The sequence below is a fragment of the Sphaeramia orbicularis genome, chromosome 14, assembly GCF_902148855.1.
Source record: "Sphaeramia orbicularis chromosome 14, fSphaOr1.1, whole genome shotgun sequence".
NCBI classification, from domain to species: Eukaryota; Metazoa; Chordata; class Actinopteri; order Kurtiformes; family Apogonidae; genus Sphaeramia; species Sphaeramia orbicularis.
This window is the reverse complement of record NC_043970.1, coordinates 2,260,591-2,332,679: the sequence shown is the minus strand read 5'-3', so window position 1 is coordinate 2,332,679 and position 72,089 is coordinate 2,260,591. Positions and strand designations below refer to the sequence as shown.

Below are 72,089 nucleotides of genomic sequence, written 5' to 3'. Positions count from 1 at the left end.
TCAGATGAAAACCACCTGAACCAGGATGTTCAGCTTCAGCCCATTTCACATCCCTCCTTTATGCATTTCTTACCTGTTGAAGTGCTGTTGTTTTCAGACAGGAGCCCTGCAGGAAAAACACAAAGGACAGCCATGAAAATAGGACAGTATTGGGAGAGAAATCAAACATGTCCACATTAGGAACCAAACAGGAAACTGAGGCTGATCAGGTTGGATCCAAATCTGTCTGAACTGTGTTTATGCTTTGACTTTGACAAACGGCGTCTAAATACCAAAGCAGCACATGAGACACAGATGAAGGTTCAAATACAAATATATGACATGATTGAACAGCAGGATATGAACGACGACAAGATGAAACTGACACATTGAGTGGGATCAGTATCAGTCAAACTGGAGGAATCATTAATTAATCACCTGAAATGGACCCAGACTTGATTAAACTGATTATTACCTCTGCCAGGAGGTATTGTGATCACTTTGCTTTGTGTACATGCGTGTTTGTTTGTTTGTTAGCAAGGTAACTCAAAAAGTTATGGATGGATTTTCAGGAAATTTTCAGGAAATTTTGATACTGGCACAAGGAAGAAATGATTAAATTTTGGTGGTGATCAGGGGTGGGGGGGTGAGGGGGCACCCCCCCAAGGCACGGGAGGCAGATCTGTCCTGGCGGAGGTCTGCGCTCTCCGAGTGCTTTTCTTGTTGTTCAGTTTCTGTTTGATGGTTGAATTAAAATTCAATAATTTTAATCATTTGAACCCAGATGTTGAGTTAAACAGGTTCTGTCAGTGGATTGTGTAACAGCAGCTGATGGACAGACTGTGGAACCAATCACAGAGCTGGAATCAGCAGCTGCTGTGAAAAAAAAAAAGTGGATCAGTCAAGGTGGTTCAGACTCTTCATGTACTGGTGTGTGTTGAGAGGAAACACAACATGTATGTGTTTGATCCTGATCTATAAACCCAACAATTCCATTCCATTCCATTCAAACAAGTTGTGCCAGGCACAACAAACGTCGCACATATTGCAGCTTATGTGACATCTAAAATTAATATTTATATCTCTGCAGTGTTTTAAGTATACTGAGTCAAAATTGATGCTTTTATAGCAATTTGAAATTTTGCCTATTATAAGGCAATGAAAACATTTTTTTTTTAAATTCATAAAAAAAAAAAAAAAAAAAATTTTGACCTACTTTTCCCAAAATGTAACCACATCTATTCTGGGTCACTGGTAATCTATAAACCCAATTAGGACTGAATTCAACCAATAGTTTTACTGCTAAAGTGTAAACGAACAAACAAACAAACTGAACCAAAAACAATAGCCCTTGCCTCTCCTTTGTGGGGGGGAGGCGGTAATAACTGTATTCATCTCCTTGGGGGCAGTTCAAAGCAGACTGAGTAGTTCAATACACAAAACATCCAAACACAGTAAGACACAACATACATATGATCATAAATACCTGTTTAGATCAACTCATATAAGTGCAGTGCATTTGTGGACACAACACACACACATTCACACACACACACACACATATACAGACACACACACACACACTCTCTCTCTCAAACACACACACACACTCTGCTCCACATTTGCCACATATTCAAAACCTGAATGTTTCTGTTTCTAATTTGTTCATGTTTTATTTGTTCTGTTGTGTCTCTTTTGCTGTTGAAGCTTTCAAACATGTTACAGTTCATCATAAATGTGGACATTTTTGCCAGTAAAGTAATCGTGGGAGTATAAAACACATGTGAGTCAAATAGACCCCACGTGGGGTCGCCTGGAATTTCTAGTAATGGATCAAAATAAAAACTTACTAATAAAAAATATATGGTGAGTTAAGAGAGACAATCACAATAAATAAAAGACCTGACCAAGGAAAATCCAATTGTCCCTTTGTGCAGTAATCTACACCTGGATTTACTGCCTCTGTCCACAATAATAGACATTATATAGACTAAATGTCCTCTAACATTAACCTTTATCTGAAACATACTATAGAAAACTATTACATGATCAAAAAATAAATTTTTAGAAATAAAAATGTCTCCGTTGTGAATGTCTGGGGTCACCAGAAATTTGTGATGTTAAAATGGGGTCAGGAGTAAAAAAAAGGTTGGAACCACTGACCTAAGGGTTAATAAACACCTGGGGTTTACCATCGTATGAACTCACGATGATCCAGGACAACAAACACACATTTATTTCCATGGAAACCGTGTAGATTCTAACCTTCATGTGACATCAGTGTCAAATAAACTATGGATTCACAGCGGTATTGAAGGATGGATTCTGATTGGTCAATGTCGGCGTTGTACTGTGTTATTTCTGCCCAACAGGCTTTTTCAGTTGGACTCAGTTTTAGTGGAGAATCCAACTGTTGAATTCAGCTGAAGCTTTAATATCATGTTCAACTCACTATCTGAACCATATCTAGACACACAAACAGGACTTCCTGTTTCTGTCCACACAGGCACCACAAGGCACGACAGCATCAGCCAATCAGCTGTCTACATGTCTACATCTAGTACTGTGGTCGCCATAGCAACCAGGAACCACAGGAACCCAGTGTGGTTGGGTTCAAGTCTTTCCATCCAATGATACGGATCAGAAAAGTGATGAGTGAGATTGTGGGTAAAACAGCAGATCCATTTGGACGCCTAACCCTCTGTTATTGATCAGCAGACAAATAGAAATATAGATTCTACTCACAAAAAGTAGACTTTCACATGAACTTTAAGAAAGCACCTAAAATGCACTAGAACAGGGCTGTCAAACTCATTTTAGTTCAGGTTCCACATTCAGCCCAAGATGAAGTCAAGTGGGCCGGACCAGTGGAATAATACCAGTGAAAAAAGTAAAATTACATTATGATAATGTTTATATCTACATCGTTTCCTTAAAAATCTGAATAAAGTGAACAACTTGAAATGTCTTAAGAAAAACAAGTGCAGTTTTAACAATATTCTGCCTCAGTTTACCAGTTTATTATTTACACATATGCATTACAACTTACATTACAATTACAAATACACAAAACATGTACTAACAGGTATAATATTGATAAAATTGCATTTACTTTTCTCAAGACATTTCACGTTGTTCATATTTGTTCAGGTTATTCACATTTTTTGTTAAAGGACAGTTTGTTAATGTAAACATTTTCATGTAATTTTACATTTTTACACTAAAACAAAGATAAAATCTACAGTTGTCATTATTTATAGGTTATTATGACAGTATTTTTCTGGTCTGACCCAATTGAGATCTAACTGGTTTATATATGTATGTAAAATGATTTTTACATTACTGATTGCTAATATCTTCAGTGTAGTTTTTGCATTTCTCAAATTCATCCTACGGGCCAGATTTGGCCCCCAGGCCGCATGTTTGACACCTGTGCTGTAGAAGATGACAGTGTTTCCATGGTAACTACAGAGCCTCTGAACGTCCAAATATGGTCATATCTGATGACCATGAAAAGATGAAGAACTGTATTTTACATCAATTATTGACATGGATTGATAGGATTAGAGGATCAACAGGAATTAAACAGTTCAGATCAGTAGATGGTTTTGGGTCAGTGGTTTTTTTGGGTCTTTATGGGTTAAAATGAAATAAAAACAGAACGCCTGAATGAACATCTACCTTCTTCTAAACTGAATAAACAGTGTCTTTTTCAGTCCAGTCTGTCATTAAGTGAACATAAACCCAGTGTGTCCATCCACTGGAATTGATCCAACTCCATGGGTTTGACTGGTGAATCAGTGTTGTATGTTCTTCAGTTTTGTTCATTTTATTGATTAATTTGTTAATTTGAGTTCATCACATTGATTAATTCTTAACTCTTGTATTGTTTGTCTTTTTTATTTCCTTGTTTCCTGCTACAGGGATGACAGATGGACATGAACATGAGCGTTTTAATCTGCTCAGGTCCATCTCTACTCTGGGTTTAATGTTCTGTACATGGTCCCTGAAATACAAAATAATAAACTAAATAAACTCAGTTTTACACTCATTTACCATCAAGGCAGTAGGTTTGATTCTGACACTGGTGTGGACACTAAAGTGCTCCAAGGCAGCACTCCTGACAGTTGATATTTTTTTGCATTTGCGATCATAATTTCACATCATGTAGAGCTGATCAAACAAGCAAACAATCAGTCAGAAAAAAAAAAATCAGTAATTGACAAATTTATAAAGTATATATGAATATTTAAAAACAAAACAAGAATTTAATGCATTCTGCAAAATTATTCTAATGATGAACATATTTAACTCTTTCGGTGCCAGACAGTTAAGGGGCTAATAAGCCTTAAAAGTGCCACAGAATTTGGCCGTTTTTCAGTATTTCGCGTCGTTTTTATAATCGAAGTCTGAATCGTCATCAGAACTCATTTTCTAGCAGATGGGACTGTTTTGACAGATCGCTGTGTTTACGATATTACTACAAAATGGCCATCTAATTTGCATATGATTTCATTCATAAATTCATTCATAAAATTTCCCAAGCAGAAAACGAAACGCGAGCTCTTCCTTGGTCAAAAACCGCTCAGTAACATCTGACCGATTGCTACTTAGACTCAAAACGCACCGGACGCAGCCGATTCATTATTGATCGTAATTTGCAAGAAGATTTGAAAGAACGTCATCGAAATGTGAGAAAGAAATGGAGGTGGATGGTTTGTTTGTACACAAATATGGCGTGTTCTCCAAAGCCGATCTGATCGGCCCGTGGCACTTTAAAGGTTGTATTCGTAAAGCCGATTTAATTGGCCCATGGCACTGAAAGAGTTAACATTACTGAACTACACCTGAGAATTTACAGCCTCTACTCCTCTCCTCCTCCACCTCCTCTACCTCTTCTACCTCCTCTCCTCCTCTACTTCCTCCCTCCTCTATCTCCTCCCTCTTCCTCCCTCCTCTATCTCCTCCCTCTTCCTCCCTCCTTTCCTCCTCTCCCTTCTCTCCTCCTCCACCTCCTCCCTCCTTTCCTCCTCCCTCCTCTACCTCCTCTCCTCCTATGCCTGCTCTCCTCCTCCCTCCTCTACCTCCTCCATCCTCTCCCTCCTCACCTCCTCTACTGCCTCTCTTTTCTTCCTCCTCCTCTCTACTCTCCTCTCTACCCTCTGTCTCCTGACATAAATATGTTGATTCATGACATATGAACAGATTCTGGATACACTGATCATACAGTTTGATGGTACAGTTACTGTCTGAGCAAAAAAGGCTTTTACTTTCAATTATTACATGGAATTTATCCCCCAAAAATATGGATAAACTCACATCTAGAATCTGAGGTTTTATTGTATTTTCTTCACAAATTTCCTTTATGTGTTTTTTAAGCAGTTGCTCTCTTACATAGAAATGCATTAAAATAATAAGTAAAGTAACTTTTAAAAGTGTATCTGTTTGTCATTAAATAGTGTCTTTTATTCAGTATCTGTGTTGAGCCTCTACAGTTCTAGACCCTTGAACTAACTTACACTTTGACTCCAACAGAAGTGTCTTACGACCAGTTTTCTTTTCTTTGACATCCTTTACATCCTAATTACCGAGCACACACACACACACACACACACACACACACACAATGTCCAAATGTACATGTAAATCACATCACTGATATTCAAATCCGTCTAGCTGATGTGACCCAGACAGAACAAATACAAACATGTTGAAAACTTACGTTAGCGGTCCAACTAGTAGGTTCCTTTGACAAGTAGATGGAGTGACAGCGGGGATGGCCAATCACATGTACGTTAGCAAAACCACAGAGCCAATCGGAAAGCGACGTTTATGTTAGAGGTGGGACTTCTAGTGGAGACCGACTGTTAACCCTTTGTGTGCCATAATCATTGACTAAACACTACGGACAGCGGTTGGACTGATAGTGAGTACACAGTAGTGGATGGATATTGGTAGGGATGTGTTCCTAGTGTCCATATGCAATTCTACGCCCCTGTTTATCATTATGACAGTCACATGACCACCAGCACACGCTATGACTGATATCAAACACACACGACAGGTGTGTAACCACGGTGAACCCTTTCAGCTGTGTGTGTGTGTGTGTGTGTGTCCACCCTCCCTCATACCTTGCATCCAGAAGGACATACAGATGATCATCAGTCTGTGGTCCATGTCCAGTCATGTTCTGCTCGTCTCTTCTCTGAGTCGTCCTCCTCTGTCTGTCTTTGACCAGGACATCACTCATTCTTATCTCCTCATCTCCTCTGCTGTGGTTGGGCTTCTACATCACACGCCTTCACATATTTGAGCAGAAATATTCCACTATGAGTCCCAACCGCTGTTTTCTGGACGCAATGATTCAATCATTTCCGAAAAGGTTGAATATAGAAAATCGAACAGTCTAATGTGGAGTTCTAGTCACATATGAGTGTGGATGGAAACGTAATGGTTGAAGGAACTCATCTACTGCTACTAAGTCCAACTGTGGTCAGTCCAGCTGCAGACTCAACACCCACAATGCACCACTGCACCAGGACACACCACCTGAATCACACTATTATTGTTTGTTTCTTTTGGAGGATCTGTCCATCACAGTTGATTTACTTTGTTATTTTATATTGGTTTATACACCATGTGCACAATCATTAGGCACATGAGTATTTTGACCATATCATCATATTTATGCCAGTTTTATCCTCCAAACTATATAAATGACATTTGTGGTTGGAATTAGTCATTCCCAGGTGATATATATTTGTATAAGAGGAGAGAGTATGGCCTCAAATGTTACCAGCCTATATGAAGGTGTGCAGAATTAGAAGGAAGCTTCTGTACTTCATCTGAAATAGATCAAAAACAGGGATAAAGTAACAGTGAACAGATAAAAATGGTTATTAAAAAAAAAATGTTCAGAGAGATGAAATGATGTGGAAACAGCTCAACTATTGAAGCACAACCACAAGATGATCATGTTTTATAGGAAACAGTCGACAGGGTCATAAAATATGCAAAGAGAAGAAAACACACAAATGAACAACAAAAGATTTAAACAGAATCCAGAGGGAAAGGACCAGGAACACATGGATCTGCAGAACCACTATGTTCCAGAACCAGAACTGACCTGGAGGGTCCAGAAGGAGAAGATGTTCAGGCCTCAGAGACAAGGTCCAGGTGAGAAAGGCTGGAATAGAGCACCACAGAACCAGAGCCAGAAGAGGAAACATCAGGACTGAACCAAGAACCATCTGAAGACACATTTATTCTAGATTTAATGAACAAATGAGGTCAGAAGAACTGTAGATGGAGCAGACAGATGGAGCCACGGCTGCAGCAGGAACAGCACACAAGTCCACTTCCACTCAGACCCAAGGTGGAGGTGGACTTCTGCTATGGACTAGTGTTATTACACAGGACACACATGGACCTGTATGGACTGAACAGGAACAAGAACTCAACTCCCAAAGACACTTCCAGTTTGTACAAGACACGTCCATCAGCCAGTGGGAAAGGACAAAGTCTGGATCTGTAAAGAAAGGGTTAATGTTCCTGATTGTTCACATGTATCCAAGCATTCTACTGTGTATGCAGTATCCAAGTATTCTACTGTGTGTGCAGTATCCAAGTATTCTACTGTGTGTGCAGTATCCAAGTATTTAAAGAAGGAAGAATAATGACATGGACGCCTTCCTCACCTGAACTAAACCCTATTGACAACTGGTCCTCCTAACCCTGACCCTGTTCCTAAACCTGATCCTGTTCCTAACCCTGACCCTGTTCCTAAGGCCTAGGAAAAAAAATATTGTGTTTCCGGTTTCCCGACCGACCCTAGATAAACCTGCCAACCCTAGCCTTTTTTTTGGGGTGGGCCGCTGGCAGGGGACATAAATTTTGCGATCTGACACCAGAGTGATGAAACGTTGTAGAATAGGTTTTCTAACATGCTCTGCTTACTCCTAGTGCAGTGGTTCTTAACCTGGGTTCGATCGAACCCTAGGGGTTCGGTGAGTCAGTCTCAGGGGTTCGGCGGAGGTCAAGACACACACTCGACTGGTGTGTGTGTCGGGCTAGGTCCGTGTATGTAAACAAACGGCTTCGGAGACTCTTTCTCTGATTGACATCCAATATACGCGGTGTATTGTTGTTGCTTACAGCACTACAACACATCCGGAAGTGTTTATAATCTCTTCCACTCGTCTGACGATTAATTATTTGAGTATTTTCCACATCGTTGTTATGACTTTTGCTACTTCCTGTTAACCACAGAGGCAGCCATGTGTAGCGCTTGTTTACATTTTTCGGTCACCGCATTGGTCAGTTACAATCATATGACAACCGACGCACCGTCGCAGATGGAGAAATCGTATTACGCTAAAGCCGAGCTAGTGCCGTAATAAAACAACGATCACAAAAATACTTAAGGAGTATAACGAGAACTTTTTTTTTTGATACACTACATGCAATTATCTTTTTTTTTATGTCAAAATTGCGTGGTTCAGAAAGTTTGGAGCGAGATGAAATGAAAACCGTGTTGACGTGACGGCCTACACATACATATACACAACAGCAGAAGTCCCACTGATTTGCAGTAAATAGTCATTATTATTGTAGCCTGATGGAAATTAGGTGATGGGTGTGTGTTAAAATGTTAAAAATGATAAATAGCATAAATACAATAAGTTCATTATTGGAATACATAAGGTTAAAAATTAAAACCACTTCACTGTGGTAGTATTAAAAAAGATCATGTCTTTGTGAAAAGGTATGTAATTTGTTGTAAGTTCATGCACTGTATTGGTTTTGTTCTTTGAGCACAGTGATGTTAATGCACGGTTCATTTTGTGCACCAGTAAAACATATGCCGGTGTCTTGAATTTGAAAAAAATCATATTGCATTTTTTAATAAAGAAGGGTTGAATGCGCATATGAAACTGGTGGGGTTCAGTACCGCCAACAAGGTTAAGAACCACTGTCCTAGTGTAATAGAAAAGGTTAAATAAAGACATCCACCAAGCCTAAGGTTCAACGATGACATCTGGGTTTAATTAATAGGATTGGAACAGATCCAAGTCGCGCCAGGCTTTGGGGGTTTCACACTAGGGGTTTCAAAGTGTTGTTTGCTGGCATGCGAAATGCGCAGTAATTTGATTAACATTCTTTGAAGGACGGGACATCGTAGGTTCACAAAGTAACATGTGTGACCCAACACCTGTGCATAACGTAAAATCTGTTCCATTGACAAATTATAGCTCAACTGGGCGGGCAAAATAGCTCAAAGAGTATCACCTCTTTATTTTCTTCCGCCGCCCCCGCCCCGGCACACAAAGGTCATGTGACTGTGGCGCATTCCATTGTTAGAGGAGGTACGTGTGGGGAATCGTGGCCAAGTGTGGCTTACGATATGGTCTTAATCTATGTCATTAGGTACTGTAAACTAATTAAAAATTGTCAAAATAATCGAAAATGAAGATAAAAACTACGTCATTGTTCTAAATGCTGCAATGATTGTTATGTAAAGCAGACAATCACTTTGTGACAACATGGACTAGTCCAAGGAGAAAATGACTTTTGATCCGTAAATAATAGCTCCTTTCACTGTAACTTGTGTAAATTTGGCTTACGTACCGTTCTACAAAGAAATTTCATTACCTGCAGGCCGTGTTTTAGATATTTTCTGTCACCCATTTGGTTCGTGCCAAGCCGTTTTGGGAGAGCATGTGGTAATTATGCAACTTTTGACGCATTGAGGTCGCTGCAGTGGGAATAACAATGGCGGAAGGAACTATGTTCTACTGCATTGTATTAGTTGGATCACTAGTGTTTGGGCCAAAGTGTGAAAAAAAAAAAAAAAAAAAAAAAAGAGAGAGAATCCCTCCCTACCTACCCTAATTTTTTCAGGACTGAAACCGGAAACACAACATTTTTTTTCCTAGGCCTAACCCAGAGTCCCAGTCCCTCAGAGTCCTCCCCCAGAAGGGTTGTGTCTGCTTCTCCACCTAACGCTAAACCCCCAACCTAAACCTAACCTCTGCCTCCTCCTCTGACCTGAACCTTATACAATAAAACACAATCAACAAAATTAAGTAAAATCATATAATAAAATGAATAAATAAATAAAATAAAAACAACATGAAATGATATCAAGCAAAAAAAAAAAAACCTGACATAAAAAAAAAATACAGAAAATTAAAATGGGATTAAATAAAACCAAATTAAATAAATTCCAAATGTACAATAAAATAAAAATAAATATCTCAATAAAAGTAAAATCAGTGTAAAACAGAAAATATAATAATGTAAAATTAAATACATTTAAAAAATAAGTTTTCTACTAAAAGTCATTAATTATAAATATACAATAAAACAACTTCAATAAAAATTCAATCAAATACAGAAAATTAAAATAAAATGAAATATGAAATAAAAAAGTACTGAAGCATTGAACAGTTAATTTAAAAAATTTCAAAATGGTCAACTTCAGTTCACCCTTGAAGGTTCTATTGCATTTGAGGTGTGTGTGTGTGTGTGTGTGTTATTATTCTTACAGTCAAAATGATTCAAATTTACAGACATTGTAGATGATCAAACAGCTCAAATAATGTACAAAGATAAAAAAAATAATAATCTATTCCCAACAAATATACAGAAATTATTCAGTATTCATGGGGGGGGGGGTTATAATTTGAGGGGGAAAATTAACTTTAAATGCTAATTTATTTTATGTGTATTTGTATGAGTGTATGTGTTTTAATGTGAGGGACAGAGTAGGCCGGAGCCTAGCCAGGGGAATCACCTGTGTAGAGCAGCGAAGGCAGGGCCCCTACCCCTTGTGGGACTCACATGGTTTGCCGTGCTGAACAGGGTGTGAAATAAGGCCAGTGTGTTAATTGCAGTGCCTCCAGTAGAAGGTGCTAGTGTGTTGTGTTTGCGGTGAACCTTAAGCTTGCTGTGATATGTGAAAGTGGGTAATGGTGGGGGCTTTTCCTGGACTGAGATAGTGCAGAACCCCCCCGGCTGCACTTCACATCTCTTTCCTCCTTTTATGAATTGTTTCTTTTTGAATAAAGATTATTGTATTGTACCGCTTTTCTCTGTGTGATTATTGTATGGCTCTGACTAGGTGACTTTAAGTTCACCACCCTGGTTGGAAATCATTTCACATGACAATATCATCCAAACCTTCAGTTCCACTGATCCAGATCCTCCCTCCATCCATGGAAAAGATGAACATCCTGGTATGTCCTGAGGATGGCGTCCCAGGGGAAGGCAGCAGTTCTGTCCACAGAAGAAAATCCACCAAAAACCAGCCTGAACACAAATGGACAGACGATTACTAAGACAGTCCACAGAACAAACACTGACCTTTAACACTGGACAACATTCAGAAGAACAAAGAAAAGAGGACATTTAACAAGGTCTTTGTTTTCCAGTATAAAAATACCTGCACCCATTTAATAGTGTTTAATTTCAGTCCAACTGGTTAAATCCATGTCAGTCACATGTCAACACATCCACAGCAGTAGAACACACGGCGCCAACCTATTACTCTCCTTACTATTGATTACAAGATCCTGGCATCAGTTTATGCCACTAGATTAAAAAGAGGTCTACCTCATATTATTGCTGAAACACAGTCAGGTTTCATTAAGGATAGACACATAAGCAATAACATCAGACTTATTTTGGATTTATTAGACTATGCAGACTCAGTTGACTCTGAAGCATTCATTCTCTTTTTAGACTTTTACAAAGCTTTTGACACCATAGAACACAAGTTTCTTGTAGAATGTCTTAGATTGTTTGGTTTTGGAAGTCAATTCATAGATACTATTGAAATGTTTTATAAAGGGATTAATAGCTCTGTGATAGTCAACTATAACACTTCCAACAGATTTGATATAAATCGTGGTGTACAGCAAGGTTGCCCCATCTCACCTTTTCTATTTATTTTAGTTGTTGAACTATTGTCATTAAATATAATACATGATACAGATTTCAAGGGCATCTCGATATTTAATAGAGAAATAAGAATTTCTCAACTGGCGGACGATACAACCCTTTTCCTGAAAGATAAAGAACAGTTGATTAAAGCTATTGATTTGGTTAAACAGTTTTCATTAGCATCAGGCCTAAAACTCAATGTATCTAAATGTGAATTATTGCCCATACACCATTGTGATGATACTATCATAAATAACATCCCTGTAAAAACCACAGTCAAGTATCTGGGCATTTATATTACAAAAAATTGAATAGCGAGGCAACAACTTAACTTTTCTAGAAGAATTCAAAAAACTACAGATATCTTTAATCTTTGGCTTCAGAGAGACTTAACATTATATGGCAGGGTCCTTTTGTCAAAAGCTGAAGGAGTATCTCATTTTGTTTATCCATCTCTTTCTCTCTTTGTGAATGTTGCCACTGCTAATGAAATTAACAAACTATTTTTGGATTTTGTCTGGAGAAAGAAAACGCACAAATTTAAAGATGCAGTTCTATCTAATAGCAGAGCGGAAGGTGGTCTTGAAGTACTTAATTTTGTCGACATCATTAATACTTTTAAAATCAGTTGGTTAAAAAGATGTTTGACACATCTAAATTCATTGTGGTTTTTCATCCCCAATCATATTTTCAAAAAAATTGGTGGACTAGCTTTCGTTTTAAACTCTAACTACTCACCCGACAAACTTCCAATTTCACCCTCCAAATTTCATCAGCAGTCACTTCTTTCCTGGAAACTGTGCTTCACTCAATTTTTCTCCTCACAAAACTTTGTTATGGAATAACGAGTGTATAACTATTAGAAATAAGTCTCTTTTTTATCCCAAATGGTTTGAGAGAAGTATTGATAATATCTTGTCTGTTTTGGATGAACATGGTCTTGTCCTGTCCTATAAAAGTTTCATAACTCGTCATAATTTTCCTATACCTTTCAAAGAATATAACTCAGTGATAAAAGCAATCCCATCTGGCTTACTTAATTTAATGAAAAGTCATTTATCCTTCTGTCAAGAAATTAGGCCAGTGGGCACGTCTGTGTTGCTTTTAAATGGTATCAATATACAAGATAAGAAATGTAACAATAAACATATAAGAGAAATTTTTCAAAATAAAAACAGGTTTTCTCCACGAGGAAAATTTTATTGGTGCGCTTATTTCGAGGACATAGACTGGGGAAAAACATGGCTTTTACCTCACAAATACTGTATCCATAACAAAGTAAAAGAAATTCATTTCAAAATTCTTCACAAGATATATCCTGTCAACTCTTTCATTTCAAAATTCAAGGATGTGGATAACTCCTGTTTTTTGTGGACATGCTGATGAAACTTTAAACCATTTGTTTTTTGAATGTAATATCACAAAGCAATTTTGGTCTAACCTTTGTTCTCATATCTTCACCCAAGTTAACATGTCATACTGTTTTTCTCTGAAAGACGTTATATGTTATTATGAAAATAAGGACAAATGTCTCCAATATTTAGTTAATTTTTTTTATTTTATTGGGTAAATATTTTATTCATAAACAAAAATTTTCAGCCTCCAAACCAACCTTTCCTCATTTTTTAATTGAATTTAATTCACTTCACAAATCATTAACCCTTGTTAATAATAAAAATAAAAAAAAAGACATTCCTTGATAGTTATAAGTTATTTAATATTTCCTCTGACAGCTGATGAAAATTTTAGGTGAGAAATTATTTATGTATGTAGGTAGGTATGTATTTATTTATTTATTATTTATTTTTTGTATATGAATTCTTGAAAATGTATTCCATGCATATATTGATTTTATGATTGTTTTTTTGCTTTTATATATATATTCTCTTGTATGTATTGTTTTATATACTAAATGTTTGACAAAGTTTGTATATTGATATTTAAATAAAGTTACAAAAAAAAAAAAAAAAGAACACACGGCGCCATGTTAGCTTGGAAAGCCTCCATGTTAGCTTAGCTTAGCTCCACCACAACTCAACTCAACTCAAATGAAACGGTTTTACAGCTTAATATCAGAACAACTTTCATATCCTGACTGGGTTTAGACATATCGACATCATATGACATCTGACATTCTACATTCAGCTGATAAATGTATTAACTGAAATAAATAATCTAAACTATGCTAAACTAAGCTAAGCTAAACGGTGCTGCTAACTTACCAGGATAAAGAGAGCGGATTCACGAACTTACTGAACAATTGTCAAACTTTTGTCCAGTATAAATCTGTAGTTTGCTGCTACAACTCGTCAACAAGTTTTCTGATTTCTCTGTTAGTGGGTTTCTTCTTTGTCAGTGTCTGAATTAGAAAAGAAATGCGGCAGAAATCAGAGGATTCTGATCCTGGGCCTGTGAGGCATTCAGGGTGCGTAGGAAAACACTGGGCTAGGCGGACTAAGGGGCATTTAGGGAAACTACTGTCTGGAATTTAAGGTTACACAATGAGCTGGGTTCCATCAACTCAGTAAAACACTGTTCTATCATGTTCAGTGAAAATACCTTTTTGTTTTTATATAATGGGACAGCAGCCTTTACAGCACTATGAAGGAACATGAAGTGGTCATGGACATGTGTTCAGTTTTGTAGTGGACAGAGCATTACAGGCCAACTTTTCTGAAACCAAGCTGAAACGTGGACTTCTGTGACCACAGCACATGTTTGGTCTATTTTGGGTTGATGTGAGATGAACCCTGTCCAGTTGGAGTGCATTTTTCTCTGTAAATCCACTTTGAGGCTTGGTTTCAGTGCTCTGGATTCAGTGACAGTGGCTCTATCTCCATCCCACTAACAGGAGGATTTTCCATGTGATACTGCCTCAGGTCACTGTCAACGGCCATGAAGGACACACTGTGCTCTCCACTCCTGACCTTTAACCCTTTCATGCAAGAATTATTAGAACCTTTGCTGAGATTTTTATCCTAAATGTTTTTTTTCCTCTTTAGGTGTGAAAAAAACAAAACAAACAAAAAACAAACAAACAAACAAACAAAAAAAAACAAGAAACAATCTGATAGAATTTTTTTAATGAACCTATTTTTCATGTGGTTACAAAAATGTCCACTCAGCTGGACACCATGCATTTAATTTTTAAAGCAAAGAAACATGTATATAAAACCCCATCATCAGAAAGTGATTTACTATGTAAACACTATGAAATAAAACCATTTGTAGTGCTGTTAATCTGATGTTTTCTCATATTTTAACAGACTCTAATACTAGTTAATCCTCACCTAATGGAGATAATATGCAAAAATAAATAAATAAAATTAAAAAAAAAATTAAAAACAAAATGTTAATTACAGTCTTGTAACAATTAGCAACTGATTTACTCAAACATGTTATTGCAGATCAGGTTTCTTAAAAACAGTAAAGTTACAGTCATGGTCTGAATGTCAGTGTATAGGATGGGGTAGAAGTTTCCACTGTGTTGGCTGATCCGGAACTAAAACAACAAAACCCACCAATATACAAGAGAACAGCTGTAGAAGAACTGTCCACTGGACTGACACTATGCATGAAAGGGTTAAATATTTCTATTTCCCCCTGACTTTCTGAATCTTTTCTCAAACTGAGGTGGTAATTAGAGTTAATTAGTGCTGCCCCTGTAGGTCACCTAGTAAACTGCATCTGGCATGACCCTAGGCCCTATCGTAGCACCCTGGGTACAATTCACAGCCAAGGACGAGGCTTCATGTCATTCTTCTGTCTTTCTCATATCTAATAAAAGCAAAAAGCCCCAAAATCTATTTGAAAATCTGAACTAATGTGTTCACCACATCTGGACTGTGCAGTGCTGGAGGATCATAGACAGTTCTAGACTAAATCAGTGGTGAAAGCACATGTCAACATGCACATTAAAACTCAGGGCTCTCAAACTCATGTTCTTTCAGGTTCCACATTCAGTCTGATTTGATCTGCAGTGGGCCAGACCAGTAAAATAATAACAGAATAACCTATAAATAATGACAACTGCAAATATTTGTTTGTGTGTTAGTGCAAAAAAAACCCATTCAATTATGAAAATACTTACTTTTATAAACTATTCAAACAAAAAAGATGTGAATAGCTTGAAAAAAGTGAAATTTCTTAAGAAAAATAAGTGCAATTTTAACAATATTCTGCCTCCACTTATCATTTGTCCGTGTGCATTCTGGATCAGATCTACAAAGACACTAAACACTGAGGAACAGGAAGAAAATAGTTCCAACTGTGCTGAATTTTCTTGAGACATTTCAGGTTGTTCATATTTGTTCAGGTTATTTACATTTTAATGGTACAGGATAGTTCATAAATGGAAATATTTTCACAATTTAATGTTATTTTTTTGCACTAAAACAAAGACAAAAATTAGAAGTTGTCATTATTTAAAGACATAATGTAATTTTTTTCCCACATCAAACCAAGAAGAAAATGTTGGAGTCATTCTTTTTTGCAGGTTCTTCTTATTTTACTGTAGATCATATTGAACCTGAACTAAAATGAGTTCCACAGCCTTGACTGTGGAATTTGTGCTCTTTGTAAATTCATCCCAGGGGTCGGATTGGAACCTTTGGGGGGCCTCATTTGGGCCCCGGGCCACATGTTTGACCCCCCTGTTATAACTGTAATATCAGCCAGTATGAAGGAAATGGATGTGATCTGAGTAAACTGATTTGTCAAATAAATGGAAAAAGCCCTAGAATATAATGCAACTTTAATTATAGTTCTCTACTAGTAATGACAGACTTTCAGTTTCTAATTAGAATTTATTATGTAATTGTTTCAAATAATATTAAACTGATCACGCAAATGTGCATTTAAATGGTCTCATTCCATACATGTTAAATTTACTGAATTAAATGAATGAGTTCATAACTTCCTCTCATTTCTGTTTGCAAATGTGGTGCGTGTTAATTTAAAAATGGACATTTGTAATTAAATTAATTATTTCTCCTCAGCCTTTTTTATTATGTCATATTTCAGGTAGTGATGTGTCCCATACTCTGATTCCTTCATGCAATTTGGGTTTTGCATTTTCCAAATGAAACATGTTGGTGATGAAGGAAGATGTTGAAAGTCTGATCACAGAACATTCAACTCATGTTTGGGAGCAGAGATGTTCATTGGTCACTGTGTGGATTTCATTTATTGATTTCGAACACACAAAGAAACAAAATAAAAACAAAACAAAGCAAAATAAGACAAAAAATAAATGACATTTAAATGAACTGAATCTTTCTTCAAGTTCATACAAGTCTGAATTCTGCAAAAGGAGTAAGAAGAAGAAGAAGAAACTGATTTAATCCAACCCCTCAGTGCTTTTACAACTTTATCACTAGTTTACACTGCATGAAAAAACAGATTATCAGCCCGTAAATGCCCGCCAACTTCAAAGATTCCCGATAATTATCATGAGTTTACAGAGAAGTTCAGCTCTGCCGGAAACTGCCACAAACGGAGTGGGGTGTGGGGTGTGTGTGTGTGTGTGTGTGTGTGGGGGGGGGGGGGGGCAGAGGTGTGAATGGCCCTAATTTACATTTGAGTGTCACTGGTGCCTAACATGTCTGTCCACAGAAACACCCAATGGCTGTTTTGTTGGGTTTTTTTAACTCATTGGATGTTACCACAGACATTTCAAAGGACAGCTGACATGTGATTGGATAGTATTGATCATCTGTGCAGCAGTACATGCCCCACCCATTAAAAATATTATTAATTTTTTTTATTATTCAGGTGTTTATGTATTTATTTATTGTTGCAGGGTAATAATTCTCATACTGAAAACATCACCACCAGTTGAGAAAGAACACGACTGCCAAGATCATGTTAAAAATAAAGACAAGCTTTAATAAAATGCAGAATGCAAAAAGCACACTTACATATTTAAGAAAAACAGTGCCTACACTTTCAAATTAAAACAAACTTTAAGAATAAATAAAAATTACATTTTCAAATTAAAACTAACTTAGAATTTCCACAGTCAGTCCCAGTCAGATGTGCAGCTACAGCCAGAAACCAAACTAAAGTAGAGTCCAAGCAAGGCTTTCTGTTCTGAGTTGGAGGTTCTCCTTTACTTGACTTTTTCTTTAACGTTTTTGTAACTGCAACATATAAAATACATACAGCTTAAATCACTTACAGACAGTTCTTATTAATTACTCTACACATGTAATGCACTCACATTGCTAGCTTGAATAGCATAAACATTAGCTTCATTACACGTTCACAGAACAGTTTCAATCAACCAACATCTAGAACTTAATATTGTTTTGGGATATATACACTTACAAAGATGAAAATTTTCCAAGGCACACAGTAGTAGAGCACACTTAGCGAACAGGAGTTTTTCTGAACTTTAACTGCAGAGAAAATAAGGAACGGCAAATATACGTCAAAGATCATCTCTAGCAAAAGAGCGCTCACTCTGTATACAACCTTAGCGCACAGCGAACACAAAGATCCTTAAGGAGGTGAAATCTCACTCCTATCAATTCTTTAGCCAACTGCATTTTAACAGATTTTTTTTTTTTTTTTTATTGAAGCGGAAGAGACATAACATTTTACAGTCACATCAATCTGCCACACATTCCTCACAGTGTTCACATTCAAGGAGAACATTCTCCATCCAAACAAAAAAAAAAAAAAAAAAAAAAAAAGGTTCAGTGAGGCTAATACATTTCTGATTGTCTCTGTCCCATTGTCTTAGGGATTGGAAAGGATTTTTTTTTTTTTTCCCAAACATCCAGAGAGAGAACAGCATGGACATATCTAGCTTTGCATAGCGTTCAATAGAAAAGAAAGATTACGAGTGATATTTATACAGACTGAAAAAAAAAGAAGTACATAATAAATTGAATAGTCTCCTTTTAGATCATCATGGTAATATTTGGCATGTATTGTTTCACATAATTTTCCCATTTTTCCCAATGTTTGGCGAATATTTCTAATTTCAGATTAACGGTGAAGGTGATTTTTTTCCATTTTGTAAATATCCCATGTTATTTGAACCCATTGCTGAACAGTTGGCTCATCTTGCACCATCCATTTTTTTATTGCTTGTTTCCCTGCTGCCAAAAGAACATTCCACAGATATTCATCTACTTTCATAGCAGGTGTTTTGAGTCCAAAATACATAGTTCTGAAGTCAGAGGGAATGTATGTTTAAAAATTAATTGCATTGCTTTATTGATCTCAGTCCAGTACTTTTGTATACCCTGACAGTCCCAGAATATGTGGTAGTGATGGGCCAACGGACAGCCACAGTTTCTCCAACATTTACTATTTACCTGCGAAAACTGTGCACTCTGACATGGGGTTATGAAAAAGTGCATTTTAACAGATTTTTACATTTATTTATCCATTATTAACTTATTGTAACTTATGAAAGTAATTTATACAATTTATGAAATGTTATGTCTTTGACACAAAATCACCTAAAGAGGAACTTTTCACTGAGATATAAGAACTGATTTTTAGACAATAGATCTGGAAAATATTATTTCAAGAAATTTTACCAAGATAATTTTCATTTGTTCCATTGACAGATTTTTTTTTTTTTTCCTTTTCTTAATTCAATATTTTTTGCTCCATTCAAGTAAAAAATCTGCCAATGGAACAAATGAAAATTATCTTGGTAAAATTTTTTGAAATCAGATTTTTCAGATCTATTGTCTAAAAATCAGTTCTTATATCTCACTGAACAGTTCCTCTTAGGTGATTATGACTTATTTTAAGTGTGACGAGATATTTGGACTAGAAATGAGAAAAATACACTTGGTAACATTTAGATTTTTTCCAGTGTGGGGGTCGGGGGTTGAAAATAGTCATGTCCCCCCTGCAGCTCTCTCCTCTCTGTCCAAATCAATAGACTAAATATATGAATATTTGTACGTGAACAAAAACCATAAATTCTTTCAGATATGTCTGCTAGTCTTGACTTATAATCTACACAAGGAGTTCTTCCAATTACATGCAGTTGTGGCTAAAAATGTGCCCCATGAGGTCATAAACCTGAAACCTGTTAAAGTTGAATGAATAACCCACAGCTGTTCACACACACACACACACACACACACACACTTTAATAGAACTGTTGATTGAACATGAATCAGGAGGCGTAAATACAAGTCAGAATAATAATGAACATACAGAGTCAAAGGACCATATATGGACACACGGAGCATTAGAGATGGAAAAGTATCAAAGGGAATGTAATCACTGATACATGTTGTAAATGTGTCCATCCAAAACTCAGACTGCTGTCTTCATCTGAGGTTCAATCTGCTTCACAGTAAAACAATACGAAACTAAGGCAGCGATAAAAAAAAACAAAAAAAATCATACCAGAAGTTCTGACAAATACCTCAAATATGTACAGAGATAAAAATGAAACCTGACAGGTTTATCAGACACGTCAGCAGGTCCAGAGTGGGACAAAGGCCGGCGTTTCCATGGCAACGGCCAGCATCCTGTACATCTGTCAAATACAAGTGACATCACAGACTGAAGCATTTAAGCTGGTCTGACTTTAGGGCCGCGAGCCACCAGTTGAGAAGCTTTAATACTGTAGAGACTGAGCTGTAGGCCCTGATCAGAGTTCAACATGAGACTGTATGTACAGCTAGATTTATATATGCTTCTATCTGGTTTATATATGCTTCTGTCTGGTTTATATATGCTTCTATCTGGTTTATATATGCTTCCATCTGGTTTATATATGCTTCTGTCTAGTTTATATATGTTTCTGTCTGGTTTATATATGCTTCTATCTGGTTTATATATGCTTCTGTCTGGTTTATATATGTTTCTATCTGGTTTATATATGCTTCTATCTGGTTTATGTATGTTTCTATCTGGTTTATATATGCTTCTGTCTGGTTTATATATCCTTCTATCTGGTTTATATATGCTTCTGTCTGGTTTATATATGCTTCTATCTGGTTTATATATGCTTCTGTCTGGTTTATATATGCTTCTATCTGGTTTATATATGCTTCTATCTGGTTTATGTATGTTTCTATCTGGTTTATATATGCTTCTATCTGGTTTATGTATGTTTCTATCTGGTTTATATATGCTTCTGTCTGGTTTATATATGTTTCTATCTGGTTTATATATGCTTCTGTCTGGTTTATATATGTTTCTATCTGGTTTATATATGCTTCTGTCTGGTTTACATATGCTTCTATCTGGTTTATATATGCTTCTATCTGGTTTATATATGTTTCTATCTGGTTTACTGCTGGCTGCTTTGTGCATCTCCTTTTACGCTTTGTGGATCTCTTCTTCATGACCCCTCCCCCCTATATACATATATGTGTGTGTGTGTCAGGGGGGGCACCAAATTCATATCTCACCTAGGGTGCCAAAATGGCTAGAACTGGCCCTGACAATACTGACACAGAAATACAGGACAAACTCACAAACACCTAGAATGACATAAAGACAGAAAAGCACAGTGAAAGACTGAACAAAAACTCCAAACTCTAGTAGAACTCTGGTGTCAAACTAAAGGAACAGCCCAGGAAAAGTGGTGAATTCATCCATATGAAGGATTTCCAAGTGTTTTGCAGCTGCTTTCAGAGCAGAGTTCATGTATGAGCTGGAAAAGAACAATACCAAAACAATACGAAACAAGAAGCACTTGGAGAGTGCAGACCTCCGCCAAGGAAGATTAGAGGGCCCCTGTGCCCCCCCCCCCCCCCCCCCCCCCCGATTACCACCAAAATTTAATCATTTGTTCCTTGTGCCAGTATCAACATTTCCTGAAATTTTCATTTAAATCCGTCCATAACTTTTTGAGTTATCTTGCACATGGACAGACAGACAGACCAACCAACACCGGCAAAAACATAACCTCCTTGGTGGAGGAAACTAAGGCAGCGATAAAAACAACAACAAAAATCATACAAGAAGTTCTGACACATCAGCAGGTCCAGAGTGGGACAAAGGCTGGTGTTTCCATGGCAACGTGGACTTGGATGTGAATGTTGCTGTGGTGGTTGCTGTTGCTGTAGATTGTGTTGCTGTATCTCATGGTGTGTTGCATGCCTTCAGTCTGAAGCGCCCCCTATTGGCCTGGAACAAACATGTCATCATCATGTGCTGCTGTCACTCATGTGTGTGTGAGTCCATGTAAAGTCCATTCAGTCACTGAATCAAATCCACCTGATCAGTGAAATAATGCTGACATGGGACGGCTCTGAAAGCACACAGACGTTCAGTCTCAGTGTTTGTCTGGGACTTTTCCTGGTGGACTGGAACAGACAGGAGGTGGATTTACTAAATCCAGGACTTGGACTCCACAGACTGGAGTTCCCATCCTCAGTCCTTCCAGGTTGGAGCTTTAGACCATCACATCACCTGAGTCATGTGATCTCATCTGTGTGGACATTTTCCAGATGAAACCAGTAAAACCATTAAACACACGCATGAAGGGCATTGGTGTTCGACGGTGGAAAAGCACCATGAAGAAGAACCACCGATAACGGAAGAACTTTGGCTGTACGTTATTGTCCTGGTAAAAAAAAAAAAATTACTTTGCAAATGTAATAACTGAGGTAATAATGGAATAATATATGAATAAAACTGTATTTAAGTTTAATTTGTTAGAGAGAATTGAGATCAAATCTGCCTCTCTCTCTCTCTCTTCCACTCGCTCTCTTTCCCTCCCCCCCCCTTCTCTCTCTCTTGCTGTGATTTGATCACAGTTCTCTCTAATAAATTAAACTTAAATACAGTTAAATTCATATATTATTACATTATTACCTCAGTTATTACATTTGCAAAGAATTGTTTGTTTTTTTTTTACCAGGAAAATAACGTAATAAGTTATTACGTTATCACGTTATCGGTTCAGGACCTTTATTCCGTTCTTGGCCGTTCTTCTGTGATTGTCTTCTCCACACCATGAGCCTCTGAAACCTGCACAAACACATGTGTCAGATATTGGAGGTAAACCCAGTTTGGCAGAAGCGTCCCATGTCAGCACTGAAGTGTGTTAGTGTGTTGAATAAACACACAAAACTCCAAACTCACTTGTTTCTCCAGGCATTTGAACGGCACTAGATAAAGAATTGTTATATGACCAACTTATGATTTTAAATTTAGACCTTTTTATGATTGTAATTTTATCTGTGTTCTTATTTGTATTATATTCTCTTTTGTGAAACACTTTGTGACTTCTCTTGTCTGTGAAAGGTGCTGTAGAAATAAACTTTGCTGGTTTGAATAAAGCTGTGAACTGACCCGACAGTAGAAGTAGAGGGAGATGGTCCCCATGATCAGGAGGAAGTGGACCAGAACCACCCTGATGATCAGATTTGTCACCAAGTCTGAAACACAACAACAACAACCATCAAGTCTGGGCTCCAAATGGGAAAATGGAAAATTCACCAGAGAATGGGTTTAAGTCTAAAGGAATATTAGTGTCAGATCGACTTCAAACACTGTCTGCACATGACAATACATGGACTGGCCAGGTTCTATCAGTGGAACATTTACACAACTGTTGGAGAAATGGACACAAACCAACATATATGTGTTAGAACACACCATCATATACCTGGAAAACAGCAGCAAACCAACACTGTGGTCATTAGTTTAACAATTAATCTGATTCAGATCTGGAACATTGAACACATTTAATCTGAGGCAGATCATTTCTAACCCAGTGGTGTCAGGACCAACAAACCCCGCCCCCTCACACCTATTGGAGCTTATTCTACACCCTTGTGTCGTGATAATGTTCATGAAGTTGAATAAATAAATGCACAGTATGTTTTCAGGACTTTTGTCTGTTTGATATTATTTCAAAGTCACAGACTCGAACCTTCACCCCCAGAGCTCAACATTTAACCCACAGCAACTTTAATCACATTCATTTATTAGAACAACTTCATTTATTTTTTCACAATAAATTTATTAGAAATGATGAAGTTTTGATGGATACTTTTTTTTTTTTACTGATTTCCTGATCCTTTATAACAGTGGAGTACCACAATGTTAGGGAAATGGGGGAAAAATGAAAATAATTTACCCAAAATGTTAAAAAAATTCATACGCCTTAGATTTATGTCAGAGTGATGGAGAACAAAAGCCTCTATATATGAGCCAAGTTTGAAGTAAATTAAAACAAAACTGATGTTTTTTATCATGATTTGAAATTTCACCAATTATAAGTAAATGGGAAAAAAAAGATTTAAAAAATTCATAAAATATGTGAACTTTGACCTACTTTTCCCAAAATGTAACCACATCTATTCTGGGTCACTGGTAATCTATAAACCCAATTAGGACTGAATTCAAACAGTAGTTTTACTGATAAAGTGTAAACAAACAAACAAACTGAACCAAAAACTATAGCCCTTTCCTCCCCTTTGGGGGGCGGAGTCATAATTGTAGCCCAGTGTATTCAGTCTGCAGAAAACCTGCACCAATGGGACATATTTTCATCCTGAGGATGTTTGTGCTGAGCTCAGTGGGATTCTGAGTCTGAGTTCAGACTGAAGTCACATTTGTGTCTGAGGCTCCGTTCAGATGCAGGTAAACGAGGCCCAAATCCCATTTATAGTAATAAACAATAACAATACATCATACTTATATAGCGCTTTTTTGGACACTCAAAGATGCTTCACAAACAATCAAAACAAAAAGAACAGAGAGAAAGGAAAGAAGCTCAAGAAAATACAAGTTTGAACAGGTGAGTTTTGAGTAGTGATTTGAAGTTTTGTATTGAGTCTGAGTTCCTGATGTTTTGTGGGAGTGAGTTCCATAGGGTGGGGGCGGCTGCAGCGAAGCCATATGTGACCTGTATCTGATCTGTTACAGACAGTTTGAACAGCACTAATCCAATCCAAACCACTTTGATATGTAGTCCTAAATCTGACCCAGACCACTTTCATATGTGGTCCTAAATCTGATACATATGTGATCTATTTTTCTAGTTAGTTTAGCGTTTATCATCTGGAACTCCAGTGCAAATATACGTCTGTAAAAACCTCAAAAAAAGACTGATCCATTAGAAACTCAACTTTGACTGTTTCACATCTGTGTTCCAACATGTTTTCATCTGATCATTTACCAGCTTTCATGTCCTTTCCACTCACACATATTCTTACAAGAAACTATGAGTTGAGTTCTGAGCTGAAGTTCAACCCAATCCATTTTTATTGATAAAGCAAAAATTTAACCCTTAAGGACCCAAACGTCCACCTTTAACCTAAACCATCTACTGATCTAAACTGTTTCATTCCTGTTGATCCACTAATCCTATCAATCCATGTCAATAATTGGTGTAAAATACAGTTCTTCATCTTTTCATGGTTATCAGATATGATCCACTTGAACGTTCAGAGGCTCTGTAGTTACTGTGGAAACACTGTCATCTTCTCCAACACTGATTCACCAGTAAAACCCATGGAGTTGGATCAGTGACAGTGGATGGACACACTGGGTTTATGTTCATATTTTTGCAGAAAAAGTCCCTTTTTCTTCAGTTTTCTCTGTTTCTGATATAAAAATCCTCAACTTTAACCTGAGCTTTTATGAACATCTACATGATCAATAAATTAAATATAGGAAAATACCTGGTGTTCACTGAAAAACCCCCCACTAAATACAGAGGATTATGTCATAATAAATTGTGATCAATCCCTTCAGAAAACTTAAATATATAGAAAACCATATATTGGAAGTGCCACTACAGTAACACTGGGTCTTTATGGGTTAAATAAACACAAAGGTTTCCACAGCGCTGTACAGTAAAAGAAACACAATAAGAAGATCAAATACTAAGACAAAAACACAGTGAAACATCCTAAATCAATAGTCTGTCCACCCCAGATCAAATATCTGTGCACATCAAATCAACAACCTACGCGGTGTGAAAAGCCAAAGAACAGAGGTGGGTTTAAAGAAGAGTTTGAAAATGAGGCAGACAGTTGAATTCAAAGTGTTGGTTGATGTTGTTGAAGTGGACTCGTCCTATTGGACAGATTTGACACCATGTGTCCAACTGTGTTGGTCCAGACCTCCATCTGCTGCAGCTCATAGACTGACTGATACCAGTGGACCCCCTCTAGACCCTGGACATGTGGACCACACACACACACATGTACAGATGCACCTTGAACTGTGGACACTAACTGGGCTTCACATTCAACTGGATGGACTGGGTTTAAACCTGGGTTTAAACTCAACTGTGCTTTGAACTGAGCTCAGATTAAAGGAGTGTTTGTTGGTTCAGCCCAGTCTCTGACAGGTTCAACTGGACCGGCTTTACCTGATCTCAGTTCTACCAACGTGGTTCTGCTCACACCTGTTCACTCTGCTCACTGGGAACGTTGTGGAACATGGTCATGTGACTGTTACTGATGCATTGTGGGTGTTTTGTGTGTGTTTGTCCTGACATTACCTCCGACAGTGAGATAGAGGGCGGGGCTCTGAGATGAAGAGAAGCTGTGGTTATAAACGTCCACGTGATAAACACATGTGTAGTTCCCTCGGTGGGCGTAGCCCATGGCAGACAACAGGAAGTGGGCGGAGTGATTGACAGCCGGCAGGGTGAGGTTCAGCGGCTTCTTGGTGTCAGAGATCAGCTGGAAGGAGCCTCCTGGGTACTGTGGTCGGACGGAGCATGTGATGGTGAAGTCGGAGAACAACAGCACCCGGAACCCCTGCTGGTAGACCCCAAAGACCCCGTCAGACAGGGAGATGTTGGGCTGAGGCAGCAGATCTGTCCACACACAGAGACATGATTGGACCAAGCAGCACACATGAGCACAAACAAGCAGTCAGAGAATCCATCCTCCTCAGAGACACAGATGGATCTGATCCACAGGAGTTTGGGATGGGATGAACACTGACCAATGAAAACATGAGGAATGGGTCATTTAGAGCACAGATGACCTTCAAAGGCATTATGGGTAAAAAAGGACACACATGTGGTGGTTTTACAGTCTCACATGTCAACATTTGGTCCTTTTGTCCTAAATGAGACTAATGTGAAATATGTTTGTGTTTTCAGCCTCATCTGGTCCAAATGAAGACGTTCATTTGGGATCTGGACGTTACAAAGGTCAAAGGTCAATATTTGACACATTTGACAGAAAAAACAATGAACTGAGACAAAATAATCAACTGATGAAATGAAAAGATTCATTAGATGTAACTTTAAACGTCAGAGTCAGAACCATCTGGTCACTGAGAATTCAGTTCAGACACAGTTTGTGTCCATTTGTACCTGAACACACCACGTCCACACCAGATGAGTCTTTAGAGGAACCATCTAGTCCAACACAGTCCCTCGGTCCAGATGTCAGCTTTACACAAGGAACTGACACCTACCACACACGTCTGCGTGGAGAATCATCTGTTCTGTTGACTGAAACAGCTGATCCACAGTCCAGATACTGACACACAGCAGATCCAGACGTCAGGTCCCAGTCTCCATCATAGTCTTCTACTGGTCTCCACTGTCCCTGGTGTTGGATCTCCAAAGTACCAGCACAGCGGCTCGGCTGTCCCACCAACCTGACACCACCTGGATGTGAGCAGAGACACAAAGAGAGGAGGACTGGTTCAGCTGTTTAGAAAATGTTTGGACTGTCATCCAAGAGACGAAGAGAGACTAAACATTTTCAAAAGAGCTGAACCAGTCCAGTAGAACCGAGAAGAACCATGACCTGGACAAATGAGAACTTACACAGACAAAGAAAGGAGTCCAAGAAAGGTAAGGTCAGGTAAGGTAAGATCAGATCAGACTTTACTGATCCCTCCATGGTGAACTTCCACAGCTGACAACAGCAAATACAACAATAAAGTGCAGGGAAGACGATCTGAAATTATACACTTATGAAACATAAAAAATCTGCTTAGTATTTATACAAATTTAGATTTAAATATAAATATTATATTCATATTTACATTATATTTGCACATGCACATGATGTGATATGGGGGGGGGGGTGTTACTGTGAACTGTTCTGTATTCTGATGGCTGTGGGAAGGAATTATCTGTGCTATCCCTCATTCTCTCATTGGACGTGTAAAAGTCTGTCATATGAAAGCCACACCCCCTTGGTACCTGAACAGGTGAGTCCAGCAGCTGGTCCAGGTGAGCAGGTCTTCCCAGCTGAGCTGGACCTTCTACAGTCCAGGACAGAAGACTCATTTCCTTCACACTGGAGCTCACTGGTCCAGACTGGAGCCTCCCCCTCTCCATAGAGCGCCCCCTGGAGGAGCCCAGGAGCCCCACAGCCCAGCTCCCTGCAGACCACCTGGGTATCGTTAAGGTCCAGATCCTCTTCACACACTGAGGACCAGGACTGGTTGGAGCGGACCTCCAGTCTGCCTGAACACCGACCGGAACCATGGACCAGTCTGACAGAGTCTGTGGACCCACAGCAACACACAGACATGTTTAAAGACACAAAAGCCCCTGGACAGACGGGAGTGTGAGGGTGGACTCTGTCAAAGCCTCCTGTCAGTCATTAGTGACACAGGAACTAAATAGGACTCATGGACCAGTTCAACCAGAGACACAACGTCCTCAAAGAAAACAGCAGAACTAAGAACACACCAATAAAAGGCCCTTTAGTGTTGAATGTGGAGCTGAAGGACACAGTGAGTGTGTGCTGTTGTTGAACTGGATTCCAACAGAGGGCGCTGTCTACATTCAGACTGGACTCAAACGGGCCTCAGGTCCACTCTGTGGATCCTCAGTCACAGGTTACATGTCACATGGACCAACACAAAGTCCAGTTCAAACAAATGGACTCAGTCCTTCTGAGCTGTTCAACAGCCTGTTGGAAAGCAGAGTCATGTGACCACATTCATGGACTGGAACTGTATTCAGCTGCATGTGTTTGATGTTTCAGTCCAACTGTCCAATGTGTGGACCTGGTCTGACTGGGTTTGGTTTGACACAGCTCAGATAAAACACACCTGAATGGACTCATGGAAGAACTCTGACAGAATCAGGACCATCATCAGGAGACTTACCTGAACAGGTGAGGGACAGGGCGGGGCCAGAGTTAAAAGGATCTGATTTCACACAGTCCGTCAGTGCAGATGTAGAGAGAAGACAGTAGGAGCTGATGACCCAAACATGGCCAGATGAACCAGATCTCCCAGAAACAGCAGATCCACAATCCAGTCGACGACATATGACATCCGCTGCCTTCAGGGTCCAGGGGTCATAATACCTATATTCCATGTTTCTCCATTCTCCATGATATTTCATCTGTACGTCACCGTTACAGCGACTGGCTCCTCCCACCAGTCTGACATCATCAGGATCTGATCAAATAGAAGTGACAGATAAATGAGATCAAAGTGAGTGAACTGATAGAAGCTGCTGTCAGTCAAAGCTCCGCCCACCTGTGCAGGTAAGGTCCACCGCTGTTCCAGATGAGCAGTTCTGTGACTCTGAGCTTCCACAGTCCAGCAGAGCAGACTCATGGCCTTCACACTGGAACCTCTGCACCACAGGAGCCTCCGCTGCTCCAGAGAGCACCCCCTGGAGGAGCCCAGGAGCCCCACAGCCCAGCTCCCTACAGACCACCTGGGCACCATGAAGGTCCAAGTGTCCTTCACACACTGAGGACCAGGACCTGGACTGGTTAGACCGGACCTCCAGTCTGCCTGAACACACACCGGACCCATGGACCAGTCTGACAGAGTCTGTGGACACAGATGGAAGAAGACTGGAATAAAACTAGAGTCTGAAGTGGACTCTAAGGGACTCTAGTAGACTGGAGTAGACCAGGGTCTGGGGCTTGGACTAAATAATGGATTTTACTGGACTGTAGTGGACTCACATTCATATGGGTTTGTGTTTGTTTCCTCTGTGTGACATGATGTTCATCAGCTGTTTGTTTGTGGACATGGATATTATTGGTTGATTGATTGTATTGATCAGTTTGTGTGAGTTCACATTAAATCTGAGCTGACTTAACTTTTGTCTTGGACCGACCAGGATCTGAGAGTCCACAGAGTCTGGAGCCCATAGTGAAAAAGAAGGGTTAGGGTTCAGTGTTTATGCTCTTACCTGAACAATTCAGCTCCAGGGATGAATAGAGATATGTTTCAGATCTAAAACAATCACTCAGTGCAGATTCATCACAGACTCCACTTATCTTCAAACTATCACTGATCCACCAACAATCTATATCTGAACGCCTCTCTCTGCGTCTCAGTGAAACTGCAGATCCACAGTCCAGTTCTGCACAAACTCTGTTTCCTAACTTCCTGTACCAGTAGCTTCCATCCACTGGTTTCCAGCTTCCATTCTGTCGTTTCATCTCCAGATCACCATGACAACGACTGGCTCCTCCCACCAACCTGAAGTGGACAGACTCTGTAGAAATAAGACAGACCAGTCAGAGTCCAGTCCAGAACCACAACACCCCATCTGGACCACATGAACTGGATTATTGACCACATATGGTTTCCATGTGTGAACAGTGTTTTCAGTCCCACTGACAGATTTTCTGTCCAAACTGACTCAGTTCATCCCTCATTCATTCAGTCAGTGAATTGAATGGCTCAGTCTGCTCCTGTTTGTCAGTGTTTCCTTCACTTGTGGATCTTTAAAGCCACACTTGTCCAAATGTCAGGAACAGAAGCTGAGCGTGCTCAGTGGAGCTTCTGTAAACCCATCCTTCCTGAATCCTCTGCATTGGCTCCAGTTTGTTCAGATGAAAACCACCTGAACCAGGATGTTCAGCTTCAGCCCATTTCACATCCCTCCTTTGTGCATTTCTTACCTGTTGAAGTGCTGTTGTTTTCAGACAGGAGCCCTGCAGGAAAAACACAAAGGACAGCCATGAAAATAGGACAGTATTGGGATTAGAAATCAAACATGTCCACATTAGGAACCAAACAGGAAACTGAGGCTGATCAGGTTGGATCCAAATCTGTCTGAACTGTGTTTGTGCTTTGACTTTGACAAACGGCGTCTAAATACCAAAGCAGCACATGAGACACAGATGAAGGTTCAAATACAAATATATGACATGATTGAACAGCAGGAGATGAACAACGACAAGATGAAACTGACACATTGAGTGGGGTCAGTATCAGTCAAACTGGAGGAATCATTAATCACCTGAAATGGACCCAGACTTGATTAAACTGATAATTGTTCAGTTTGTGTTTGATAGTTGAATTCTAAAAACACTGAAGCAGAACTGATCTGGACTTATTCAACTCATATATGGATCATTTGGATCATTTGAACCCAGATGCTGAGTTGAACAGATTCTGTCAGTGGATTGTGGAACAGCAGTTGATGGACAGACTGTGGAACCAATCACAGAGCTGGAATCAGCAGCTGCTGTGACAAACAGGAAGTGGATCAGTAAAGGTGCTTCAGACTCTTCATGTACTGGTGTGTGTTGAGAGGAAACACAACATGTATGTGTTTGATCCTGATCCAGAAATCCAACACAGACGAGTTACAGACAGAACCTGAGGCTGATGAAAGCACAACACACATGTTCACTGGTTTATCCCATGGTATCTATGACAGAAGGCAGTAATGGACACAGTCAGCAGCTCCTCCTTCAAATCAGCTCTGACACTGTCACTGTTGGAACAGACAGGATTCATCAAAGCAACAATATTTGACTGGATTCACACTGATCTGAGTTTGAGCCTTAGGTACCATCATGACAGTCACATGACCATCAGCACACACTAGGAATGAGATCAAACACACACACATACACACACAGGGTGCAATTTGTCAGAAACAGAGGAGGGCGGTGTTTTTTTTTTGTTTTTTTTTTCAATCATGAAACCCCAAACAGTCAACAGGTCTAATTGTTTTTGTCGTTAACAGTAGGTCCTACTCCATGTCCAACAGTTGAACATTCATCTTTAATGCCAGTGTTGAAGGACATGCAGATGGTTGAACTCACCCTTAAATGTCCATGGACCGTTTTCAACACTTCAGCTCTAAACTCAGCAGGAACCACAACCTGAAACACAGCTTCAGCCGCCAAATCACCTTCACATCCACTGACCAATTAACCACTCAGCATCAACAAAAGAACCCCCAGCACATATTTGGTCATGTGACACAACCTGGTCTCACAACGCTGAATGAGACGTGTGCGATTTGTGTTTGAATCCACTGGTGTGTAGACACAGAGCACACAGTGGAAGCACAACAACCAACGACTGATGAACATGAGTTATAGACAGAGTTGAACTGTGTGTGTGTCCCTGCACAGACACACGCACACATATACACACACAAACACACACACATATATATACATACAGGGTGGGGAAGCAAAATGTACAATATTTTGAGGCAGGGATTGAAAGACAGTGTATGACCAATTAGTTTATTGAAAGTCATGAGAATTTATTTGCCACAAGAAAATTGACATAATAGAAAATGTTTTTATTCTATGTGTCCTCCTTCTTTCTCAATAACTGCCTTCACACGCTTCCTGAAACTTGAGCAAGTGTTCCTCAAATATTCAGGTGACAACTTCTCCCATTCTTCTTTAATAGTATCTTCCAGACTTTCTGGTAATAGTTTTGCTCATAGTCATTCTCTTCTTTCCATTATAAACAGTCTTTATGGACACTCCAACTATTTTTGAAATCTCCTTTGGTGTAACGAGTGCATTCAGCAAATCACACACTCTTTGACGTTTGCTTTCCTGATTACTCATATGGGCAAAAGTTTCTGAAAAGGTATGGATAATAGTGTTAGGTATGATTATGACATCAGTATATGTTTGGTTTCAAAACAATTGACGTAGTGCCTGCTGAGAAAAAACAACTAAATGTTCATTGTAAATTTTGCTTCCCCACCCTGTATACACATACAGACACACCTATACACCTATACACACACACACACACACACACACACAGATATACACATATACAGTACAGGCCAAAAGTTTGGACACACCTTCTCATTCTTTGCATTTTCTTTATTTTCATGACTATTTTCATTGTAGATTCTCACTGAAGGCATCAAAACTATGAATGAACACATGTGGAATTATGTACTTAACAAAAAAGTGTGAAATAACTGAAAACATCTCTTATATTCTAGTTTCTTCAAAGTAGCCACCCTTAGCTCTGATGACTGCCTTGCACACCCTTGGCATTCTCTTGATGAGCTTCCAGAGGTAGTCACCTGAAATGGTTTCCACTTCATAGCTGTGCCTTGTCAGGGTTACTTAGTGGAATTTCTTGCCTTATTGATGGGGTTGGGACCATCAGTTGTGTTGTGCAGAAGTCAGGTTGATGCACAGCTGACAGCCCTATTGGACAACTGTTTGAATACATATTATGGCGAGGACCAATCAGCTAAGTAAAGACAAACGAGTGGCCATCATTACTTTAAGAAATGAAGGTCAGTCAGTCTAGAAAATTTCAAAAACTTTGAATGTGTCCCCAAGTGCAGTCGCAAAAACCATCAAGCGCTCCAACGAAACTGGCTCACATGAGGACCGCCCCAGGAAAGGAAGACCAAGAGTCACCTCTGATGCTAAAGATAAGTTCATCTGAGTCACCAGCCTCAGAAATCGCAAATTAACAGCAGCTCAGATTAGAGACCAGATGAATACCACACAGAGCTCTAGCAGCAGACACATCTCTACAACAACTGTTAAGAGGAGACTGTGTGAATCAGGCCTTCATGGTCAAACAGCTGCTAGGAAACCACTGCTCAGGAGAGGCAACAAACACAAGAGATTTATTTGGGCCAAGAAACCCAAGGAATGGACATTAGACCAGTGGAAATCTGTGCTTTGGTCTGATGAGTCCAAATTTGAGATCTTTGGATCAAACCGCCGTGTCTTTGTGCGACGCAGAAAAGGTGAACGGATGGATGCTACATGCCTGATTCCCACCGTGAAGCATGGAGGGGGAGGTGTGATGGTGTGGGGGTGCTTTGCTGGTGACGCTGTTGGGGATTTATTCAAGATTGAAGGCAACCTGAATCAGCATGGCTACCACAGCATCCTGAAGTGACATGCCATTCCATCCGGTTTGCGTTTAGTTGGACCATCATTTATGTTTCAACAGGACAATGACCCCAAACACACCTCCAGGCTGTGTGAGGGATATCTGACCAAGAAGGAGAGTGATGGAGTGCTGCGCCAGATGACCTGGCCTCCACAGTCACCGGACCTGAACCCAATCCAGATGGTTTGGGGTGAGCTGGACCGCAGAGTGAAGGCAAAAGGACCAACAAGTGCTAAGCATCTCTGGGAACTTCTTCAAGACTGTTGGGAAACCATTTCAGGTGACTACCTCTGGAAGCTCATCAAGAGAATGCCAAGAGTGTGCAAAGCAGTCATCAGAGCTAAGGGTGGCTACTTTGAAGAAACTAGAATATAAGAGATGTTTTCAGTTATTTCACACTTTTTGTTAAGTACATAATTCCACATGTGTTCATTCATAGTTTTGATGCCTTCAGTGAGAATCTACAATGTCAATAGTCATGAAAATAAAGAAAATGCAAAGAATGAGAAGGTGTGTCCAAACTTTTGGCCTGTACTGTATATACTCACACACACACACACACCCTCTTTCACACACACACACGCACACGCACGCACGCACAAAGACAGAGACACACACACACACACACAGTAGAAATAAGACAGACCAGTCAGAGTCCAGTCCAGAACCACAACACCCCATCTGGACCACATGGACTGGATTATTGACCACATATGGTTTCCATGTGTGAACAGTGTTTTCAGTCCCACTGACAGATTTTGTGTCCAAACAGACTCAGTTCATCCCTCATTCATTCAGTCAGTGAATTGAATGGCTCAGTCTGCTCCTGTTTGTCAGTGTTTCCTTCACTTGTGGATCTTTAAAGCCACACTTGTCCAAATGTCAGGAACAGAAGCTGAGCGTGCTCAGTGGAGCTTCTGTAAACCCATCCTTCCTGAATCCTCTGCATTGGCTCCAGTTTGTTCAGATGAAAACCACCTGAACCAGGATGTTCAGCTTCAGCCCATTTCACATCCCTCCTTTGTGCATTTCTTACCTGTTGAAGTGCTGTTGTTTTCAGACAGGAGCCCTGCAGGAAAAACACAAAGGACAGCCATGAAAATAGGACAGTATTGGGATTAGAAATCAAACATGTCCACATTAGGAACCAAACAGGAAACTGATGAGTCTAAATATGATTTGCGAGATGTTTGTAAATTTGTTGTACAAAAAGCTAAAAAAAGACACAAAAAGAAGATGCATATCTGTTGTTGGGAGTTAAACTATGGAATGAGGCCAGTATGGATTTAAGAATGTGCAGCCCATTTTTGATATTTAAAAAAAATGGTACATAAGGCAATTTTTGAAGGATACAATTGTTAAGCTCTAACAAGTAATAGGTAAATTATTTATTTTTGAGTCTACATTAAATTACCATTAATTTGGTGGTTAAGTTTTCTATTTCTCTGGTATATTTTCACCTTTTCATGTTTTGCTTATTTGTTTGCTTGGATACATTGTTTTTTTTGTTTTATTTCTTTTTCCTATATTGGATGCTGGGTAGCTGAATTTGGTATGTAGGACAGGCATTAATATAAGCGTTTTGCTTCTGCCTGTGCCTTTTCAGTCATGACCTGTTTGTAATGTTTGAAGTGCTGTATTTGACACTGGTTATTATGTGATGACTGAATAAAGAATTTCATCATCATCAGGTTGGATCTAAATCTGTCTGAACTGTGTTTGTGCTGACTTTGATAAACGGCGTCTAAATACCAAAGCAGCACATGTGACACAGATGAAGGTTCAAATACCAATATATGACATGATTGAACAACAGGAGATGAACAACGACAGGATGAAACTGACACATTGAGTGGCATCAGTATCAGTCAAACTGGAGGAATCATTAATTAATCACCTGAAATGGACCCAGACTTGATTAAACTGATTATTGTTCAGTTTGTGTTTGATGGTTGAATTCTAAAAACACTGAAGTAGAACTGATCTGGACTTATTCAACTCATATATGGATCATTTGGATCATTTGAACCCAGATGTTGACTTGAACAGGTTCTGTCAGTGGATTGTGTAACAACAGTTGATGGACAGACTGCGGAACCAATCACAGAGCTGGAATCAGCAGCTGCTGTGACAAACAGGAAGTGGATCAGTAAAGGTGCTTCAGACTCTTCATGTACTGGTGTGTGTTGAGAGGAAACACAACATGGTATCTATGACAGAAGGCAATAATGGACACAGTCAGCAGCTCCTCCTTCTAAATCAGCTCTGACACTGTCACTGTTGGAACAGACAGGATTCAACAAAGCAACAATATTTGACTGGATTCACACTGATCTGAGTTTGAGCCTCAGGTACCAGCATGACAGTCACATGACCATCAGCAAACACTGGGACTGAGATCAAACACACACACACAGGGTGCAATTTGTCAAAAACAGAGGAGGGGGGTGTTTTTCGTTTTTTTTTTTTCAATCATGAAACCCCAAACAGTCAATAGGTCTAATTGTTTTTGTCGTTAACAGTAGGTCCTACTCCATGTCCAACAGTTGAACATTCATCTTTAATGCTAGTGTTGAAGGACATGCAGATGGTTGAACTCACCCTTAAATGTCCATGGACCGTTTTCAACACTTCAGCTCTAAACTCAGCAGGAACCACAACCTGAAACACAGCTTCAGCCGCCAAATCACCTTCACATCCACTGACCAATTAACCACTCAGCATCAACAAAAGAACCCCCAGCACATATTTGGTCATGTGACACAACCTGGTCTCACAACGCTGAATGAGACGTGTGCGATTTGTGTTTGAATCCACTGGTGTGTAGACACAGAGCACACAGTGGAAGCACAACAACCAACGACTGATGAACATGAGTTATAGACAGAGTATACACACACACACACACACACACACAAACACACATATATACACATACACACACATATATACACACACGGACACACACACATAAAGACAGACAGACATATACAGACATAAACACGCACACACATACAGACACATACATACACACACATACACACACACACACATATACAGACACACACACACACACACATACATACAGACATATACACATGCACATACATATACACACATATACACATACACACACACACACACATCAAGGCAGTAGGTTTGATTCTGACACTGGTGTGGACACTAAAGTGCTCCAAGGCAGCACTCCTGAAAGGGGATTTTTTTTTGCATTTGCAATCATAATTTCACATCATGTCGAGCTGACTAAAGAAGTAAACAATCATACTCAAAAAAAAATTCAGTAATTGACAAGTTTATAAAATATATGTGAATATTTAAAGACAAAACAAGAATTGAATGCATTCTGCAAAGTTATTCTAATGACGAACATATGCATCATTATTGAACTGCACCTGAGAATTTACAGCCTCTACTCCTCTACCTCCTCTCCTCCTCCTCCCTCCTCTACCTCCTCCCTCCTCTACCTCCTCTCTCCTCTATCTCCTCCTCCTCCTCTCCTCCCTCCTCTATCTCCTCCTCCTCCTCTCCTCCTCCCTCCTCTCTACCTCCTCCTCCTCCCTCCTCTCCTCCTCCTCTACCTCCTCCTCTCTACTCTCTGTCTCCTGACATAAATATGTTGATTCATGACATATGAACAGATTCTGGATACACTGATCATACAGTTTGATGGTTCAGTTACTGTCTGAACAAAAAAGGCTTTTACTTTCAATTATTACATGTAATTTATTCCCCAAAAATATGGATAAAATCACATCTAGAATCACATTTAGAATCTGAGGTTATATTGTACTTTCTTCACAAATTTTCTTTGTGTTTTTAAACAGTTGCTCTTCCATAGAAATACATGAAAATAATACGGTAAAATAACTTTTAAAAGTGCATCTGTTTGTCATTAAATAGTGTCTTTTATTCAGTATCTGTGTTGAACCTCAGTTCTAGACCCTTGAACTAACTTACACTGGGACTCCTATAGAAGTGTCTTATGACCAGTTTTTTTTTCTTCGACATCCTTTACATCCTAATTACAGAGCACAAACACACACACACACACACACACACACGTCCAAATGTACATGTAAATCACATCACTGATATTCTAATCTGTCTAGCTGATGTGACCCAGACAGAACAAAAACAAACATACTGAAAACCCTTTCAGCTGTGTGTGTGTCCACCCTCCCTCATACCTTGCATCCAGAAGGACATCCAGATGATCAGTCTGTGGTCCATGTCCCGTCTCATGTTCTGCTCGTCTCTTCTCTCAGTCACCCGTTTCTCTGTCTTTGTCTTTGATTTAGGACACCAGTCAGTTCCTACTCATTCTTATCTCCTCATCTCCTCTGCTGTGGTTGGGCTTCTACATCACACGCCTTCACATATTTGAGCAGAAATATTCCACTATGAGTCCCAACCGCTGTTTTCTGGACGCAATGATTCAATCATTTACAAAAAGGTTGAATGTAGAAAATGGAACAGTCTAATGTGGAGTTCTAGTCACATATGAGTGTGGATGGAAATGGAGTGGTTGAAGGAACTCATCTACTGCTACTAACAAGGTTCTAATAGTTTTGGATTTTCATTATAGTTTAGTTTTATTTAGTTTTGACTTTTTTTCTCTAATTCAGTTAGTTTTAATTTGTTGTTAGGACAGGTTTGATAGTTTTTATTAGTTTTCCTTTTTTCCTAAATGCTTAGTTTTACTTTAGTTTTAGTTTTGTCATATCTTTTCTCCTCTTCTCCGTCATATTCCAATAAATCCCACACAGGACTCTGCTGCTTTCTCCCAACTGTGGGTCTGAGGTGGAAAGAGTGGACAGTTTTAAATATCTTGGTGTGACAATCAGACAAGACCCGTCTTGGTCACTTCACAGTAAGACCATTGTGAAGAAGGCCAGACAGTGTCTCTACCACCTCAAACACCTGAGAGACTTCAAACTCCCGTTCACAGTGCTCAGGAACTTTTACACTCGCACCACTGAGAGCATCCTGTGCGGGAGCATCATCACCATCTGGATGGGCAGCTGTACCAAGCAGGACTTCTCTGCCCTCAAAAGGGTGGTCCATTCACCTGAGCGGACCATTAGATCCACCCTCCCCAACCTGCAGGACATTTACATCCAGAGATGCAGGTCAAGGGCTGGGAAGATCTTGAAGCAGCCTAGCCTTCCTGGATACTCTCTATTCTCCCTGCTGCCGTCAGGTCGACGCTTTCGCTGCATAAAGACTGCAACAGAGGATGAGAAAGAGTTTCTTCCCTCAGGCCATCCGCTTGCTTAACTCTGAGCTTTAAACTGGACATCGCACTTACACACTGGCACCTTTTTACACATGCACCTAATATAATATATAACGCTGTTCCTTCTGCTTATTTGACTTATTTATGTATATGTTTTTAAATTTTTAAATTTGTTCTATTGAAACTGGATGCAGGTACAAAACACATTTCGCTGCGCACTGTACTGTGTATAATTGTGTATGTGACAAAGATTATCTTATATTCTCTTATCTTAACTTTAGTCTCCATGTTTCCAGGTAGAGTGGGGACCAGAAGACGACTGGAAACCACAAGTGAACACAAGTGACAGACCCTTAAATATCATATGGTTAAGGCAGAGGAAATTGCTAGAGCGAAATAAATCGATTTCATATCAATCCAACAGTGACAAAGATGAAAACAAAGGGAATTTTATCCATAATTTTTATCTGTTTTAGTTAGTTTTGTAAGCACACAATACAGTAGTGCTGGGCGATATGACGATACATATCGTGGGGACGATAGAGAAGTGTCAATCGTGCCATTTCTCTTCTATCGTTTCTATCGTTTCTAACCTAATTTTATCAATTATAACAGCAAATATATCATTAAATAGCCTGCGACGGTTTTATTAGTGTTGTCTTGTCACTATGCATACTCTAAGTTTATATAAGTGAAAATAAAGAAGAATAAAAAAGAGATTTTTCGCAAAGAAACTCCATCCTGTGGTTTTGCGACATGACGCTGCTTTACGTTCTTTGATTCTCACGCGGGTTTGCAACATGCTTTTACGTTACTTAACTCATGAGTGCTGAACGATGGACGCGCAACAGGTTAAAGTGTCATGCCCGGAGTCGCAACAGACAGCCACGCAAGCAGCCCAAGAAGAAGCACTTTTACCGAAAAGAGGGGGTACGTCTGTGATTTGGATACATTTTGGGTTCAAGAGGTCCGACACGGAGCAGAAGACGGCCATATGCAAACTATGTTACAAGACTATTCCCGCGCCCGATGCCAACACAACAAACCTCTTCTATCACCTAAAGAAGGTCCACGAAAAAGAATATATAAGAATCCAAAAAATCCGAGCTAAACCATGTATGAGAAAACGTCCCAGCGCCATAAACAAATCACATGTGCCATCTCACGTTACATTTGTAAAGGCATGGCTCCCGTGCATGTAGTTGAGAAGGACAGCTTTCGAGACCTCGTCAAAGTCCTTGATCCGAGGTACGTTATGCCCGGTCGTAAGCACTTCAGTAAAGTCGAGTTGCCTCGCTTATATGACGCATGCCGGGCCAAAGTAGAGAAGGATGTTTGCAGTGTGGTGCATTATGCCTTGACAACTGACCTGTGGACGAGCAGAGCTACGCAGCCCTACATGAGCGTAACCATCCATTTCATCAGCAAAGACTGGACCCTCTGCGCCCGCTGTTTACAGACTTTGTACTTTCCAGATGACCACACAGGAGTCATGCTAGCCCAAGGTATGAGTCTCCCATTGCTACGTATTTATTCTTTTTAGAATCATTTTACTAACGTGCATATATATATATATATATATATATATATATATATATATATATATATATGCCATTTTGTCGGGAACACATTTCAATGCGTGTCCTTCACTGCTGAAGAACTATAAAGAAGAAAAATATAAAGAAATACATGTTAGAACCATATATGTATGGAATGTATTATGTCTCCTATGTATGAAGACTTATGGGACACCCAGTAGTTCTTCAGCAGTGGAGGACATGCCTTGAAATGTGTTCCCGACAAAATGGCAGTCATATGGAGCATTTTATATAAATAAAAATGGTTTATGTCAAGAAATGTTCATTTTTCCTATGTATGGAGATTTATGGGACACCCTGTGTGTGTGTGTGTATATATATATATATATATATACACACACATACATACATACATACATACATACATATATATATATATATATATATATATATATATATATATATATATATATATATATATGCATGCATGCACGGTAGTAAAACACTTATATATTACTGTTTTATTATACTGTTCTGTATGCTGTAGTAATTCTGAGTGACCCCTAATTAAGTATTCATCTATCTAGGTCAGAGATACACTGGAGTCATGGGGATTGCAAGAATGCCACCTTGTCTGTGTCACCACGGATAACGCCACTAACAACATCTCTGCAATGGAACTGAATGAGTGGGAACGGCTACAATGCTTCGGTCACCGTCTACAGCTAGCCATTGGTAAGTGTAAAATGATCTAAAAATGGCTTAGTGTAATATTGCAATGGGAATATTATAGTAGCAACAAAAATATTAGTGAATTGAAATTAGTTTGGTTATCCTGTGTTATGTTTGATCAGCCTATGTACAAAACCTTATTGAACAAGTTATTCTCTCCATTTTATTTATTTATTATTTCGTCTGTCATGGTAAAGAATGAATTGTGATACTAGCTGACCACAGTATCTAATTATTAAATCAGTCCATAAATCATTTAAGTGATACATGATGATAAAAATTAAAATTGCTGTCAAAATATGTTATTACATTACATACTTTTTTGTTTTATTTCAACAGAGAACGCTCTAAAAGCTCTCACACCAGCATCTACAAAGCAGGCTGTGGAACGAGCAGTTGGAGTGTGCAAAAAGGTGGTGAGTACCTTCTCCAACTCATGGAAGAGAAAACGTGACTTGGCCAAGGCGCAAGCAGTGTTGGGCTTGCCTCCCCATCAGCTCATCACTGAAACCCCCACAAGATGGGGCTCGCGGCAGATGATGATAGCGAGGTTCCTAGAGCAGGAGAAAGCTCTTTCACAAGTCCTCCTTGCAGACAAGAAGGTGAGACATGGCCACTGGACATTGCACATTGATTCTTTTCATTGTGGATTCGGATTATGTTTGCAGCCTAGATTCACCTCCTCATGAAAGTAACCTATTTTTTTTGCTATTTGACTTAGGCAAGACATCTGGTGCCAAGCTGGCAAGACATGGCATTGCTAGAGTCCTTGAACAAGGCACTGGGTCCACTGTTTGAATTTATTGACACTTTGTTGGGGGAGAGGTATGTCACCGTATCTTTTCTGAAGCCAGTACTGCACCTCTTCAACAACGAAATCCTCAGCCGGAAGGATGGGGACACAGAGCTCACAAAAGCAGTCAAAGAGGGTATCCTCAAGTACCTCAATGAAAAGTATGATGACCATACCACCAACAATCTCCTAGACATGGCGACACTTGTTGACCCACGGTTTAAGACAGCCTACATGAAGGAAGAGAGGGTGGAGTTCATAAAGATGAGAGCTACAGCAGAGCTGGTGGACATGGTGGGAGCCACGGCACCAGAAAGTGCACAAACAGCAGCAGCCTCCAGTTCACCCCCAGCTGCTGAAGATGATCCAGAGCTTCCCCATCCCACAAAGAAAACAAAGAAAAGTTTAGGTAGCTACTTCAAAAAGGCAGGTCAAGCCACCACCCATTCCCAGCCAAGCAGAGCATCCATTGAACTGGAGCTCTCTATGTATCTTCAGGCACTTGGGCCTGACTCAGAGACAGACCCACTGGAATGGTGGAAGCAGCATGAGATGAACTTCCCATTGGTGGCCAGGCTCGCCAAAAAGTACTTGTGCATTCCAGCTACTAGTTCTTCATCTGAAAGGGCCTTCAGTGCGAGTGGGAACATCGTCACATGTAAGAGGTCATGTCTTAAGCCAAACACAGTAGACCAACTTGTCTTCCTCGCACTCAACCTGTAAATTTGACAGAAACATATCTACTTCTACAAAGTAGCCTTTTATGTTTGCATTTTTATTTATGGTTAATGCCTTAAACAGAGTTCTGTTCAACCCTAATGTTTACTTTTGACACTTTATATTGGTTTGCAAACTTTGCACTACAAGGTTACAGATTTCAGAAAGTTGAAAAATAATTTGTTTATTTTTTATAGCTGAACTTCTGTGCAAAAATGTTTTTTTCTTCTCAGAAACTTGAAACTGTTGTGCACTTTAAAAAAAAACTTAAAAATAGAGTTTATTTTGACAATTCAGTTTAAATAACTGTATGATTTTGAAAAAAATGTGAAGACTACTGTACCTCCGCCACAGCTGTTTTCATTAGATACATTTATATTGCTGCACTAAATGTATGTTTCTCATTTGTGACAGTTGAGTTAAATGTCACTTCAAAATAAAGTTGGAGAAAAGCAAGCAATGAAATTTTTGTCAAACTTTTTAGAGAATAACTGAAAACATACTTTTTTGTGGTATATCGTGATATATATCGTTATCGTGATATAAAATAATCCATATCGTGATATATGATTTTTTCCATATCGCCCAGCACTACAATACAGTTTCAGTTAGTTATGGCTTTTTTTCTTTTAATACTAGTTTCTATTTATTTCAGTTAATGAAAATGTTTTTACAATCCTAGATTTGGTCATTTCGTTAGTTTTCATTAACGATAATAATCTTGGTGTCAAAGCATGCTAACCGGACTCTTTTTCATTATAGTTTGGGGCTGGACCACAGTCAGGACTAATTGTGTCTGAATTTGCATATTGCCAGAATAAACGCAGTGTGAGTACTATTTCCTCCTCCAATCCCAACATCGTGTCCTGTGGGTCCATTCTACATCACACCATAAGAATATAATATATAATTTAATAATAATATAAGAAACACAACGCAGAGACGATAGCACCGGTCACATCTAGTCCACCGCAGTCATACAGATATAGAGGGAGGGTCCCAGCCAAGGGTACACCTTAATTTAATTTTTGGGGGGCGGCTGTGGCTCAACCGGTAGAGCGGGTCGTCCAATAACCAAAGGGTTGGCAGTTCGAATCCCGCTCAGTCCGTTGTGTCCTTGGGCAAGACACTTCACCCTCCAGTGCCACCCACACTGGTGTAGGAATGTTTGGTGGTGGTCGGAGGGGCTGTAGACGCGAACTGTCAGCCACGCTTCTGTCAGCCTGTCCCAGGACAGCTGTGGATACAAATGTAGTTTACCACCACCAGAGGGAGAATGTGAGAGCGAATGAACAATGGGTTGATAATGTAAAGCGCTTTGGGTGTCTAGAAAGGCGCTATATAAATCCAGTCCATTATTATTATTATTTACAAGGCTATACTTGGGCTACTGCCTTCCTATATCTGTAGTTTAATAACAAGAAGAAGTGTTGATTCTTACTGTCTGTGATCGAATGAGCATTTGTTCCTCTTTGTGCCATTTGCCCATACAGAGCTGGGTAAAAGGGCATTTGTGTACTCTGCTCTGTCCACATGGAATATGTTGCTAAAAGACTGGAAACTGTCTGAATTGATCTCCCTGAATGCTTTTAAATCAAACTCAAAGTGCTGGAGAACAACTCAGTGACTTGCAGGTGCTTTTCATAGGTTGAATTGTCCTGTAAATTATTGTATGTTGTAACTGTATGAGGTAACTGTATGTTGTAACTATGTTTTGTGTTTCATGCTGTCTCTTGGCCAGGACTCCCTTGAAAAAGAGATTCTTAATATCAATGGGATCGTTTTCCTGGTTAAATAAAGTTTAAATAAATAATTTTAAAAATATCATTAACGAAAACTAACGAAACGACCAAAACTAGAACTGAAAAAAACATTTTCATTAACTGAAATAAATAAAAACTAGAATTAAAAGAAAAAAAAAACCCAAACATAACTATCATAAAATATTCCATGTCCCTAGAGCTAGACTCTGTGTCCGGGGGTCGGGTCGTCGAGCCCCCTGCCATCGACTGCCATTCAATCCACAGTGCACCTGGCCCCTACAGCTCCCTCGGTGGGTGGTGGGTCCTCCGGAGGGCGGGCCCACGTCGCTCCTTCGAGCTGGGCCCCGCCAGGCCCCGTGGGCATAGGCCCGGCCACCAGGCGCTTGCTTAAAGGCCCCAACCCCGGGCCTGACTCCGGGGTGGGGCCCCGGCTGCGCCGTACCGGGCGACGTCAGCCAGCTGAGGTGGCTCGGGCATCTGTTTCGGATGCCTCCTGGACGCCTCACTGGGGAGGTGTTCCGGGCATGTCCCACCGGGAGGAGACCTCGGGGAAGACCTAGGACACGCTGGAGAGACTATGTCTCTCGGCTGGATAAGCGGTGGAAAATGGATGGATGGATCATAAAACATCATATAGTGATAGCAGAGAAAATTGCTAGAGCGAAAAAAATCGCTTTCATATCAATCCGACATTGATAAAGATGAAACGAAGGGAATTTTATCCATAATTTTTATCCGTTTTAGTTAGTTTTATAAGCACACAATACAGTTTCAGTTAGTTATCCACAAACTTATAGCCACAAACAAGAAAAACCCCAAAGTAATCTTCGACACAATCCAGTCCATTGTGTCCCCTGCTGTCCCTGCTGCCCCTGTGCTCTGTAAAGCTGACAGCAATGACTTCCTAAACTTCTTCACAGACAAGATCAGGGATATTAAACACAATATCCCACCACCCTCTGGCCGTCTGACCCTATCTGATCCCCCTCTGCAAACCTGGTCCTCTTTCGACCCTGTGACACTGGAGGACATCTCAGCACTTTTATCCAAAACGAAACCCTCCTCCAACTCTGCAGACATCCTCCCCCATAAGCTCCTTGTCGGTGTCTTTGACACTATTGGACCATGGGTCACAAAGTTTTTTAACCTGTCGCTCTCAACTGGTTTGTTTCCCAGCTCCTTCAAACAGGTCATCATAGAACCTAAACTAAAGAAAACCACACTGGACCCCACAGACTTCAAAAGCTACAGGCCCATTTCAAAAGCTCCCCCTATTGGCCAAAATCCTTGAGAAAGCAGTGTCTAAACAACTGACAGCTTTTCTGGAGACACACCAGATCTATGACACTTTTCAGTCTGGGTTTAGACAATGCCACTCAACACAAACCGCACTATTAAAAGTGTCTAGTGACATCCTGATGGCGGCTGACTCCGGGAAATCCACGGTCTTGGTCCTGCTAGATCTCTCCTCGGCCTTTGACACAGTGGACCATACCATAATGATTGAGAGACTGAGGGACCTGGTAGGGATGTCAGGTCATGTGCTAGACTGGTTCTCCTCTTACCTGACCGGCAGAAGCTTCACTGTGTCAATAAACAACTTCCAATCTGACTCAGCGGATCTACTGTGTGGTGTGCCCCAAGGCTCTGTCCTGGGACCAGTCCTATTCTTACTCTATGTCCTCCCACTTGGCCACATTATCCAACAGTATAGTGATGTCTCCTATCATCTATTCGCGGATGACATCCAGATATACTGCTCCTTTAAATCCTCTGAGCCCCACAAACTGAGTTCCTTAATCAACTGCTTGTCAGAGCTGAAGCAGTGGCTAAATGATAACAGCCTCCAGCTGAACTCCAGCAAAACTGAGACCCTCATCATTGCCCCGGATAGTGCAATCCCAGGGATCAAACATCACCTTGGAGACCTGAGTTCCTCGGTAAAGACAAAACTGAGGAATCTGGGTGTCATCTTTGACCAGGACATGTCTTTAGAATTCTACTCCAAACACCTAGTCAAAAACTGTTTCTTCCACCTACGCAACATCTCCAAACTCAGATCTATGGTGTCCACAAATGAGCTCGAGATGATCGTTCACGCTTTCGTATCTTCTCGCTTAGACTACTGCAACAGCCTGTTTACATGCTTAAACAAGAAGGAGCTGGCCTGTCTACAGTTTGTCCAGAACTCTGCTGCCAGGCTCCTGACCCGCACAAACAGGAGAACCCACATCACTCCCATCCTTAAATCTCTCCACTGGCTCCCTGTTCTATATCGTCTTCATTTCAAAATTCTTGTGCTAACTTTCCGGGCCCTACATGGCCAGGCCCCTGCATACATTGCTTCCCTGATCCAGCCCTACAGCTCAACTCGTAGCTTGAGGTCTTCAGGACAGCACCTGCTGATGGTTCCACGGACCTGTTTTAGTACACGCGGTGACAGGTCTTTTAAAGCTGTGGCACCACGTCTATGGAATGACCTGCCTCTACACCTACGGTCCATGGACTCTGTAGAGAGCTTTAAGAAACACCTCAAAACCCTCCTGTTCAAAAAGGCTTTTTAGTCTCCCACCTGACCCAGGACCACCACAGACTGATTACACTCTATGTATTCATCATAACGTACTCCATGTGTCATCCCCCCCCCCCCCCCCCCCCAGTCTCTCTATATCTCTATCGCTCTCTCTTTTCTCCTCCTTTACTCTCTCTCTCTCTCTTTAACCCCAACTGGTCAAGGCAGACAGCCATCCTTCAGGAGTCTGGGTCTGCTCGAGGTTTCTGCTGTTAAAGGGAAGTTTTTCCTCGCCACTGTCACCAATCACAAGTGTTTGCTCCTGAAGGATTCTGTTGGGTCTCTGTAAACTTAATTTGATTCTGATTTGAATTGATAAAGCACTTTGTGACTCTGTCTGTGAAAAGTGCTCTATAAATAAAATTTACTTTACTTACTTACTTATGGCTGTCTTTCTTTTAATTATAGTTTTTATTTATTTCAGTTAACGAAAATGTTTTAACAATTCTAGTTTTGGTCATTTCATTAGTTTTCGTTAACGATAATAACCTTGGCTACTAAGTCCAACTGTGGTCAGTCCAGCTGCAGACTCAACACCCACAATGCACCACTGCACCAGGACAGACGACCTGAATCACACTATTATCTTTTGTTTCTTTTGGAGGATCTGTCCATCACAGTTGATTTACTTTTATTTGTTATTTTTATATTGGTTTATACACCGTGTGCACAATTATTAGGCACCAAGGTTATCATTAACAAAAACTAACAAAATGAGAAAAACTAGAACTGTAAAAGCATTTTTGTTAACTGAAATAAATCAAAACTATAATTAAAAGAAAAAAATGATAACTAACAAACTGTATCGTGCGTTTACAAAACTAACTAAAACAGATAAAAATTCTGAATAAAATTTCCTTTGTTTTCGTCTTTGTCAATGTCAGATTGATACAAAATCGTTTCATTTCACTCTAGCAATTTTCTCTGCTGTCACCATATGATATTTAAGGGTCCGTCACTTGTGGTTTCCAGTCGTCTTCTGGTCCCCATTCTACCTGGAAACATGGAGAATAAAGTTGGGAGAAAGCAGGAGAGTCCTGTCTGGGATTTATTTGAATATGATGGAGAAGAAGAGAAAAGATATTAAAAAAACCTAAAACTAAACTAAAACTAAGCATTTAGAAAAAAAAAGAAAACTAATAAAAACTAGCAAACCTGCTCTAAAAACAAATTCAAACTAACTGAAATAGAGAAAAAAAGTCAAAACTAAATAAAACTAAACTAGAATGAAAAATCTTAAACTTTTAGAACCTTGTGAGGCATATTAGTATTTTGACCATATCATATTTATGCCAGTTTTATCCTCCAGACTATATAAATGACATTTGTGGTTGGAATTAGTCATTTCCAGGTGATATATATTTGTATAAGAGGAGAGAGTATGGCCTCAAATGTTACCAGCCCATATGAAGGTGTGCAGAATTAGAAGGAAGCTTCTGTACTTCAGCTAAAATAGATCAAAAACAGAGATTAAGTAACAGTGAAGAGTTAAAAAAAAAAAAAAGTTCAGATGAAAGGATGTGGAAACAGCGCAACTATTGAAGCACGACCACAAGATGATCCTGTTTTATAGCAAACAGTCGACAGAGTCATAAAATATGCAAAGAGAAGAAAACACACAAATGAACAGCAAAAGATTAGAACAGAATCCAAAGGGAAAGGACCAGGAACACATGGACCTGCAGAACCACTATGTTCCAGAACCAGAACTGACCTGGAGGGTCCAGAAGGAGATGATGTTCAGGCCTCAGAGACCAGGTCCAGGTGAGAAAGGCTGGAATAGAGCAGCACAGAACCAGAGCCAGAAGAGGAATCATCAGGACTGGACCAAGAACCATCTGAACACACACTGATTCTACTGTTCATTTATTTATTTATTTATTTGACTCGGTTTTAGTGTTTGTTTTATACTCTCCTGTTTTACTGCACGGTGTCCTTGAGTGCCAAAAAAGGAGAATATAAATTTTTTTAAAAATTTATTAACCCTGACCCTGTTCCTAACCCTAACCCCATTCCTAACACAGTTTGTATAAATATGATCACTTCATGCAGATGTAGTTAACCTATCTCCAATCCTAACCTTAACCCCCCTCACAGAGCCCCAGTCCCTCAGAGTCCTCCCCCAGGAGGGTTGTGTCTCCTTCTCCACCTAACCCTAACCCTTAACCCCCAACCTAAACCTAACCTCTGCCTCCTCCTCTAACCTGAACCTTATACAATAAAACACAATCAAACTAAATTAATTACAATCATACAACAAAATTAATAAATACATGAAACAAAAACAACATGGAATATCAAGTAAAATAAATTTAAAAAATCAAGTAAAAATAAAATACAGAAAATTACGTAAAATGAGATTAAATAAAACCACATTTAAAAAATTCCAAATATACAATGAAATAAATATCTCAAATAAAAGTAAAATCAGTGTAAAACAGAAAATATAATAATGTAAAATCAAATACATTTAAAAAAATAAGTTTTCTACTAAATGTAATTAATTATAAATATACAAGAAAACAAACAACTTCAAAAAAAAAATTCAAATACAGAAAATTAAAATAAAATAAAAAAAGTGTGTGTGTAAGTGTGTGTGTGTGTGTTATTATTCTTACAGTCAAAATGACTCAAATTTACAGACATTGTGGACGATCAAACAGCTTAAATCCTGTACAAAGATAAAAATAATCTATTACCAACAAATATACAGAAATTAGTCAGTACTCATGGGGAGGGGGTTATAATTTAAGGGGGAAAACTAACTTTAACATTCACTTAATACATACGACTAGGAAAGGTTTTTGTGTTTCAGTCAGCGGGGTGAGACTACAGGACTACAGGTACAGGGATGAGGGAGGGGTTGGGGATCACTGGGTGATATAAGGATGGACAAGTATGTGGATGGAGACGTACAGGTGTGTAAGTATGAATCTATCTATCTATCTATCTATCTATCTATCTATCTATCTATCTCATATTATATGTATTCTGTCAGTGTAGTAGTATGTGTCAATGTTGAGGCTGACTCTGTTCTTTTTTTTGTTGCTGATCAATAACGGAGGGTTCAGTTTTCTTACTCTTCACTTTTCTGATCCATATCACAGATGGAAAGAACCGAACCACACTGGGTTCCTGTGGTCCCTGGTTGCTGATAGCTGATTGGCTGATGCTGTCGTCGAGCCTCAAGATGACTGTATGGACAGAAAAACAGGATGTCTGTGATGATACCAATCAGCTCCACTCAGGTAATATATGTTTCTGTGTCTAGATTCAGTTCAGATACTGAGTTTATCATGATCTTAAAGCTTAAGCTGAGGTAAACAGTGTGGAAATGTACTTTAACAATACTTGATAAATCAGAAAACTGTCCCTATGCTCGTCCTAAAGACGGTCCAACACTGGTTGAACACAAAACATATGGATGAAAATGATTATTTCCACTAAAGTTGAGCTCACAGCTGTTTCCTGTGTGAATGTGTCCTCAGTGCATGTCCACATGTCTCAGTTGGACAACTCACTGCTGATGGAGCTAACACTGTCCTCTTCAGTTTAAGGTTCACCTTCAGTTTTCATGAGTTCAGTGTGTCCCAGTGTCTGACATTTAGCTTTAAAGTTACTAATCTAATATTTACAGCCTTTCACTTTTATATGTTGGGCCCAATTCAAACCTCTGAAATCTAAAGAGAAAAAAAGCACAAAATTCAAATATATCATCCAAACCTTCAGTTCCACTGATCCAGATCCTCCCTCCATCCATGGAAAAGATGAACATCCTGGTATGTCCTGAGGACGGCGTCCCAGGGGAAGGCAGCAGTTCTGTCCACAGAAGAAAATCCAGCAAAAACCAGCCTGAACACAAATGGACAGACGATTACTAAGACAGTCCACAGAACAAACATTTACCTGTAACACTGGACAACATTCAGAAGAACAAAGAAAAGAGGACATTTAAGAAGGGCTGTGTTTTCCAGTATAAAAATACCTGTACCCATTTAATAGTGTTTAATTTCAGTCCAACTGGTTGAATCCATGTCAGTCATATGTCAACACATCCACAGCAGTAGAACACACGGCGCCATGTTAGCTTGGAAAGCCTCCATGTTAGCTTAGCTTAGCTCCAGCACAACTCAACTCAAATGAAACGGTTTTACAGCTTAATATCAGAACAACTTTCATATCCTGACTGGGTTTAGACATATCCACTTCCATATGACATCTTACATTCTACATTCAGCGAATAAATGTATTAACTGAGAGAAATAATCTAAACTAAACTAAACTAAGCTAAACGCTGCTGCTAACTTACCAGGATAAAGAGAGCGGATTCACAAACTTACTGAACAATTGTCAAACTTTTGTCCAGTATAAATCTATAGTTTGCTGCTACAGTTCGTCAACAGGTTTTGTGATTTCTCTGTTAGTGGGTTTCTTCTTCGTCAGTGTCTGAATTAGAAAAGAAATGCGGCAGAAATCAGAGGATTCTGATCCTGGACCTGTGAGGCGTTCAGGGTGCGTAGGAAAACACTGGGCTAGGTGGACTAAGGGGGCATTAATTACAGCCTTCATCATTCAAGAAAATAAAGTAGGGTGGATATAGAAAGTTTCGATGATTATATCCATATTGCCTTTCTAGAATTTCTTTTCACAGACCATTAATTTCAGTTGAAACAATAACACAACAAACCAGACCAAGGGAGCACACAGCTCATACAAACACAACCTCACATAAAAGCAGATGGGTTCACACAAAGCACAAAAACAATCAAATGAAATCAGATCTGATTGGTTTTACGTACTCAGTCCATTTGGACCAGATATTATAAAATCTTTCTTTTTCAGCTCTGAGGCAAAAGGATATCTTCTCCATAACATAAATCTCATAGATAATTCTAACCCATTCATCAGTGGTGGGTGGTTCTACTTTTAACCATCTCCTTGTAACACATTTCTTACTGGTTGCCAACAGTATAGCCAGTAATTTTATGTCTTTAATGTTCCATGACTCAAACAGTAGATTGCCCAAATACATGGTTTCCCATTTAAACAGAATGTTTACATTAAATACATTTTGTATGTGTTTGTGGATCTCTTCCCACTAAGGTCTTATAACCTGACAGTCCCAAAAAATATGGAAGTGGTTGGCTCCAGTACACCCACAAAGTCTCCGACAAGTGTCCCCGCTGCCTTGATGTCGTTTCTGAATGGGTGTAACAAAAAATCTTGTGACGTTTTTCCAGCAGAACTTGTGCCATGAGTTTGACCCAGTTGAGAACCGTTGTAGTTGGCATGTTTTCTCCCAGCTCTCCTGTGTGATCTTTACCTTCAGTTCCTTTTCCCATTTCTTCTTTATGTATTCTGTATTCTCTTGTTTAGATAATTGTATGGCATTATATAATTTGGAAATAATTTTGTTGTTTGTTTCAGGTTTAGTTAATGACATAAACACCTCTATGAACCCTATCTTACATTTTTGTAAAACCTCTTTAAGATTTTTGTTAAAGTAATGTCTCACTTGCAGGTACCTAAAAAATCTTCTTTTCCCAGTCCATGATCTTTCTGTAGGGCTTCAAAACTCTGAAACGCCCCTTTGTGGACAAATGAATAGTAGGTAGTTGCTACTTAGCTTTAGGAAGTAGTTCTGGAGCTGGGACCAGTTTGTATGTGATCAGTGGATGAATGTGTGCGACACAGTCAAAAATCAGGACAGAACTCACAGACAAAGTACTTTTATTCATACAGATTATAAAAAAAATACACCAGCCCCTGACCTTTGACCCCTAGGGAAAGGATCCACCACCTTCATCTTCAGTCCACCGTTAGGACCCCTACCTGGGATGAACAGAGTCAAATCTGGTGAAACTGGGTCAAACTATGACAGAGATATGACACAATGAGTGTGTTTTATCCTGCAACTGTGCATGGTTTTCATACAAATTTGAGGTGGCTTTCATATTTCCCTTTGACCCCCACACTTCAAACTTTGCACACACTTACATGAGGACATGACGATGAATCCCTGTGAAAATTGAGGTTTTAACATAAAGCACCTCTGAGATATGACAGGAAATGTGTGTTTCTGGTCCCTGAAGGCCTCAGTTTTAAACTCTTTCAGCTCTGGTGAAGCCATGTTTTGAGGTGCCGGCTCCAAACTCTGCACACATGTAGAGGGTCATGTTGTCTGAACATGCTGTGAATTTGACCTCTGAAACATGAAAGCCCTGCAGAGTTCTTTAAGTAAATGTGTGTTAAGGCCTGCAGTTAGCCTTAGCTTTCATCCCATGTTGAGGTGGGTTTTCTATTTCCCTTTGACCCCCGGACTTGAAATTCACCACACACATACAGGCTCACATACTGACAATATTCTGTGCATTTGAGCCTTTTAACCCAAGGCTCTGCAGAAAAACTGAAGGAAATGTGTGTTTTTGGCTTAAAAAGGGCTGATTTCAGTATATCTTGAGCTGTGACCCCCCCCCCCCCCCCCGCCCCCTTAACCCAGACCCTTTAAATTCACCACACACATCAGGTTCAGTGGTGTCATACCACAGTGTGAATTTGGTGAAGCTGAGTCCAACTATGACACACATATGAATTCTTCTGGTGCTTCAGGCTGCGTCTGCGCCTCAGTTTGTGTCCCATTTTCAGGTGGGTTTCATATTTCCCTTTGACCCAGACTCTTCAAATTCCACACACGGCTGTGTATGGACGGTGTGATGACACACTGGAAAGAACAGAAATTTAAGTCAAAGCATCACAGAGATAGGAATAAAACTGCATATTTCAGGGCCTTTTTCTGACCAGTCTAACTGCAGATTCAACAGGGTTCCCCTGAACACAGACACTTGAAATTTTACAAACATGTGGAGAGAAATTGTAATAAGACACAGTGAAAAAAACACAGACTTATGTCAACGAATGACAGAGATATAAAATAAAACGTCATATTTCAGGGCCTTTTCAGGCTTTTGACCAGTCTAATTAAAAATTAAACAGGCTTCCCCTTAACAAACGCTCTTCAACATTCACACACACGTGTGGTGAAATTGTACAAACACACAGTGAAAACATGGTGGACGTGGGTCAAAGGGTCACAGAGATATCCTCCATTTTGTGTGTCCAGGCCACAAAATGGAGGAATTTTACAGTTTGACCTTTGACCTTTCAAAACTAAAACGGGCCGTTACTCGGGGTCGGAAGCACAGATTTAGGTGGAAGAAAGTGTTCTGGAAAGGTCTGGAGGAGCTCTATGATGCACATCTGTGGATCAGGCTATACTCTGGGTATATGTGGAGTATCTGTGGATCAGGCTATACTCTGGGTATATGTGGAGTATCTGTGGATCAGGCTATACTCTGGGTATATGTGGAGTCATGTTCAGACCCAGGACACTTGGCTCCTACATTTGTAATGATGTGTGTCGGATCATAATTTGACTTTGATAGTGCAGAGAATGGCATTATTATTATTACTGACTACTGTATATTTTGACGTATACTGTCATTTTCAACATACTAGTGTTGATACCTGGACGTTGATGCTGTGGAAGGACTTCCTGTGAACATAGTGCCTTGGTTTTGTGCAGGTGCAGTAATAAGAATGTGTGTTCCATCTACACACACTATTACATTTGGAAGACCAGCAAAATGAAGATTATCACTGATCTGAGTCTGAGTTTACAGCAGAAAGTCTCAACATTATTTAAAATATAATTTAGGATTTAATATGGAATGTAAGATTGAAATGATAATAATAAACTTTATGTCCAACATAAGTAGGAATAACACATAAAGGTGAACAAAAGGGAAAAAATAAATTACGAATTTAAACAGAACAGTCCAAAATACTGAAGGTAATCACCAACAAAAGAAAAATAATTCACATACTGTACAGTTATTTCACTGTGGCTCTTTAACAACACTGTGTCTGAAATGAAGTAGGAAGATGCTGAACTTATATTGTTCAACCCCAAATACACAGACATGGATGAACAGATATTCATCAGGAAATGATAGCGCATCTACTCCGTCTGAAAATCCTCTCCTGACGTAAATCGCTACGTATTAACTGTGCTTTTAAGGCTTTGGGATCGCGTTTGTCTGGACAACCCACGTCTAACAGCATGTTTCAGGTGGGAGGAGTCAGGTGAAACTCTGGGGTTTCTTAAAGAAAACCTGCCTGCGAGCAGGTTACGTTCACGGAGTCAGTTACCATGGCGACAGACTCAGGGTTCGACTTCCCTCTCTTTCTGGAACTGAAAACCCAGAGTTTCCCTCATGTCAGGGTTCACATACTCAGAGTTTTCACAGAACCCTCTTTCTGGAACAGGCCTCTGATCTCCTTGGACATGTAGATGTGGCTGAGCTGCTCACATCTCTGCACGGTCATCTACATGTGAATATTAATAACACTGTCATTAATGGGACAAACTGCAGAAACACACACCAAAAGTGTCACAAATGACCTTTTATCACATCTAAATGTAAGAAAATGAACATTACAGTGTCTTCACATCTGGACAGTCCTTTGTCCTTTGGTTCCACTTATTTGGTTCAGATCGAATGTGGACTTTATTTTTTTTTCCTGTTGTTCGATCACATTCTCATTCCACTTTTTGCTACTGGACCAGACTTTGTATACAGAAGGACACATGTGATGAACTGCGCTGGCATTGGACAAAAAAGTCAGGGGCGGGGTCAATCAGAGACGGCAGGTGTTGATGAAAACAAACATGGACGTCCGACGTGTAATGGGACTAGTACAAATGCTGAACCCAAATGCAAGACCAGAACACAGATGACCAATTGAGAGTGTTTATTAAACACAATCACGGTAGTAAAAACACAGCACAAAATTGTTAACACGTCTATGAAGGCGTGTGATACTGGACTCTTCGTCCGGGCTGTGAACGGAGAATATGGATGGTCAGCACGGCCGAGCCGGAGGATTCCCGTCAACACCCCGACTAGGGCAAAACAGAGGATAGTCAAAAAACAAACCAGGTCATACACAGGAGGACAATTCAGGAGGCAACGGGACATGAGGGAAAGGCTACTCACGGTCAGGGTCCAGGCGAGGGTCGAAACACAAGGTAACACGTTGGAGGCTGAGGTAGTCAGGGAATAGGCAGAATCAGAAGTCGATGTACGAACCAGGTCAGAACCAGACGAGCAGGCAGACGAGGAACAGGCAGGATCGGTGGTCGGAAGGCAAAAACGGGTCAAGAACGGGCAGACAGACTGACAGGTATCCAAAAACGCTGGTAAGTGAGCACACAAAGGTAGAACACAAACTGGCAAAGAAACAGGGGAAAACACAGGGTTTAAATACACAAGAGGGAGGGAAGACAATAGGACACAGGTGGAGATAATCAGGGAGGAGTCAGGTAATCAGGAGCAGGTGAAACAATCAAGGAGGGGAAGTAAAGACACCAGACATGACACAAGAGGGAAACTTAACAAAATAAAACAGGAAATGACAGAGAAAACAGAAAAGACAGACACAGTCTGGGAGCAGACATGACACGACGTACAGTTCTGGTTTATAGAATCTATATTCTATTTGTACAGACACACTTTTATGAAAATAATGTGAACTGTCCAGAACAGCTGATTGGAGCCAGTTAATAATGACATTTTTTGGGGGAGGGTCACTGTCAATCATTAAACCCAATTTGGTAAGAATTCAACCAATAGTTTTTCTGCTACAGACATGTGAAATTTTGCCTAATAAGTAAACTGGGGGAAAAAAAAGATGAACAAAAATCATCAATCAAAATGTAGTTGTGCATAATTTAATTGCTAAATGTTCGGTTGATAAAAATAAACGTCCCTGCAAATTAAGGAGATTGAAAACACCAGAAAGAATTGAAGCCTTAAAAATGGCTCTTTGGAATTGTAACTGGGACGAGGTTTATGTTGATGATCCAGACCTAGCATATGATGCATTTTTGTCTGCATTTTTAAAATTATATAATAAGCATTGTCCTATAAAAATGTGTAGGGTGAAAGATCAATATGAAGGTAAACCATGGATTACAAAAGGTCTGCAAAAGGCATGTAATACAAAAAATCAACTGTACAAAAAGTTTTTACAGCAGAGAACTAGTGATAGTGAGGAAAAATATAAGCGCTATAAGAACAAACTAACTACCATTATGAGGACTCAAAAAAAGGAATACTATAGTAAAATGTTGGAGGACAGTAAAAATAATATACAAAAAACTTGGAAAGTAATCAATTGTATTATTCAGAATAAAAGTAATAATTCAGAACTCCCAGATTTTTTTTATAAATAAAGTTAATAACAAAGTGCATGATTTAAAAAATATTGTTGATGAGTTCAATGACTACTTTGTAGATGTTGGAGCTTCCTTGGCAAAACAGATCACTGTATCTGATGACAACAAAAATAAGTTTAATAATTTGATTAACACTAATGCTAGTTCTATGTTCCTAAGTGGGGTACATGAAACTGATATTATTGACATTGTAAGAAAATTAAAAAACAAGACAACATTTGACATACATTCCATTGATTCAGTAATTATTAAAGATGTTATTGATTATATTGTCAGACCCTTGACCTATGTTTGTAATCTGTCTTTCCAAAAAGGAATCTTTCCTAATAATATGAAGTTAGCAAAGGTGATCCCAATTCATAAAAATGGAGATAAACACTGTATGGAAAATTACAGACCAATATCACTTTTGCCGCAATTTTCTAAAATTTTAGAGAAATTGTTCGTGAAACAATGAAATTCCTTTATTCATAAAAATAAATTACTAAGCGAAAATCAATATGGATTTAGAGAAAGCAGAACTACTGCTTTTGCAGTAATGCAAATGGTAGAAGAAATAGCAAATGCAAATGAAAATGGTGAGTGTTCTATTGGTCTGTATATTGATCTACAGAAGGCGTTTGACACCATAAATCATAGTCAGCTATTGAAGAAATTAGAGATGTATGGAATACGAGGGGTTGTTCTTTCTTGGCTGGAGAGTTATTTAGGTAACAGACACCAGTGTGTACAAATTAATGATACGATGTCAGCACTGAGAAGGATTACATGCGGTGTACCACAAGGATCAGTGATTGGTCCAAAACTGTTTATTCTTTATATCAATGACATCTGCAATGTAACAGATTTTTTTAGATATGTAATATTTGCTGATGATACCAATTTGTTTTGCTCTGGAAAGAATTTAAAGGAACTTCTGTGCAGTGTAGAAATGGAGCTGGAAAATCTTAAGACTTGGTTTGATGTCAATAAATTATCTTTAAACATTAAGAAAACAAAATTTATGGTTTTTGGGAATCTAAATGCAAGTGATTGTAATGTTAAATTAAAAATTTGTAATGTTGATATTGAAAGAGTTTCTGAGACTAAATTCCTTGGAGTTGTCGTTGATCAAAAGCTAACATGGAAACAACACATTGAATACATTAAAGGGAAAATCTCAAAATCACTTGCAATCCTGTTTAAATCTAGAAATGTATTGAATTCCAAGGCCTTGCATTTAATCTATTACTCATTGATTGTTCCCTATATAACTTACTGTGTGGAATTGTGGGGATCCACCTTCAAAACCACTATAAATTCAATAATAAAACTGCAAAAACGAGCTATTCGTATTATCAATAAGGCTGATTATTATGCTCACACGGAGCCACTTTTTCTAAATTCTTATGTGATGAAATTTTATGATCTCTTTTATTATAAAATAATGCAAGTTATGTTCAGAGCAAAATCAAAAATGCTCCCTGACCCAATACAGAGGTTCTTTTCAATTCAGGACATTCCATATAATCTCAGAGGTGTTTGCAAATTTACTGTACAAAGAGCTAAAAAAGGTATGAAAAGGAGATGTGTGTCCATTATTGGAGTTAAATTTTGGAATGATGCCAACATAAATTTAAAAACATGTAATTCTTTTTTGGTTTTTAAGAAAATGGTTTGTAAAGCTATTTTTGAAGCTTATAAATGCGATTAATTATCTGTTGTTGTTGTTTCTTTGGAGGTTGGTAGCCTAAAAAGTTGTAATATAGGATAGGCCTTGATAAGCAGTCTGCTTCTGCCTATACCTTTTCAGTCATTATTCAACACATTATTCAACACAAGATTCTTGATTTTGTGATTCTGTGATTCTTTTTCTTTCCTTTGCATGAAATGTCAATACTGTGTACAATATTTGGTGTTGTCATGACTGAATAAACTACTACTACTACTACTAAAAAACAAAAATCATAAAAAAATTTAAACTTTGACCTATTTTTCCCTAAATGTAATGACATTTATTTTGGGTCACTGTCAATCATTAAAACCAAATTTGGTATGAATTCAACCAATAGTTTTGCTGCTAGAGTGTTAACAAACAAAGACACAAAGAAACCAATTAAGCCAAAACAGTACCCCTTGCCTCCCCTTTTGGGGGGTGTAGTAATAAAACCAGTGTGCTCAGAGATCTGGGGCTACTGCCCAAACACCCTGGGCTTGTCCAGGTCTAAGGACGCCCATGATCTGGCTGCTTGTTTAAAGTGACTGCTCATTGCTTCTTTGGTTTCCCTGGTGTAGAACACAGGTTGGTTGTCATTCACAGACTCCACATTTAGTGGATTAGACTGTGATTGGGCAACAGAAGAGTTCAAAATTGCTGCTGGTGCTGGTGCTTCGTCCTGTTGCTTGATTCCTTTGGAACTAACTTTAAAGTGTCAGTGACTGGTTGTGGTGTTAGAGCTGCGACACATTCATCAGGACAGGTTTTGGGTTGAACTCTGAAGACGTCTGATGTGATGAAATGTTTGAAGTCGACTGTGACACTGAGCAGCGGAAGCATCGATGAGGAGATAAGAACGACGGAGGACCAGACCAGAGTACTGATCAAACACAGAGACAGTGAAGAGTACGACTCCAAGAAGAGAAGACCATCTGACTGGACATGGACCACAGCGTCTACATCCTGGTGTTTGTGTCCATGAACATTCCAGGTAGGAACAGGATGGATGAGACTGAAGTCTGGGACACAAACAGAGTGTGTGTGTGCTTGGATGGATGACAGGCTTTGAATGCATCACACTGTGGACACACTGATGCATTCCAGCGTCTGTACTGGACACAGTGGGACTGCTGTTGGTCACCCAGTCTGTTTCATGTGTTTGTCACATTAGACAGAATGATGATGTTGCTAAAATGAAGAAACGACGACTTTGGGATGGTCTCAGGGAGTCTCTCACCCATTCTTTATTCAACAGTTGGTTTTATACAGGAGCGTTACGTTTGCACATCCTTACTTCCATAAAAGGAACTGATCACATGCGTGATACGCTCTTTTGCCAAACTTGATGTTATATTATTAATGACTTTGTTTTGAACATGGTTTTGGTGGGAATTTCCTCTCGTCCTCATCCCCAGGTCAAGCTGACGTGCACACACACCCTGCTTCACCAGAAATTGCTCAATTTCAGGAAACGAGACACATACACACACACACACACACTTAAGGCTTATCAAAACATTACATGTGACACTGAACAGATGGTGGTACTGTGAAAAACACACACTGTTAAAGTGTTATTTTTAGTTTGAATTCTACAATTTAAACGTCAGCCTATTTTTCCACAATGATAGGATGTTGTTTTGAGTGGTGAGGAAGCACAGCAGCTCATGTTTGGATGTGGGATGTTGAACGGTGCCTGTGCTTTATTGACATCTGTTCAGCATTTGTCAGTGTTTGATTGGATGTTTGGTTTGTGTTTGTCTTCCAGTTACTGTTGCAGTTCTAATACAGTTGTGTTTGGTGGATGTAGACTCAGTGAAAAGTACCGGTGTTTGGTACCTGATCGCTGGTTCAGACCTGTTACATGCACCGTGCATACACTCCGACCCCGTTCTCTCTCATTAACTATTGTGTCTCTTCAGGCTCTGATTGGCTGTTTAGTTATTGTCCCCCTTGTGTTACAATGCATCCTGACTCTATCCATTCTATCCGTTGGTTGCCTTTTTATGTTTGGGTCTCCTTAACCCCTAGACAGACCCTAATAGACCATATAAGGAGGTTTTTTTGACTGATGAACCAGATACGTTCATGTGAAAAGAGGCCTCAGTCAACAGGAAATCACACCTAGATTCTGTTTCTGAGAAATGCTATAAATGTACAAACACAGGTTCATCTCCATGGTTACAGAAACGTCATGTGTGCGTTTGATATAAATCATAGCGTGTGGTGATGGTCATGTGACTCCTGATGATAAATGAGAGTCAAACTCAGATCAGTGTGAATCCAGTCAAATATTGTTGGTTTGATGAATCCTGTCTGTTCCAACAGTGACATCAGACCTTATTTAGAAGGAGGAGCTGCTGACTGTGTCCATTATTGACTTCTGTCATAGATACCATGGCATAAACCAGTGGAAATGTGTGTTGTGCTTTCATCAGCCTCAGGTTCTGTCTTTAACTGGTCTGTGTTGGATTTATGGATCAGGATCAAACACATGGATGTTGGGATTTAGTTCTGTGTAAATATGATATGGAATTATGTGCAGTCCATAGCATGGAGGAAGGTACTTCATGTCTCTATACATATTCAGTCCCATTGAGATGGTATAGGCTTTTAGAAACAGGACAAAAATAACCTCCAGTCCAATATGGTCTTTTATCCCTTAATAGGCCAAAAAAGCAGAGACACAATAAATTAGACAGCTGTGGTCAGCCAAGCCACATTTACATTCACTAATTTTGGAGAAAAGCTGATCATTGTTCATCCTTAATCATTAATATTATAAATCATAGGTTGAAGATGATATTAGACTTTCATCTGGTCACATAGCTGATCTAGTGGTGGGATTGGATCAGTGGAACTTCTACATTAATCATGGTTGGATTCTCACACATTGTTGTTCTCTATGCTTTGATGAAAACCCTAGGGGTGTTCTGAAGGGCTGTGGTGGTCCCCTGCCATCGCTGTCTAACACCTGGCTGTGCTGAGGACAGGATGTCAAGGTTCAAGGTTCAAGGTTACTTTATTTATACCCGTGGGCAGATTTGTTTTGCAGACATAGTGATTGTGTTTGGCATTACAACAAAAACATACATTGAACCAGTTGGGCGGGTACTTGATCGAGTGTCAAGACAAAAAGTGCTCAGTGTTCCACCATTCAACAGTATAGCAGCATGGATAAGTAAAAGAATAAAATAAATAAATAAGATCTAATAAATAAAAGAAGATGTAATAAAACAATAAAAAACCTCAAGAAGATAAAAACAGTCTCTTGGATAAAAACCAGGGTAAGAACATAAAATTTAAAAATTAGAAGTCATAATAATAATAAATAGAGCAGAGCAGTAGGATAAACCAGTGGAAGAGAACACTGGATCAGACAGAACCCCATTTATCTTCATTCTTTGTGACCTATCTGTTAGAAAGTCTAAAATCCAGCCCATCAGATTTTTGCTGATTTTAAACTGTTCTAAAAGCCTTTTGGTTCAAATGTGGGGCTGGATTGTGTTAAAAGCAGAGGAGAAGTCTCTAAATAAAAGCCTTGCAGATGCCCCTTTACCCTCCACATGTTTAAAATCCTGTTTAACAGAGTCAGTGTGGCGTCCTCCACTCCTCTGTTGGGCCTGTATGTGAACTGCATTGGATCCAGCTCATGTTCAGTCCCTTTTAGAATCACAGTCTTAACCAGTTTTTCAAAGACTTTCATAACAACTGAGGTAAGAGCGACAGGCCTGAAGTCATTCAAGGTTTTTGGACGGCTGGATTTAGGGACAGGGACCACAACAGCATCTTTCCAGAGAGAGGGCACATGCTGTGTCTGCAAGGACTTCTTAAAAATAGTCTGAAATACAGGACTGAGTTCATTAGCACAGGATTTAATAAGAACACCACTGACGTTGTCAGGACCCTGGCTCTTGTTCGTCTTCACAGAACTAAAGGCCTTTGTGATGTCACTCAGTTCAGTGGTAAAGTGCTGAGTGTCCTTCAGGTCCTGTTTCAGCTCTAAAATGTCCTTACTAAAACCAGAAGAATTAAAAGAAGTGTAAAAACTGTTAAGAGCATTTGCAAAATCTCTGTCTGAATTAGACCGTCTAAAATGGTCTGCCTTCTGCTCTGGGGGTTTTGAAGGCCTGCCATGGTTTTCATACATGCAGAGCCAAGATCGTTTGCAGCCATTTTATTTTCAAGAACGGTTTTATAGTGTTGTTTTACTTTCAGAATCTCAGTTTTCAAATCTCTGGCGGCTGACTGAAGGTCAGAGACAGCCCCTTTTTTGAAAGCCAATTTCTTTTTATTCAGACAGGATTTAACATCTTGTGTGACCCGTGGCTTGTTGTTGGAGTACACTTTAACACGCTTACGGGGTATAATCATACCTTTACAAAAAGCAGCATCCAGATCATCCCCACAGGACAGGATAAAAACGACCCAATCTGTCCATTTAACCTCCTGAGACCCAGGAAATGTCAGCAAAGTACCAGCTTTTTTTGTTTTTTATTAAATCAGTGCCTATATTGGAAATATCATGATGCAATAGTTTCTTCAGATGCAGTTTTGAAAATTTGTGTGGAATGTCCTTTATGGTGGACAGTTTTCTTTTTTGTTTTTTGTATAAAGTTGTGAAACTCTTTTCCACAAATGTGGACAGAAAACCCATAGCTGGGTCTGAGGAGGTTCAAACATTCCTGCAGGAGAGCACAGATTCCTCTGACCACATCCCAATGTCCTTGGTCCTTGTTTCCTGTCGTTTTAAAAGAGTCTTATAGGTGGGCAGGAGATGCATACAGTTATGGTCAGCAGATCCCAAAGGAGGAAGAGGGAGGGATTTAAAAGCATCCCTCACCGACCCATAACAAAGGTCCAATACTTTATTCTGTCTGGTTGAACAGGATGCATACTGGTAAAAGTTTTTCAGGGTTGTTTTAACAGAGACATGGTTAAAATCACCCATTCTAAAGTTGGGGGTGTCAGGGCAGAGGGACTGCAGCCTCTGCACTGCCTCTGCCATGGTGCTGCGGGGGGGGGGCTCAGGTGAATGTAGACTGTGGTAATGAAAAGTTGGGTAAACTCACGGGGGAGGTAGAACGGGCGCAGTGAGACTGATAAAAGTTCCACGTCTGGCGTGCAGATCCACTCCCTGACAGTCACAGCGCTACAGTACCGTTTGTTCACATTCAAACACACTCCACCTCCCTGGGTCTTCCCCGTTATCTCCGAGTCCTGATCCAAATGAAATGGAGCTCCAAATCCGTCAACTGATAGGTCGGCATCCTGGTCCTGCTCTGTCAACCACGTCTCGGTGAAGACCATCCCTCAGCAGTCCCTGAAGTCTGGAACCTGGTGTTCCCCTGGAGTTCGTCCATCATGTTCCTCATGGACTGGACGTTTCCCAGGATGACAGAGGGCAGAGGAGTCCGGCTGAGCTGTTGTCTCCTCAGGCCTAGTTGGACTCTTCTGTGTCTCCCTCTTTTTCTCTTCCTCTTGTCCCTCATTCTGTTAAAGTCTCTCAGTATAAAATCCGATAACCATGGGGTGAGGTCTGTACCACCATCGGATCAGTTCAGTTGAATCAGTTCCTCTCAGGTGTAAACAGTCCTCAGCTGGCTCACAGCCCCACTCACCTCCTGAGTAACAAGCCAGCACAGGAAAAGTCCAAACACCATGAAATAAAAGGAATCCATGGTGTTATCTCTGCATTAGTGGAACTTAGAGCACTTTAAAACCGTCACTCGACAAAAAAATGTAAAACATAAGAACACTTAAAAACACTTAAAAAGACAAACACAGGACACCAGGACATTCACTGCTGGTCGCTGCGTGTGCATACGCCCTCGATGTCTCCAACTGTACGAAGGAACCAAGAGGCAGGAAACTTTGGGCAGTGGTCAGCTGGTCTGCCTCTGGGTTCTGTTCCTCAGCTGGGCTATGCTCCACCACGCTGCCCCCCGTACAGGGGGGGCTCTGTGTACGGAGTGGGCAGGGTTTTTACTGTCCACGTTTGTATTTGTCCAACAGGGAGTGCTTGGTTCATGGGACGTTCTGCTGTTCACTGGGGGTGGAGCTAACTAACTATTACTACAAGCACTGATGAATACTTACTGTCTTGAACCCCTTTGGCAGATCCATTCCTGTTCTTCTCCTCATGCTACTGTAGTCGACTCTGTGTGCTACAAAGGTAGACAGGAGCAAGCCAGGTTGGAGGGAAAACGTGGACGGGATCTATCTGGACAAGTGGAATGGACTGGATAAGGATGCACTGAAGAGGCTCTGTACCTACAACTATGAAGTGAAGGGAAACGGACAGATTTATGATCAGATTTGAGTGAATAATGACAGGTTATAGGATTATGGATTTAAACTTATATTCTGGACACATTATGTTGGATTTGTAGGAACTTTTTTTAAAAAAATAAATAAATAAAAAAGCACCAAATTATTCAGGGGGGCTTAAGAATACTTTAGGGGGACCTTCAGCCCCCCTAAAATAGGCCTAATGAAACCCCAACAGGTGCAGCAGAGACCAAGGAGGGTGTGCACCCCCCCCAGCTCAGAAACGGACCACAGACAGTGAGCTGCTGTATGAGCAAATGAAGCGCTCAGGAAATACAAAACAATAATGACAACCAATCACTGACGAAATAGGGCAGGCTGTAGGCTGTCCACCCAATCAAAAATAAGACCCAATAGTAGTGTAGTCTGTTGGATAAACTTTTTCCCTTAACTTTCAATTGGGGGGGCTAAGCCCAGCCCCGCCCATGCCTACTGACGGCCTCAGTCTGAACCACCTTTACTGATCCACTTCCTTTTTGTCACAGCAGCTGCTGATTCCAGCTCTCTGATTGGTTCCACAGTCTGTCCATCAACTGCTGTTGCACAGTCCACTGAAAGAATCTGTTCAACTCAACATCTGGGTTCAAATGATCCAAATGATCCAGACATGAGTTTAATAACTACAGATCAGCTCTGGATCAGTGGGTTTTTAGAATTCAACTATCAAACACAAACTGAACAATAATCAGTTTAATCAAGTCTGGGTCCATTTCAGGTGATTAATTAATGATTCCTCCAGTTTGACTGATACTGATCCAACTCAATGTGTCAGTTTCATCTTGTCGTCGTTCATCTGCTGCTGTTCAATCATGTCATATATTTGTATTTGAACCTTCATCTGTGTCACATGTGCTGCTTTGGTATTTAGACGCCGTTTGTCAAAGTCAAAGCACAAACACAGTTCAGACAGATTTGGATCCAACCTGATCAGCCTCAGTTTCCTGTTTGGTTCTTAATGTGGACATGTTTGATTTCTAATCCCTATACTGTCCTGTTTTCATGGCTGTCCTTTGTGTTTTTCCTGCAGGGCTCCTGTCTGAAAACAACAGCACTTCAACAGGTAAGAAATGCATAAAGGAGGGATGTGAAATGGGTTGAAGCTGAACATCCTGGTTCAGGTGGTTTTCATCTGAACAAACTGGAGCCAATGCAGAGGATTCAGGAAGGATGGGTTTACAGAAGCTCCACTGAGCACACTCAGCTCCTGTTCCTGACATTTGGACAAGTGTGGCTTTAAAGATCCACAAGTGAAGGAAACACTGACAAACAGGAGCAGACTGAGCCATTCAATTCACTGACTGAATGAATGAGGGATGAACTGAGTCTGTTTGGACACAAAATCTGTCAGTGGGACTGAAAACACTGTTCACACATGGAAACCATATGTGGTCAATAATCCAGTCCATGTGGTCCAGATGAGGTGTTGTGGTTCTGGACTGGACTCTGACTGGTCTGTCTTATTTCTACAGAGTCTGTCCACTTCAGGTTGGTGGGAGGAGCCAGTCGTTGTCATGGTGACCTGGAGATGAAACGACAGGAAGGAAACTGGAAACCAGTGGAAGGGGAGAACTGGTACAGGAAGTTAGAAAACAGAGTTTGTGCAGAACTGGACTGTGGATCTGCAGTTTCAGTGAGATTCAGAGACATTCGTTCACGTATAGATAATTGGAGGATCAGATTAGACTGTGATGAATCTGCACTGAGGGACTGTTTTAGATCTGAAACACATCTTTATTCATCCTTGGAGCTGAATTGTTCAGGTAAGAGCATTAACACTGAACCCTAACTATGGGGCCATTATTGTAGCAATATTATTTGCAAATGAAACAGTGAAAGATCTTTTTCACTGTTCATTTCAAAAGGGTCATAGAATCCACCTTGTGAAGAAGAAGATTAATCTTCTTCTTCAATTTTTAGTGGCAGTTGGTGAACCTTGCAAGCACAACTCACGTAAATTCACGTCAGGTACAAGAACGAGCAAAGCCGAACACAGCCGGAATGGGGGAGCCTGTGAGCCTGAGCCAAGGGCCGCCTGAGCCCAGGCACGTAAACCCTGGTTTTACAGACAAATCCCGCTGTGCATTTGTGGATCTGTCACGGCAGAAGTGTAGCAAAATTCACGTGTGTAAAGAGAGCCAATGGAGAAGCCGCTTGACTTGTAACCAATGATTTGTCTGTATTTCTGGGTCTTGTAGTGAAAATACTTTGACTTTTCAAATCTGATTACACACACACATGTTGTTTTACACATTTGCAGATTATTGTACAGACACACAAATCTCATCACGCATGTACAGATTCATTTACACATTTGCAAATCCGACTGCGCACAGACAGATTGAGATGCGGACACTCAACTCTCCACACGCATTTGCAAATAATATTGCTACAATAATGGCCCCATACCTAACCCTTCCACTGTCACTGTGGGCTCCAGACTCTGTGGACTCTCAGATCCTGGTCGGTCCAAGACTTCAACTCAGATTTAATGTGAACTCACACAAACTGATCAATGCAATCAATCAATAATATCCACATCCACAAACACACAGCTGATGAACATCATGTCACACAGAAGAAACAAACCAAACCCATATGAATGTGAGTCCACTGTATAGTCCAAACCCCAGACCCTGGTCTACTCCAGTCCACTAGAGTCCCTTAGAGTCCACTTCAGACTCTAGTCTTATTCCAGTCTTCTTCCATCTGTGTCCACAGACTCTGTCAGACTGGTCCATGGGTCCAGTCTGTGTTCAGGCAGACTGGAGGTCCGGTCTAACCAGTCCAGGTCCTGGTCCTCAGTGTGTGAAGGACACTTGGACCTTCATGGTGCCCAGGTGGTCTGTAGGGAGCTGGGCTGTGGGGCTCCTGGGCTCCTCCAGGGGGTGCTCTATGGAGCAGCAGAGGCTCCTGTGGTGCAGACGTTCCAGTGTGAAGGCCATGAGTCTGCTCTGCTGGACTGTGGAAGCTCAGAGTCACAGACCTGCTCATCTGGAACAGCTGTGGACCTTACCTGCACAGGTGGGCGGAGCTTTGACTGACAGCAGCTTCTATCAGTTCACTCACTTTGATCTCATTTATCTGTCACTTGTATTTGATCAGATCCTGATGATGTCAGACTGATGGGAGGAGCCAGGCGCTGCAACGGTAAAGTACAGATCAAACATCATGGAGAATGGAGATACGTGGATAGTTATGATGACCCCTGGACCCTGAAGGCAGTAGATGGCATATGTCGTCGACTGGACTGTGGATCTGCTGTTTCTGGGACAACATCTTATTCATATGGTCCTAAGTGGATGTAGATGTAGAGGGAAGACAGCCCCACCTGTCTTCCCTCTACATCTGCACTGATGGACTGTGTGGAAACATATACTTACCTCAGTGACACCACCCTGTTCCTCACCTGTTCAGGTAAGTCTACTGATGATGGTCCTGATTCTGTCAGAGTTCTTCCATGAGTCCATTCAGGTGTGTTTTATCTGAGCTGTGTCACCAGTGCTGACGTTAAACTAACTCTAACCTGTGACTGAGGATCCACAGAGTGGACCTGAGGCCTGTTTGAGTCCAGTCTGAATGTAGACAGCGCCCTCTGTTGGAATCCAGTTCAACAACAGCACACACTCACTGTGTCCTTCAGCTCCACATTCAACACTAAAGGGCCTTTTATTGCTGTGTTCTTAGTTCTGCTGTTTTCTTTGAGGACGTTGTGTCTCTGGTTGAACTGGTCCATGAGTCCTATTTAGTTCCTGTGTCACTAATGACTGACAGGAGGCTTTGACAGAGTCCACCCTCACACTGCCGTCTGTCCAGGGGCTTTTGTGTCTTTAAACATGTCTGTGTGTTGTTGTGGGTCCACAGACTCTGTCAGACTGGTCCATGGTTCCAGTCGGTGTTCAGGCAGACTGGAGGTCCGCTCCAACCAGTCCTGGTCCTCAGTGTGTGAAGAGGATCTGGACCTTAACAATACCCGGGTGGTCTGCAGGGAGCTGGGCTGTGGGGCTCCTGGGCTCCTCCAGGGGGCGCTCTATGGAGAGGGGGAGGCTCCAGTCTGGACCAGTGAGCTCCAGTGTGAAGGAAATGAGTCTTCTGTCCTGGACTGTAGAAGGTCCAGCTCAACTGGGAAGACCTGCTCACCTGGACCAGCTGCTGGACTCACCTGTTCAGGTACCAAGGGGGTGTGGCTTTCATATGACAGATTTTTATACATCCAATGAGGGATAGCACAGGTCATTCTTTCCATTAGAATGCAGAACAGGTCACAGTAACACCCCCCCCCCCCCCCCCCATTATCAGATATGTGCATGTGCAAATATAATGTAAATATGAATATAATATTTACATTTAAATCTAAATTTATGTAAATACTTATAAAGATAGCAGATTTTTTATGTTTCATAAGTGTATATTTTCAGATCGTCTTCCCTGCACTTTATTGTTGTATTTGCTGTTGTCAGCTGTGGAAGTTCACCATGGAGGGATCAATAAAGTCTGATCTGATCTTATTTTACCTTACCTTTCTTTACCTTTCTTAGACTCCTTTCTTAGTCTGTGTAGGTTCTCATTTGTCCAGGTCATGGTTCTTCTCGGTTCTACTGGACTGCTTCAGCTCTTTTGAAAATGTTTCGTCTCTCTTCGTCTCTTGGATGACAGTCCAAACATTTTCTAAACAGCTGAACCAGTCCTCCTGTCTTTGTGTCTCTGCTCACATCCAGGTGGTGTCAGGTTGGTGGGACAGCCGAGCCGCTGTGCTGGTACTTTGGAGATCCAACACCAGGGACAGTGGAAACCAGTACAAGACCCCAGTGGAGTCTGGGACCTGAAGTCTGGATCTGCTGTGTGTCAGTATCTGGACTGTGGATCAGCTGTTTCAGTCAACAGAACAGATGATTCTACAGACAGACCTGTGTGGTGGGTCTCAGTTCCTTGTGTAAAGCTGACATCTGGAGTGAGGGACTGTGTTGAACTACATGATCCCATTAACGACTCATCTGCTGTGGACGTGGTGTGTTCAGGTACAAATGGACACAAACTGTGTCTGAACTGAATTCTCAGTGACCAGATGGTTCTGACTCTGAAGTTTAAAGTTACATCTAATGAATCTCTTCATTTCATCAGTTGATTATTTTGTCTCAGTTCATTGTTTTTTTCTGTCAAATGTGTCAAATATTGACCTTTGACCTTTGTAACGTCCAGATCCCAAATGAACGTCTTTATTTGGACCAGATGAGGCTGAAAACACAAACATATTTCACATTAGTCTCATTTAGGACAAAAGGACCAAATGTTGACATGTGAGACTGTAAAACCACCACATGTGTGTCCTTTTTTACCCATAATGCCTTTGAAGGTCAGCTGTGCTCTAAATGACCCATTCCTCCATGTTTTCATTGGTCAGTGTTCATCCCATCCCAAACTCCTGTGGATCAGATCCATCTGTGTCTCTGAGGAGGATGGATTCTCTGACTGCTTGTTTGTGCTCATGTGTGCTGCTTGGTCCAATCATGTCTCTGTGTGTGGACAGATCTGCTGCCTCAGCCCAACATCTCCCTGTCTGACGGGGTCTTTGGGGTCTACCAGCAGGGGTTCCGGGTGCTCGTCGGCTCCGACTTCACCATCACATGCTCCGTCCAACCACAGTACCCAGGAGGCTCCTTCCAGCTGATCTCCGACACCAAGAAGCCGCTGAACCTCACCCTGCCGGCTGTCAATCACTCCGCCCACTTCCTGTTGTCCTCCATGGGCTACGCCCACCGAGGGAACTACACATGTGTTTATCACGTGGACGTTTATAACCACAGCTTCTCGTCGTCTCAGAGCCCCGCCCTCTATCTCACTGTCGGAGGTAACACCAGGATAAACACACACAAAACACCCACAATGCATCAGTAACAGTCACATGACCATGTTCCACAACGTTCCCAGTGAGCAGAGTGAACAGGTGTGAGCAGAACCACGTTGGTAGAACTGAGATCAGGTAAAGCCGGTCCAGTTGAACCTGTCAGAGACTGGGCTGAACCAACAAACACTCCTTTAATCTGAGCTCAGTTCAAAGCACAGTTGAGTTTAAACCCAGGTTTAAACCCAGTCCATCCAGTTGAATGTGAAGCCCAGTTAGTGTCCACAGTTCAAGGTGCATCTGTACATGTGTGTGTGTGGTCCACATGTCCAGGGTCTAGAGGGGGTCCACTGGTATCAGTCAGTCTATGAGCTGCAGCAGATGGAGGTCTGGACCATCACAGTTGGACACATGGTGTCAAATCTGTCCAATAGGACGAGTCCACTTCAACAACATCAACCAACACTTTGAATTCAACTGTCTGCCTCATTTTCAAACTCTTCTTTAAACCCACCTCTGTTCTTTGGCTTTTCACACCGCGTAGGTTGTTGATTTGATGTGCACAGATATTTGATCTGGGGTGGACAGACTATTG

General features: G+C 40.3%; 2 protein-coding genes and 1 long non-coding RNA gene across 3 annotated transcripts in view; 2 read left to right on the top strand and 1 right to left on the bottom strand.

Moving 5' to 3' along the window:
• Window positions 1-30,006: 30,006 nt before the first annotated feature.
• LOC115433211 (T-cell differentiation antigen CD6-like) lies at window positions 30,007-38,211 on the bottom strand. The gene is made up of 4 exons (XM_030154498.1): window positions 38,169-38,211; window positions 34,997-35,029; window positions 30,125-30,319; window positions 30,007-30,023 (listed from the first exon to the last, which is right to left on the bottom strand). Exons 1-4 carry the CDS (start codon window positions 38,209-38,211, stop codon window positions 30,007-30,009), a joined length of 288 nt encoding a protein of 95 aa, XP_030010358.1.
• Window positions 38,212-40,400: 2,189 nt separating this feature from the next.
• Window positions 40,401-43,003, top strand: LOC115433210 (zinc finger BED domain-containing protein 1-like). The gene is made up of 3 exons (XM_030154496.1): window positions 40,401-40,722; window positions 41,827-42,089; window positions 42,209-43,003. The coding sequence occupies exons 1-3, from the start codon at window positions 40,401-40,403 to the stop codon at window positions 43,001-43,003; spliced, it is 1,380 nt and encodes a 459-aa protein (XP_030010356.1).
• Window positions 43,004-71,444: 28,441 nt separating this feature from the next.
• The window catches only part of LOC115432505 (uncharacterized), a 4,916-nt gene continuing 4,271 nt past the window's right edge, over window positions 71,445-72,089 (top strand). Inside the window, exon 1 of the long non-coding RNA XR_003937219.1 lies at window positions 71,445-71,500. This is a non-coding gene — a long non-coding RNA (uncharacterized LOC115432505). The remainder of the gene's footprint in view (window positions 71,501-72,089) is intronic.

What these genes read in the sequence shown, in the direction of transcription:
- LOC115433211 (XM_030154498.1), bottom strand. Translation starts at nt 38,211, where the DNA reads ATGGACCACAGACTGATCATCTGGATGTCCTTCTGGATGCAAG. An exon ending in GATGTCCTTCTGGATGCAAG is followed by an intron (nt 35,030 to 38,168) that starts GTATGAGGGAGG and finishes TTTTTCCTGCAG; the next exon opens with GGCTCCTGTCTGAAAACAAC. An exon ending in AAACAACAGCACTTCAACAG is followed by an intron (nt 30,320 to 34,996) that starts GTAAGAAATGCA and finishes TTATTTCTACAG; the next exon opens with AGTCTGTCCACTTCAGGTTG.
- LOC115433210 (XM_030154496.1), top strand. Translation starts at nt 40,401, where the DNA reads ATGGCTCCCGTGCATGTAGTTGAGAAGGACAGCTTTCGAGACCTCGTC. An exon ending in AGGAGTCATGCTAGCCCAAG is followed by an intron (nt 40,723 to 41,826) that starts GTATGAGTCTCC and finishes TTATTTCAACAG; the next exon opens with AGAACGCTCTAAAAGCTCTC. An exon ending in TCCTCCTTGCAGACAAGAAG is followed by an intron (nt 42,090 to 42,208) that starts GTGAGACATGGC and finishes TATTTGACTTAG; the next exon opens with GCAAGACATCTGGTGCCAAG.